General features: G+C 38.8%; 3 protein-coding genes and 1 long non-coding RNA gene across 9 annotated transcripts in view; 1 reads left to right on the top strand and 3 right to left on the bottom strand.

Moving 5' to 3' along the window:
• Positions 1-865, bottom strand: part of LOC131316178 (uncharacterized) — a 3,157-nt gene extending 2,292 nt beyond the window's left edge. Inside the window, exon 1 of the long non-coding RNA XR_009197026.1 lies at positions 1-865. This exon is cut by the window's left edge and continues 353 nt beyond it. This is a non-coding gene — a long non-coding RNA (uncharacterized LOC131316178).
• A 13,289-nt stretch (positions 866-14,154) lies between these two features.
• LOC131317477 (uncharacterized) lies at positions 14,155-15,122 on the bottom strand. Its single transcript, XM_058347025.1, has 3 exons — positions 15,063-15,122; positions 14,717-14,815; positions 14,155-14,640 (listed from the first exon to the last, which is right to left on the bottom strand). Exons 1-3 carry the CDS (start codon positions 15,120-15,122, stop codon positions 14,155-14,157), a joined length of 645 nt encoding a protein of 214 aa, XP_058203008.1.
• A 2,536-nt stretch (positions 15,123-17,658) lies between these two features.
• On the top strand, positions 17,659-27,936 carry LOC131316177 (uncharacterized). 3 transcript variants are annotated; one of them, XM_058345459.1, is made up of 5 exons: positions 17,659-18,157; positions 19,248-19,298; positions 22,045-22,178; positions 27,239-27,339; positions 27,449-27,936. In XM_058345459.1, exons 1-5 carry the CDS (start codon positions 17,747-17,749, stop codon positions 27,616-27,618), a joined length of 867 nt encoding a protein of 288 aa, XP_058201442.1. In that variant the 5' UTR covers positions 17,659-17,746; the 3' UTR covers positions 27,619-27,936. The 3 variants fall into 3 exon arrangements, with proteins under 3 accessions (XP_058201442.1, XP_058201441.1, XP_058201443.1); XM_058345458.1 differs by having other exon boundaries at positions 17,661-18,157; positions 19,236-19,298; XM_058345460.1 differs by lacking the exon at positions 19,248-19,298 and having other exon boundaries at positions 17,661-18,157.
• A 2,187-nt stretch (positions 27,937-30,123) lies between these two features.
• LOC131316174 (uncharacterized) lies at positions 30,124-65,176 on the bottom strand. 4 transcript variants are annotated; one of them, XM_058345455.1, is made up of 14 exons: positions 64,765-65,173; positions 61,073-61,207; positions 60,899-60,925; positions 59,733-59,826; positions 59,157-59,200; positions 54,402-54,500; positions 53,027-53,084; positions 52,863-52,915; positions 47,449-47,550; positions 45,243-45,308; positions 43,766-43,887; positions 41,550-41,721; positions 30,933-31,045; positions 30,124-30,615 (listed from the first exon to the last, which is right to left on the bottom strand). In XM_058345455.1, the coding sequence occupies exons 1-13, from the start codon at positions 64,897-64,899 to the stop codon at positions 30,977-30,979; spliced, it is 1,176 nt and encodes a 391-aa protein (XP_058201438.1). In that variant the 5' UTR covers positions 64,900-65,173; the 3' UTR covers positions 30,124-30,615; positions 30,933-30,976. The 4 variants fall into 4 exon arrangements, 3 of the variants coding, with proteins under 3 accessions (XP_058201438.1, XP_058201437.1, XP_058201439.1); XR_009197022.1 differs by having other exon boundaries at positions 30,485-30,656; positions 30,874-31,045; XM_058345454.1 differs by having other exon boundaries at positions 30,485-31,045.
• Positions 65,177-72,089: the final 6,913 nt, after the last annotated feature.

The following is a 72,089-nucleotide window of genomic DNA, read 5'->3' as shown; positions in this document are numbered from 1 at the left end:
GGTTTTGCTGGTGGTGGACGGCAACGGTGGAATGTTCAGTTATGGGACTTTTCTTAACTATTTGATTTGAATTTGGGTTTCTTGGTGGCTGTTTGGAGGAGAGAGCGGAGGACAATGGATGAATAGACGAAAAAGGTGGATTGTCGGGTTCAATGGAAAAGAATGGTGTGGCAGCTGTCTAGATGGCTGCGGCAAGTGTGGTCAGGGAATGCAAGTTCAGCTTCCATTTCTTGACTTCTCTCTCTCTTTTTGATAGGCAAAAACTTTATTAAAAAACAGGGAGAGGGGAAAGGAAAATCTAATAAAACTTTGGACAGTATATCACATGGGCAAAGCCCAACCCCTAAGGTCTAACATGGGAGCTAAAAAATAATAGAATACAGCACACTCGGTACCAAATATACAATAAAGCCCAAAAAACAAACTGGCCCAAAAAGACCTGCCCGTCAAATCCAGCCCCACAAAACCCTAACCCGTAATCTAACCACCGCCGCACAAAACACCGAAATCATCACCGCCCGGACCAGCACCACCACCCAACTGACTCGCCGTTATCCGATCACTCCCAGACGTAAATGACTGGTGGCAGAAAGGAACCCAATAGATCAACTTAGGTAAATCAAATGGCTTACGACGACAGAGAGGACACAAAGAGATGGTAGTGGGAAACCAAAATCTACCGCCACACAGCACCTCCCACAAGCCCCGGAATCACGGTCGAGAACAAACGAAGGGAACCATCACCGTAAAGTCGACCCCTCGACCGGACTGCACCTCAGACGATCGCCGGCCGAAAACAACACACAAAAATCGATCAGAAACTGCAGACCGTTGGGGTCGCATACCCAACACGATCATGCCTCCACACCGCTACCATCCATCACGAAACAGTCAATTTGCTTATCAATTTTGAAAAAAATCTGCAAAACCAAAAACGTTAGAAAAACCACTCTACATCTGCCTCTAAGCACCAGATCTACACCACCCCTCCACCCCACCACCGCAAATCCAGATCACCCGATGCCGCTAAGCACATCGGAGGAGCCAAGGAACCCCCAGCTAGAGACGAAGAGACCAGCATCTCAAACATCACACCTTTCCCACGGCAGAGGACGGTGACCTAGAATCTGAATCGAGCTCACCCACACCGGGAAAAATAGGTCCAGAAACGAGGAGTCAGAGGTGGAGGGGAAGGAGGAGATGAGAAGAAATAGGGAGAAGAGAGGAAGAAAGGAGGAGCCCCGGGGGGGGGGGGGGGGGGGGGGGAGGACGGCAAGAACAACAACCAACGAACTACGACCACTTGAGGTACCCCCCTTCTCTCTCTCTCTCTCTCTCTCTCTCTCTCTCTCCAGATCTTTCGATCGATTTCCAAAAATTAGGGCTTTTAGGATTTTTTCTATTTCAAACCCAAAATAGAAGATCAAATATCTCTCTCTCTCAATTTGGTTAGGGTTCTAGACCTGATTAGAGTTTTAATAGTTTTAACTCTCGCTCTCTCTTTGAATATCCTAGGGATTTTTTTGGAAACTCAGAGAAGAAAACACCCACACAAGACCGACAACGATGACGATTACCCACGACAAGGAAGGATGACAAAGACTCTCGACAAACAAGGTATATCTCTGTGTGTGAATCCCAGGAATCTCAATTGAGAGATCTGGAGAGAGAGAGAGAGAGAGAGAGAGAGAGGGTACCTCGCGTGGTTGTAGTTCGTTGGTTGTCGTCGTACTTTGCCTATCCTCTCTCTCTCTCTCTATCTCTCTCTCTCTCTCTCTCTCTTTACGCGTTTGCAGAAACTGGAATGGGAAAGGGGTGGATCTGCGTGGGGGGTTTTGTCCGAAATACCCGACCCATCCCCATTTAGAGACCCGCGAGTTCCCTTTTTATTTCCCAGCCGTAGGATTAGATCCAATGGCTTAGACATGAAGTCCGGATGCAAGCTTTGGTCAGGACTTCCGGATATTATTAGAACTGTATATGTATATGTATATGTGTGTGTGTGTGTGTGTGTGTGTGTGTATATATATAACTTCTAGTTATCCTCCTTTACATACAATATTTATTGATTATAAAAGATCATCTATAACAGAATGAATGACTACTACAAAATGACGTAAAGATCAAGGTCCAAAAACTAAGAATATCTCACTTTTCGTAAAAGCATATCCAAATATTATGGTCTATATTCTTAATCTCAATTATACGAAAAAATTGAGATGGAAAGATTTTTTAATCTCAGTAATCTAAAAAGTGATATTGTAAATTAAAGAATATATCTCGTTTTCGAAAAACTTAGATTGTATATGAAAGATATATCTCGTTTTGAAAAAACGGAGATAGTTACTTAAAGATTTTAGATCTCACTTGATAAAATCAGTGATTGTTATTTAAAGATCTCATTTGGAAAAAAATTGTGACTGAAACTTTGATGAGAATTGAGATGAAAAATTCAAATTGGACTTGAGGGTAATACACTACTTCTCCCAAAATTATCAATTTTCCTCCAATTTTTTCCACGACTAACAAAAATCATTCTCTAACCCTTCTCCTTCAACTTTCTCACTGCCAACCATTCTGCAAAAACCCTAGCTATATAAAAGTGTCATCCATTCTCTAAAGTTTGTGTACTGAACAAATGTTGTATATTATTTTGTAGAGAAATTTGGAAGAAGGAAAAAGAAACAAAAAAGGAATAAATTTCAAAATACTACTCCATTCGTTCCTTGTTAAATGTCTCGCTTCGTAACTTTAACTTATTAAGAAAACATCATCATTACACTTTTTACATTAATTTTTACCTCCACTTTCTTTACTTACACTCTATGGAGACATCATCATTACGCTTTTACTCATTAACTTTTCAAAATAGAATCTACTTTCAGGGGCAAAATGGAAAATGTACCAACTTTACCTACTAACTTTACAAATGGACACTTATTAAGGGACATCCCAAAATGGAATACTGGACTTTAAACAAGGAACGGAGGGAGTAATTTCAGTTATTATGGGTATCTCAATCGATTTTATCTCCATGGCATATACAGAATCCCACGAGTTAGGGAAAGGTACATATTTCATTGAACTTCAATTTCTTTGTAAGTGCTAGATTCAATAATGTTTAATTATACATGTTTAATTTTCATATAAATTATTAATATTTTAGATATATTTGGATTAGATAATAAAATAATTTCTAAATGTACTAGTTAATTAAAAAAACAAAATGATTATTTTTCTACATTTCATATGAAACTAAAATTTAAAGGTGACACATCGGCATCAAAATAATATCAAAACAGTAATATTTTACTATAATAATACCAAATGACATCTTAGTAATAATAATAATACTAAGATAGTGATTACCTAACTACCCTTGGCCCTACAGTAATATGTATGATACTACAAAATTTCAATGATAGTTTCTTCATTACTTTTTTTTGCTATATAAAAAAGACATTGATTCTCTAAATTTTGTGCATTAAATAAAGTTTGTATTCATTTACTCCTCCTAAAACCACTAAAACCCGCCAGATGAACCCTTCTTCTTCTTCTTCTTCTTTTCTCTCTCTCTCTCTCTCTCTCTCTCTCTCTCTCTCTCTCTTCATTACTCCTAAAACTATTCAAAACAAGTATTATGGTGAACATGCCCAATTGTCAGATGTGGAGAGTGAATTTTGAGGGGTGATTTTTTTTTGATCCATTTGAGGGGTGATTGCGGGGAGTGAATTTTTGTGGTTTTATGGTGCATGTGGGAAGTAAAGGAAAAAATGAGAAAAAAAAATGAAGGGTAAACAAAATGTGAAACACCCCTCCATTGTCTCCTCTCCCTCCTCTGTCTCTCTCTCTCTCTCATCTCATGCCGATCATTTTTCCAGCACCCCGCTGGCTGGCAAGGCTCTCTCTCTCTCTCTCTCTCTCTCTCTCTCTCTCTCTCTCTCTCTCTCTCATTTGGCTTCTATAATGTAAATTATTTGTTGTTACTCAAATCAATGGCGGAATATGTAAACTACATTGGGTTATTGCCACAACAATTTTAGAATGAATAAAAGAGGGAAATAAAGGATGTGTGCCAAATCAAAATGTAAGTTTCAATAGTTATGTGTACATCATTTCTATCCAAGGTGATGACATCTGTAAAATCGTTGATGTTAGATACCGCTACGTACATCATAGACCCTTACCTTGATAAATGATGGATTAAAAAACACTCAATTATGCAAGTTTAATATACATATACATTACTCATATTTGAAATATATTTTGATCAACTTATAATAATTGTATAGTAACAAATCTTCCAAAATAATATCTGGTTTGTCATAGTTAATTCAATAAAAATCAAACTGATACTATTTTTACATTTCATATCAAAGTAAGATTACAACGTGCCACATTAGGAGTATAATAATATCAGTACAATAAATTTTTTAATAATGTAATATCAAATAAAATGATAAGTAACTAACATAATATCAAAATATTAATTATTTAGGTCGATAAGGATTACATAGAACTATAAACCCTAAGTGTCATAGGAGTGGGAGAGGTGGTAGGGTGTTGGGCAAGAAATGTGGTAAGGGAGATGGCTACCGAAAATGGAAAAGAAGGGATGGTTCGGCTTGGTGTGGGGAACAAATAATGAGAGAGAGAGAGAGAGAGAGAGAGAGAGAGAGAGAGAGAGAGTTATGGTAGAGAAGACGAGATATGGCTGGGAACACATACTGGTGGTGGAAAAATTATACGGTACATATGGCACAATGTATAAATACATATATACACATTTACTGTAACGACCATAATTTTTTGTCATTAAAATTTTTGTTTAATAAAAATTTCTTTTACTCATTTGTCTTTTATTTATTTAATTGAGTTTTGATATTATTAACAAATCCTAAAACTAATTAAACTCAGACCTAGAAACCCTAGAATTATAATGTATGTATATTATATATATATAATATATATGTATATGTTTGCATGCAAGTCACACCATAATAAATTATAGAATTACTAGTGTTTGCCTGTGTCTACAACACTACCCACCATTTGATGGCATTTTTGTAATATATTTGTAAGAGTGTGGGTGTTTTCTTTAGAGAGTTGGAGTGCACATATCTGTCACGCCCCAAATCCGGGAGCATGACCGGCCATGTACCATGAAGCAATCATGAGACACAAAGCCTAATTAAAAATATTTTTAACGACTATAAACAAATAAAGAGAAACTGGATATTTTATTACAAAAAAAAATATGTGACACCAAACCAATATTTTTCTTAAGCAAATGACACAATATCTCATATTTTTCAATCTCCAAATCCCACAATGAACTACCAATAAATAAAAGTGTGGAAGCTTTTTGACAATAGAAAAGAAATAAAAATGCAGACGCCTTAAAGGTCCAAACAGAAGGTCCCGACAATGCCAGATAGTCCACTATAATGCTCCATGAACTAACCTAAAAAATATTGTGGAATAAATCCGTCTGTTGACAAGCTCAGTGAGTTGTTAAGCATGCTAAGGGTGATAATACAAAGTGGCATACTTTTGAACGAACGATAATGAGGGTTCCAAGAAGTGGTTTCAAATTAATAATAGATATAGATAGTTCAACGAATACTAACAACAAACCAAATACTAAACAAAATGATCAACAGCTCAACAAAGAGTATCCACCAGTTGAATAACAGATTAATGAATAATATGGACAATCATCGAATCACCAAAATAATTATACCAAACAATGAGTCCAATAATATCCAAAAGATGAACAACAATAAACGGGAGTCTAAACCAAAGTGGGAACCATATCTTCCAATTACCAAGTACCAAATGCCAAATATTTTCTTAAGGCTTAGCCCGTTGGATTCAACATCGTACTTAGAGTCACCATAGGATGGCGCCTGGGACTTTTCCCTAAGTCGACCTGGAGTGGGGTCATAGGGTATCTTACAAGTCTTTTCCCTATCCGTTGAGCACTAGAGTCACGGGGTATTTCACAAGTCTTTTCCTTAGTGGCCAAAGTCACCACGTATTTCACGGGTCTTTCCCTTGGACTTTCACAAATTAATATAAACATAATCCATGGTCCCAAACACATAAGAACAACAGCGAACCAGAGTCACCTGCACCAAGAATATTCTTTGTGTCGTTGCAGAGTCACGATAATATTATAGAGCAACAAGAAAAATATGGGGCAATCCAACGATTGAAAATATCATCAATAAACCTTGTATGCCAAAGGGTACGTCAATCGTCAATAAATATGAGAGCGACGGATAAGAACATCACTTATCGAATTAAAATGAGTAAAAGAATTGTCAATAACAGATAGGCTCAAGGGAAATCCAAAAGAAGGGATCACATGCTTAACCACTCACCTCGATTTCCAAACGAATGCAACCAAATATGAAGCGTGATACTAATCGGCTAATCAGAATCACAAATAAAAGAAACATATAAAACTATAAGTATCCGTAACTATTAGTCTAACACTACTGTTATGATTACTATACAGTTAATCAGCACTTAATTACACCACCATTTCCTGAATACATGCACACCTACGACACCCAACAAAATCCACTGTCAATGCCATTATCCAATAGGCAACAGCCCACTCACAAACCACTTTTCTCTCATCTCGGCACATGCACACACCAATCTCACCATTGCAACCCCTCGATTCTCTCTCCTTCGCCTACTCACTACACCAAACAAAATCCCACTGTTTCCAAATCAAAGCCCCTATTCTATGTGCTTATATAACCATAAACTATATACCCAGCAAGGAAGAAAAAGAGACGATGAAAACAATAAGCTTACCTGACGATTCACCGATCCGAAAACTACCGATGAACTCTCAACTGCGGCTTCTCTTTCACGCTCTCCTCCCCAACGTATGGAATAAAATAACCCTACTTCTCAAACGTTTCCTCACCCTAATAAACTTCCCACGTTCAAACTTAAAACTTATCTCGTCTAATTACACAATCGACCCAATATTCTTCTTCTTCTTCTTCTTTTATTAGCACTTAGATCAAATGAATCTCAACCCTTCTTTGAACTAGTATTTGTGTGGTCCCCACACCATTGTGTTTTATTAGGTAGATATAGACATATATAAACATTACATCACTCACCACCTCTCTTACACCTTTTATCTCTTTCCCATCAAATCAATTTAGTGTGAGAGAAATATTGAGGCAGAGAGAGAGAGAGAGAGAGAGAGAGAGAAGGGGACAAATACTCACACCACCTTTCATCATTTCTCTATTTTCTATCCTACAATGAAGAGACCATGAGTAGGTAGCTTACATGGACAAGTCAAGACATGAGAGAGAGAGAGAGAGAGAGAGAGAGAGAGAGAGAGGAGGAGGAGGAGGAGGAGGAAGAGGAGGAGGAGGAGTAGTAGAATCGGTAAGAGAGGGAGAGGGAGGGATTTGGTTTCTGACACCCTATATCATCTCTACACCACCACATGGAGAGAAAGGGATTTTATCCCAAACACCATCATCACCCATGAGTTCCTTATTTCATGGGAGTCTTGTCAACTCAATGGAAGAAGGGATTTAGTAGAATATACATGTAGTGTGTGTGTGTATATATATATATATATATATATATATTAGAGAGAGTGCTACAGGAGAGAGAAATGGGAGTTAATCTCCTTGACATTGCCTACACCCACACACCACAGTACACTAGGGACATTATCCCCTAAATCACGGAAGAGGGAGAAATGAGTTGTACTCTTGGATTTTCATCATCACCACCTACATTATCTCCAAACCTAGCCATAATTTCCTATGTTTCTATGCAAGAGAGAGAACCAAGAGTAGAAAGAGACAAGAGGAAGTCCTCTGCCTATAAATACTCCCAATTCCAACCCACCAAACCACCCTATTTCTTTCCTCTTTTGGAAACTCTAGAGTGAGAGAGAGAGAGAATCTGTCCGAGAGAGGGAGGGAAGAAGAGAAGAAGGATTATCTTGCCACCTCCACTATCTTTTAGCCACCTCATCACCAACTTAAACCCTCTCCAAATTTCTCTTATTTATTTTACGATTATTCCATCAATCCGAAGCCGAACGAAGTCACGTTGCCCACATTCCGACCCGACGTTTTTGTAGCCGTACCCAACGCCAAGAAGCAAGGTAGAAACCTCCTACCTACTCACCTAAATATAGTAGTGCTACGTGTTTGTTGATTAAAAAAAAAATATTGATCTAGATAATTTTATAATTACCCATATAATTACTTTGTTGGAAAAATTAAAATTTAGAATGTTAACGTCGTTATAATTTTTGTTGTATTATGGAAACTACGTTTCCATTATAATTGCTTGTAAGAAAAGAAGCATAGTTCCTAGAACCTAAAAAAGAAAATGGGTTTTGTTTGCATGAAGGAAAAGTCCTCATTGCCAAGTGTACTGGGATCCCGAGTCCCTGCAATGAGGAGAAGTCACTGCAAGCAGCAGCGCCCCTGAACAACGCCGTTTTGGGGCGAAACTGGAGTACTACTCATGTGGTCACGTGATCCCCCTCTGACCAAACTCTCTCTCTTTCTCTCTTCTGCGTTTACCGCTCTGACCAAACACACACACACACACACTCTCTCTCTCTCTCCTCTGTCTGGTTTTTTTTGGTAACTGTCTTTCCTCTGTCTTCCTAAATTCATTTTCTTCTTCAAGTGTCTTCCTCCACCTACAAGAAATACGTGAGCTGCAACAATAATCAAAGAGGGACCAGAGCAATTTGAGTAAACCTTTGATAAATTATCAGAAGAAGATGATTACGGTACAACAAAATAATATGATAAGAATTTGATCTCTATCTTTTTGGGGATCCCATGTTAAATGTAACCAAATTAGAGATTTGTTTTCTTTACTGGTGTTGGACTTGATATTTGATTGGGTTTATATGGGTTCTTGTGATTTAGTCTAGCTTAGTACTTAATTGATTGGTCCAGGAAAAAAATATCTGGATTCGATTAAGCAAAAAAAGACCACCTGTTTTCTAACTTAGGTTTCTAAACTTTTGAACCTAAAATTGATCTACGAATTCAAATCTCCATAAACATAGGGTTGGCTCTCTCTCTCTCTCTCTCTCTCTCTCTCTCTCTCTCCCTCAGTCTTTTTGGGTAAGTAAAGAAGACATACGGTGCACTTGGTTATCTCTTCTTTTAGAAATGCTTGATTATTAATTAGTTCCTTCTCAAACAAAATTCTTTTCCCGTATAAGATTTGGTCTAAAAAGTTTTGCTTGATGACCATAAGAGATGGGGTATTACAGGAACAAATTTTTTAGCACTTGGAGAAGAAAACGCAGAAGAGGGGGAGAGAGAGAGAGAGAGAGAGAGAGAGAGAGAGAGAGAGAGAGAGAGAGAGAGAGAGAGAGTTTGGTTAGAGGGGGATCACGTGACCACATGAGTAGTACTCCAGTTTCGCCCCAAAACGGCGTCGTTTTGAGGCGCTGCTGCTTGCAGTGACTTCTCCTCACTACAGGGACTCGGGATCCGTACACGACTTAAAGTTCAGTCTTGGAATTGAATCCAACTGCTATTGCATAACACCATACTAAGGGATCAGTTATAAAGTGTGTCCACCCATAACTCAAAAGAAAATATTGTTTCTACATTACGTGTTCTAATTGTCTAAAACTTTATCAATGAAATAGAATCACAAATGCTTTTCAAATGTCTGAATAGAGACCAATCTCTGGATTGGATGAGAGGGGTGCCTTGAAAATCCTCCCCTCTTGTAACCTGGCTCCCGAACCTAAGATATTTTGGTGACGACGAACCGAAAACAAGCCTTTTTCAAATCAAATACAGAGTAACGTTTTCAAGTTTGGTTCTTTGGGTGGCGGACCTTCAAACCCAAGTGGCGACTTTGAATTGAGCGTTTTGCACGCTAAAAGGAGCGCACCCATTTGTCTCGCGATTTTTGGGGCGTGTGCCCACACTGCCATATCACCACCACGTCACATTCAACTGCTCCAAACTAATAACTCGCATCAAACACTGTTTCCACCACCATTGTCATGCTTGACCAACAACAACACCATTACCGCCACCTTCATCACCAACAACCTGCAATATCACCATCGCCACTAGACCTGCCATATCACCATCACGTCATGACATTCAACTGCTCCAAACTCACAACTCGCATCAAACACTATTACATTCTTTAAAAAAAGCCCAATATCTGGTGGGAAACACGACCTCAACCCGTTTTATGTCCCAAAGACCCATACCCAAATTAGAAGTTAATTCCTGAAGATCTAAAGCAAAATCAGAAGATAATTTTTGAATTGATCAAATAATTTGAAAGTTGAGTTTCGAATCGTGGTTGGCAAATAAAATCCGAATTACAAGGCTTTATTCAAAAGTTCACTTCCAAAATTTATTATTTTGTTCGAGACTGTATATCCAACCACGTCTAGAAATAAATTTGAAAATGGTCCAACATACATTTCTTTTCCTTGGAATTCGGCAATCCTTTGATTTAGTTCACAATCCTCCTCCCCTTAAAAACAGGTACAGGGCCAAGGAACCCCGAATTTGGGGCTGATTGTAGGATTGGAGGATTTTAAAAACTTGGTGATCGGAGCTAATCGTAGATGATTTTGAGGTACTTGACCATTTTGTAGGTAGATGGTGGCCTTTGCATTTTGAAGGCTCTCAATATGGGGAAGAGGAAGAAAATGGAGGAGGAAGAAGACACCAATTGTATTGTGGTGGTTGTATGTAGTAATTTTATGGGTATTTTTTGTTAATCAAGATGAGGGCATTTTTGTTCAAAAATTTTCAAGTTTTAAAAGGATTGTATTTAGCAAATAAGTGGCTGCAAATAGCAGTGACCTAAACTAATACATCCGCGGTATAGGTTTGACATTAGTATGGTGCACGCGCTGGCATTTCAACTTTTTAACTGTAAACGTCATTTCAATGTCAGGAAATGCAGAACTGCTTTACATGTTGCACAAGAATGACATTTTTAACCCTCATTATTGTTCCCACCAGTCTCCACTAGGAAAAGTTTTCTCCTATAAAAGATGTCACAAGCTGCTTTTTCAATTTTCCCCTTTTTTTTGGCCACGGCTATTCGCAGCCCGCTTCTTGCTACTCGCAGTCAATTGCTACTTGCAACATATCACCTTATAAGAATTTGCTACCTACAACCAACAAAATATTCCTGATCTTCCCATTTTACCCTCTATACCTGCAACCCACAAAATATACAACCCCACAACCCTTGTATACCTACAAACCCTCCCTCTCCCCTCGTTTTTTCTACCCCAAGCCTTCTCTTTCTACCTCAGGCCTTCTCTCCGCTGCCCGCCGCCAGCCACCAGTTTGCCATTACCGCCACACCCACCACATGAAACCCATCCCCTTTCACCAGTCACCACTTCCAGCACCAAACCCACCCCGTCTATCTCTCTCTCTGTCTTCTCCCATTTCTTCTTCTCCCCAGTCACCACCACAACACCACACCACAACAGCAGCACATGTTTGAGGCGAAGGAGATGTGAGAGAAGAGCACAACACGCCGACATCACCAACGATTTCGAAGTTCAAACATCGGTAAAATTTTTGCTGTTGTTATTACGTGCCTACGCGGTTTTGCCTCATTCGAATTTTACTGTTTGATTTTTTTCTTCAGAAACCACGAGCGTACTGCTATTTCGTGTATCTATTTCATGTATTTCAAATATAATCGAACATTAGAGTCCGATTGTTTGACACAATTTTGAATATTAAAGTCTAATTGTTTGCCCCCTATTCGGATTTTAAGATCTGAAATTTATTGCCTTATTCGGATTTTAGTATCCAATTGGCCGATTGGCCCCTATGTATTACAGCAGCAGTTGAATTTGTTAGCATAGCTCATTCGGAATGTAATATCTGAATTTTTTTGCCTCATTTAGATTTTAATATCTGAAATATTTGACTCCATTCAGACATTAAATTTTACCCGAGTCGTGTATGTATTTTACCCCAATTCTATAATGGGTCTCTGTAAGTTTTCTACTCTAGACGTTTTCATCATATAATATGAACCGATTAGACAATGACACAAACCATTGACATTGTCCATGAATAATTGACCAAGTTTTCGGATATTAAAATCTAATTATTTCCCCCTATTCAAATGTTAATATCTTAAATTTATTGCCCCATTCAGATTTTAATATGTAGCTGAATTTGTAAGGTCATTCGGAATTTAATATCTGAAATGTTTTGCCTCATTTGGATTTTAATATCCAAAGTATTTTATCCCATTCAGACATTAGAGTCCCATTTGTCCCCTCTATTTCAACCTTTAGAATCCGATTGTGAGTGAGAACCTATAAACATTCATAACATTACCCCACTCGGAGTTCTTCTTCATTGAAAAAGAATAAAAAAACCCTAGTTTGGCTTGAAGAACTTGAAGTAATCTCTTGGAGTTTGACATGTAATCTAAAAATTTCTCTTCTTATGGTAAGAAATCTTCCTTAAACTATGAGTATTGATAAATATGTGCATATAGAATCAACCTACATGGAAGAGATTTAAGAACTAGGGTTCTATAGTGCTTACATGATGATTTTATACCTAATTCATTTTAAATTCTCAAATATTGTTAATTGGTATGGATAATATGATTTTGATCATGGAAACCCAAGATTGATGCATGTTAGTTGGTATATAAATGGATTATGAGCTTGAACTTGTAGAATTTTGAAGTTGCTTACTACTATTGATATTGAGAAATTTTGAAAAATCTGGACAGCATCCAAAGCTACGTTTTTATCAAATTTGTTATACTTAGACAAGTTTATTGGTTATGAGTCCTTTTGAGTCTTAGAGATTGTTAAGTTAGTGTTGTTTTGGTGATGGAATCATCGAAAAATATGAAGTACACGATTTTTAATGAATATTCGATCACAGATTCCTTTGTTGAAAAATTGTATTTCCTGCACAGAATTATCGAGAGTGCGGAAGAGCGCAATGCAGCGGCTTTGGCCATTTTGGACAGTGTTTTGGGCGGGACTAGGGCTACGACTTCAACTTGCCAGTATGATCTACGACAAGCACTTGTTGAAGTGCAGAGGACTTTGAGGGGATCGGAGGCTGTTGAAGCGAGCATAGCAGGCCCTAGTTCGGATCGTTGCTCGAGTCGTTACACTACGTGCTGGCGCCGTGACTATACTTGAGACTTGTCTTTTCCATGACTTGTTTTTGATGGACTTTATGACCTTGTATTTATTTTGGACACTTTATGGTCATGGTTTATGGACTAATTTCCGTGGTGGAATGACTTTTGTTTTATTGCGGATAACTATTAGCATATTTGTGATAATTGGATACCGTGAAAACATGAATGCTAAGTAGGGCACCAAAACGTAAATTTTATGGTTTGAATCATTCTTGATACTTTCCTAGCCACAAATAATTCGCTAGACAATACTTGTATGTGAAAATTTAGATTTAAATGAGGAGTGTCGTACGAACGGACAATGCTCTAGACAAACATAGAACACTACCAAAAAAAATGGTTTGCCTAAATTTCATATTTTACAATAAAATTCTACGGACTCAAATTTTACATAAAAGTCCTTCGAGCCAACCAAGTCTAGTTCGATTATGTCCGTCGTTGCCACATCGTTCCCCACTATGTTTTTAAACTCTTTGATCTTGTCACAATATTGTGTATCCCATCCATTCGCGAATGAGTAGTGATGTATATACCAATTCCTTGCAATAGGCGGGATGGGGGAATTTGGTCGCAAATGAACCGTTACAAAGTGATCGCTGTAAACGTGTCCGAGCGCAATCAAACGTCGACTCTCAGGGGGAAGGGGCGGATATCGGGAAAGAACACGTTTTACGAGGAATAAATTTTTTACAAATATATATTTTCATATTGGCACATTATACGAGGAAGAATTACATCCCATTTTAACCAATAATAAATAAGTGCGTTGATTTTCAAACTCCCCTTTTAATATCCACTCTTTTTTGTCCATTACAGTCCATTCATTCGGAAAAAATTAATTTCGGAAATAAATATTCGAAATCTATAACAAGATTTGGACTTTAATTTCTAATTTATGTACTAGTACTTAGATTTTAATTTTCCAGGTTTCTCTATCACTCAGTACTTTTGTCGTCCATTGTATACGGTTTTGATAGACGTTACGTTCTCAAGATCTTGAACCTTCAAATGGGTTAGGATTTCTCTGGGTTTCACCAAAGCAACTGACAAATCAACCACCGTGCTAGTCTGCTCTGCTGACAACCTCCCGGCATACGAATGACCCTCCGAGTACACCACTGGAGGATGGTTGTGAGTGCCATTGTGGATATAGATAGTCCAACCATCATTCTTTACAGCTTTCAATTCAAATGGATATTCACATTTTTTGGTGCCCATGGACTGCACTCTCTTCTTCACAGCTACCTCCTTCCCATCAACCTTCTTCACAAATGGCCTATACTTACCGCTCATTTCACATGAAAACATCATCCAAGGTGTGCGATTCTTAATACATTTCTCAAAACCCTTAATCATAAAGATAAACCCGTGTTGTTTACTAGTGCATCTTATCCAATTTACCAATGCTTCATCGGATGGAAAAACCTACACACACATGAAAAAAATTATAGCCCGTAATATAAGATTGCACATGATAAATGCTCTATCAAAAAACACTCACCGTCTCCATTGTAAAATACTTCGTATAATCGTATGGAGGACGAGTGGAAGTAGGTATAGTTGATGACCCTACATATCTACCAAGTGTTGAAGTGTCACCCTGTAACACCCAAAGGCAAACCAGGTAAGTGCTGGATTCTCTACAGTTTCATTCAGATATTAATATCTAAAAATTGGCACCAAATTCCGATATAAGAGTCCAACAATGTTGACAATATTCGGATATTAATATCCGAATAGTTGTACATAATTCAGACATTAAAGTCCGAAAAATTAGTAAAGTTTTGGCACTGTGTGTCCATTTGTGTCGGGCCAGAACTGAAATTGAAAATGGAGGGCGGGCTTACCTCTTTCTGCGGTTTTTGCTCCATCACTACAACAGCTGTGACTTGTTTCTCAACTTCCATTGTGTCTATTATGTGATCTTCTGACTACAAATCGTGGTGTATTGATGGGTCAACTATTTCTTATTTATCAATGGAGGGAGAGGAAGCAATTAAGGTTTCCATTGACAATTTAAGAGGAAGAGGAGGGGAGGAGGATAGGCAGACTTGGTTGCTAGTGGGTGATGGCAGCTGGGTAGGGATGAAAATGGAGGAGTTTGAATGGGAGGAGGGAGGAGACGTGGTCTGGGGAGGGAGGAAAATCAGGAGTATGTGGTTTTATGTAATGGGGTAAAATGGTCAAATAGCATGAGGTCTTAGGGGTATCATGGTCAAATTGCACAAGGGCATTTTTGTCCGTAATTGATAAAAGTTTTAATCGGCTGCGAGTAGCAAAAATTACGCTGCAAATAGCGGCGCCCTTTTTTTTTTGGTTTAATCTAAAATCTTCCCTTGTTTTTTACTGTACTTGATAATCATTTGTCCGGGTCATTTTACGTGCAAGTTGACTAATTCTAGAAGATCATAAATTCACCGTGCACTAGTGGGGACCCCACTTAAAATTGGAACAAATGAGTCGTATGTACTAACCTCAATGGGGTTAATAACACCTGAAAAGTTTTGAACATTGAGTTTTAGAAGGAAAGAAATTTCTAACTCTTAGGCCTTAACTACCAGATTCGCTCCTTGCCATTGAAATATTTCCTTGTTCCTATTTTTTATCCGCAGAATAATATTCAAAACATGATTTTTAGAGGTTAGTTTGATCATAATTTTGAACTTTTTGCACTTCTTTCGTTGAGATAGACTACTAATAAATCACAAAAAATTGACACAAAACTAACAAATGCAACAAAAAAATTGAATAAGAATTTTTTTTAAAAAATACCAAATAATTTTTTTAAAAAAGAATAGGGCCTTATGTAAAGAGATTAATAGATTTTTATAGGAAAAATTTCTTTTATATCCCTTCGACTTTGACCAAAAAATCATTTTGGTCATTCACCTTTCAATTTCGGCATAAAAATACTTCGACTTTTCAATTTTTTTCAATGTCATCCTTTAGAAGGAATCCGTTTTCTTTGAGTCCTGCTATAGGGACTGACGGCCGCCCCTAGCCGTCTCCGACCACTGGACGGCAGATCCGAGCCGTCCAAAAATTCTATAAAAAAAAGGGGCCTACGCGGAAATTAATGGCATCCAATGTGTATAGGGTGCTTGATCCAAACACCCTATTTTTCGTATGTATATGTATATATCCCTAAAGGATGACATTGAAAAAAATTGAAAAGTCGAAGTATTTTTATGCTGAAATTGAAAGGTGAAGGATCAAAATAAATTTTTTGTCAAAGTCGAAGGGATATAAAAGAAATTTTCTTATTTTTATATTATATTTTATCGAGAACAGGGCCTCTTCTTGAGATGAATAAATAATTCAAAAACTTAAGTAAAACAAACAAGTGACAAAAATGTATATTGTGTTGTGTGAGACCCACTTTGGGCTCGCCCACAAATGATCGAAGCTGCTCAAATTTTTTAAAACAATATTTTAAGGATCCTTGTAAAAAATTAGATTAGAGGAATATGAATAAGGGCTTCATCGATTTTTCATTCAATTTTGTAACAGAAAATTAAACAAAGAATTGATCAAGTCTTTATCGATATCCAATTGAGCCAATTTTAACAGGAATCCCACAAAATGCAGCTCCGATAATTTGTGTGGACCCCGAAATAGGTCTCGTGCATGATGCAGTGTACTTTTGAGGTGGAGTTCTAGTTTTATTGCTCTGTGTATATGTAAGGTGGAGTTCTACTAAGCTAAAAAGACTTTTTGAAAGTTGTCTTTATTCAAATTTTTTTTTTGTGTTTATTAATTTTTTGTCAAATTTTTATGGATTAATGATTCGTCTCGACAAGAAGAATCATAAAAGTAAAAAGTTTTTACTTTTACTTTTACCAAAATATTTGAAGAATCAGAACAGTAAAAGGAGTGGTTTTAGAGACTTGTAGGAGAGTTTAAGCAAGAAAAAAGGGTAAATTTGGGGAAAAAAATAGCAAGACAGACAATGAGTATTTTACAAAACAAAAATGATGCTCACACAATAATCTAAATACAATACCAAACACAACTTCTCACATACATATGAGCTCCACACATACTACTATGTGCGAGTCCTACATGTATATGAGAGGTTGTGTAAATTATTGTGTTTGAATCATTGTGTGAGTAACATTCACTATGTTTGGTTTGCAGTTTTACGACAAATTTTTTTTTTTATAGATTTGTGTATTTTTTCAACATTTTATCAAATTTTTTTACTTTTTGAACAAAAATTGCTATGTACATCGAAAAAGTAAAAAAATTGACAAAAAATCACTAAAAACGAAAAAATACGAATGACGAAATAGTCAAAAATTTTAAAAATATTATTTTTAATGGAAGAACCAAACAAAGTTAGCAGATACGGCGGTAATTCAATTCCATCGATTACCATGGAAAGTCCATTCTTAGCGTTCGCCCACAAGGCGGACATTAGCCGGACTGATTTTAAAATTCGGCTCGATCCCCTGCTCAGCCGTTGTTATATGCACATGGCACTGCCACTTCTCATTTCCAGTTTTCGTCCATTCCAACGAACCATCGCATCATGCAACCCGCTCTCCTCACTGCTCGTTGCCTCACTCAAATTCCACTTCAATTTCGCCGCCTTTCAATAAATCACCCCAATCCCCATCTCAAATCCTTCTCTTCTTCTTCTTCTTCTTCTTCTTCATCATCTTCAAGTCCCATAATCTGTTTCACTTCCATAAAAAAGCCCAAATCTCGTCGTTTGCTCACGCTTTGCTCCTCTGCCGGCCCGAAATCCTCCGATGCTAATTGCGAATCGGTTGCGAAAGATCGAACAGAAGAAGAGGCCTTGACGGCTAACCTTGAGTCACAACAGGAGAGTGGGTGGAGAGTGGAAGTGGGAAACCCTAATGTCCCTCCGTTGGTTTCAACGGGTAAGCTGAGCCTGAGCGACCAGGCTTTCTTCCTCTTGGCCTTCATTGCTTGCACGGTAACTGTTTAATCCATTCGGTTTTTTTTTTCTTTATGGTAAAATCCAGTGTTTTTTTTTTCTTACTTTGTGGGTGGGGGGTAACTATGAAACATGGTAGATTTGATTACCCCCTTTTTCTTGTAAGGATTGCTGATCACATTGCAAAAAATTGTGTGAAATATTTTTTGAAAAGCATAGAAGTATTCTCTACCTTGGGCTACTGGATGGTTTCCCAGTCGTTTAACTTCAGCCCCCATAACTAGTTGATACAGACAAGCTGGTCCGAACATCCGGTTATCAAAGAGAAAAAAGAAAAAAAAAGGAAGAGAAAAAGAAAAGTGAATAGAAGTACGTGTGACATGACATGTATCAAAGGTCTGTATTTTCTTTTTTGCAATGTGTGCGTTGAGCGTGCTGTTGATAGACTGACCTTTCTTTAAAGATCGCATAATTGCTAGTCTCGATTACATTTTGTGTTATTTCTCCCCCATTTTATGTTGAAAATATGCAAGAGATTTGTACAATATACAGAGACTTAGTGGGTTAGAGATGGTCAACAGTTGTCCTAGGTTAACTTATTTGCTGTTTGTTATGTTACAAAAATTGCATGCAAAAGTTTGATAGAAATTAAAAGCTATTGAAATAAGGAAAGAGATATTGCCATTCTAAACCCATTAGGGCACGCCAGCAGTTTAGTTTATATGTAATATCAACTATGAATCCGGAGATCATAAGTTTAAACCCGATGGAAATGCCTTAACCTACCCGATGCCTGTGGCTTGTTGGTTGTTGTAGGAAATTAACATGTAGGGGTGTCTAAAGTGGCTCGTCGCAAAGACGTAAAAAGAAGAAGCATAAAGAATGCTTCCATTGAGGAAGACCAAGTAAAATTTGAAAATGGGTACACAGAAAACTTTCTAAGATCACATGTTGGTTATGGTGGTTTTCTTGGTAATTTTCATTTCCCGTTTGATTGTTGATCATTGTTCCTTTGATTGAAAGATGGCTTCTTCTTCTTCTTTTTAAAATTTTTCAGTTCCAGTTTGTTCTATGTCAGTGTGTAATTTGGGTCAATACTAATAATGAAAGTGAAAAGTTATTGATGCAGACATCTGCGGCATTTGTGAGCCTTGTTATTGCAGCAGTACCAACACTATATGTGAGTAATGCAACATCTTGTTTAGTTATCGTTTTTGTGCTCATGTCTAAACCAAGTATATGTTGGGATGTAGATTTGTTACTGGTACGGTGTTTAGTCTCTTTGCGTCATATGCCATATTATTGGAATGCATATGTCAAGGTGTGAACGTGTGATGCATATATGTATGGGTTTAGTATAACCCATGCTTTACAGGTTATGTTGCAAACTGGTAGTGCATAAAACCAGTGTTTCTACATATCGACAACAGTGGTTCATTGGTTGTTGCACAAACATTAAGCTTCATTTTGTGGACTGGAGAGTGAGTACAAACCTTCACGTTTTTGGCACTTGGGCATAAAGCAGAAGGCGACATGCTTTGTTTACATTTGGTAAAGAGCAGTAGAGCTTGCAAGTAAAATGAAACAAAAGGCTGAGAAGAAGTCAGCAACTTTTATTTCAGAAATCAACTCTGATCAACCAGCAACTTTGGCGTCTTGAAGTTCCATTAAAGATAAGTTTAAAGTCCAAGAAACAACTTACTAATGATCCAAACACCACAAAAAGTACTGCAGGATATACTTAAGTTTGTGGGAATATTTCGAACCCAATTTTTTTTGGTTTAGACTATACGAAACTCAGTAAAAGAGCTTCATGTGAACTTCAGGCTGGTGGAACAAAAATCTGAAACAATGCCGCTCTAACATCTTCAAATCTGGTTATAGTTGCGCTAGAACAGCATGGCAGGTTAATGGTGGGAAGCCGATGAGTTCTCTAATTGGAGGATGAAACATAAAAATCATGAAACTCTGTGCTTGAAATTCTCACCGCTTTCAAACGCAGGTGTATGCTCAGTAGTGAATAGATTAATGTTTGCTGTTTTACTTTCATAAACACCACTAAATATAGAATAAAACTTGGGTTGCAACAATTAAAGCTCCTATGAAAAGAATCTAAAGCAGGACTTGGGCTGCACATTTTGTTAAATGCTCAGTGATTTCGTAAAACATTGAACTTGTTTAGGGTGATGGAAACTTCCTTTGCAATTGTCAAAAGGATCTTTGGCTGCTACTTATCTTTGGTATCGGGCTTGTAAACTTGTGGATGCTTATTTTGCGGTTGGTGGATCCTTAGAAAGGTCAAGGTCCTTAGCCACTACACATTTAGTACCATGCTCCTAAACCTGTGGATCCGTAGTTGGTTGTGCAAGCTGACTTAATACCAATTAACACCAGATAGGAAAAAAGACGTGCAACTTCTCATTCTCTCTCTTTCAAATTTCAAAATATTATTGAAATCTAGTTGTCACTTTGGTACGTGAGCTATATGCAAAATATATATGCATGAGGGCATCCTCACCTTAGTAGCTAGCCTTGGGGTTGCGTTCTACTTCTACCTAAGACCACATAGCATGGTATCCGAGCTGGAATGCCCAAGGGTTGATAGGGTGGGCGTCCCTAGTCTGCAACCCTAATGTGCTGCCAAGTGAGCACTGTGTGTGTGAAGCACCCTCAGGTCAATAGCTTACTCATCTTAAAAGCTTACTCATCTTAAAAAAAAAAAAAAAAAGGTCAATAGCTAACTTTTTCAGGTTTTATTTCTGTGAAAATATTTTTCAAGTCCTTTTCTTTTACTCATACGTAAATTGCTAATTTTGAAGTCCTTTTCTTCTACTCCTTGTTGAGAAAGGCTAATTTTTGTTTTCTCTTTGGTTAAATAGAAGGCCAAGAAGTATGGGAGGACACAACATTTGTTAGAGCTTGCTTGAAGGGTGTATAAGTTTGTTAGAAGAGAATATAAAGCTTTCTATCCTTTTTTGTTTGGTTTTTATTTTGGAAAGAAGCCTTTCATCCTTCAATGGTTTGGCATATTCACAAAGGTACAAACTAAAATTCGCATAACCTTAGCTCATCTATGTAGAAAAGTTATACTAGACATTTTCGAGTCCTTCTAGCGACTACTACTCTTTACAACACATCAATTCCATTGATGGTATGTTACCCGCTGACTGCCTGACTTGGATTGGGATTTCTATTACTTTGTTTGTTCCTGTTTGATACAACCTCTTTTCCTACTAGGGATAAAATTCTGTAGGAAGAAATTTAGAAACTTTTTACTGAACTAGAATAGTCTAGACTATAACGAAACCAGATATAAGACTTGGAAACAAAACGTGAACTGTAATATGACTTGTGGATCAAACATAAGTTCGTGTCCTGAAAATTTGGAATTACTACAATACCACTCCCTTGTAAAACCTGATTATATAACATACAACGAACTCGTGAACCTATATAAGCGTCAGAAAGAACTGAAATTAACCTGAAAGACCTTTTTTGGATATCCCTAAGTGTTACTTTTCGATCTCCAAGTGAATTTCTTGAATTCTACTTCTTGACATGCTCCTTTTCGATACTCCTTTTATATCTGAGTGGCTATGTTTAATGTGAAAATCCTGTCCTGAAATATTTCGTAAATATTTCGTCAGCCTTGCTTCACTTCATTTCCTGCTTCTTAGTTGTTTTGATTTAAAGTGGAAATGTGTGTGGAGTGGTGAGCTTTTCAAATGTTCCTAGAAAATTAATGGAGAAAAGGAAAGAAGACCTGCAGGGGGCTTATGGGAAAAAAAAGTACAAGAAAATTAAGGTCCTATTTCTTCTTACCCTGTCACAAATTGAGGTCCAAACATGGTTATTTTTTGTTTGAGTAAATGTTTATTCATGGTTTGAAGCAGATATTTTATTTTATTTTATTTATTATTTGGAAGGCAATGGGTAAAGCTGCAATATCTCTTTCAAAGCTGTCTGACACTGCTCGTGAGGAGCTTCCTAGTACAATGGCTGCTATCCGCCTCTCCAGCATGGAAATAAGTGATCTTACTCTAGAATTGAGTGACCTGAGGTAACAGATTGACTTCTTTAATGTTGTTTGCTTTAGGAATTTTATAGAGATGATTTTAATTCTCTAGAGGTCCTTTGCTTTTAGTACAACCCGTTGTCTGTTCTGTAGAAGGAATGTTATAACCTGTTATTGCTGAAATGAATTGACCTCAACAAATGTCTCCCATGTTGATTTATGGTAATATGTGATGTCTCATGTGTCATAAAATATCAAATAGCTGTAAAGTGAAAGACCCTCGAAGTTGTGAAGAGGCAACTCTTGGTACAGGCGAATCTACTGGGCTGCCAATCTTTCGTGATAACCATTCATGAGCTCTAGGGACTCCTATTTGTATTCCACGGTTCTTTTTCTGCTCTAAATCATCCTATTAACTATAAAGCTATGAATACTGAATGGTTTCTTGCTTTATCCTGCTAGTTGGTCGCCATTTTTATCATGGTATCACAGCTTACTTATATCCCGAAATTTCATCATTTCCATATCATGTAAGCTGTTAGTCTTTGTCGATAATTATTCTGTCCCTATTGTTAAAGATACTGTTATGGTGGGAAAGCTTCCTAATTCTAAAGATGTTTCTGTACAATAAACAAATTAAAAGTGGGTTCTTGGGAGCAATGCATTCTCAACTGTATTTTATTTGTCATCTTCTCGTTCATTCTTATGCCCATTGTAGATCACTGTCACGGTAAGGTGTCAGCCAAGGGTTAGATTTATCTTTAAATGTGTTGATGCCTAATGCCTGCATAAAATCTAAGGTCATATTTTACTGAAATTTATATACAAAGGGATAACATATTATTCTAGACATAGGTAGTTCTACAGGATTGGGTGGAAAGCTTAATGGCAATGTACCCTTGAGAACTATGCAATAAATCATCCTAATCTCCAAGCCACTAACCAAAGCAGGAATAGTGAAATCAACCTGAACTAATTTGCTAAAACTATTCTATACGAGCATGTCTACAGTCAAGTTCGTGATTTGGGTCCTGCTTGCTTTATAGTTTGTCCTTCTCCCCAGGAGGGACCACACTAAGCTTATTGCTTCTTGTGTCCTCTGTGTTTTCTTGGGTGTATGACATAAATCAGAATGACTATCGTTGGTATGATCCTGTAACGAAGAGTTGTGTATGTGTTTAGGCATGTTATTTTTCTGGAGTGTCTACCTTATTTGTCCCTTCCACCCAAAACTGCAATTGTTGCTAAAGAGGACTTGGTTCTTATTGATGCTTTCCTTCTGATGTGCCTTCTGGGGTGTACATCTCTACTCCCGAAGTATCTGATCTTTCTGTTGCTTCTTTTACTCCCTCTAGTTCTACGCTTCTTTGGCCCTTCCTACAGTTTACTCTCGTCATCGTATAGCTTCTTGAACTCCACCTCCGTGCTCTACTGCTGCTCAACGTGTGTCTTTGGACCCTGGTCTGTTTGAAATCTGATCACAATTATCCTAATCATGATCATTGTCCCCTTGTAAGACTCTGTATTTCTAACACTTGTTCTTCTTCCTACTGTTCCTTCTTTCTCGTATCAATACTTATTTTGAACTTAAGTCATATAAAAAAGCTTGTAATGATCCTGATTGTATCCATGCCATGAAAGACGAGCTCACTGCTCTTGCAAAAACACAAACCTGCCTAGCTGCAAATGATATAAATAGTAAAAATCTATTCTGATGGTTCTTTGGAGTGGTATAAAGCTTGCTTAGTTGCTAAGGGATTTGCTCAAGAATGGAATTGATTACGAGGAGACTTTTGCCTCTGTTGCTAAGATGTACATAAATGGTCTCTCTTTCAATTGGATGTGATGAATGCGTTTCTTAATGGATACCTTTTTGAAGCTGTATGTGCCCCCCTCTGGGACTTTCTTCTACTTACTGTATTGTTTGTTGTTTTCGTCGTGCTCTATGTGGTATCAAACTGTATCCTCGTGCTTGGTATGAGCAGTTTCACTCTATTACTTTACAGATTGACTTCAAACCTCTTACCTCTTTTTCTGGGTTAGCTCCTCTACTGTTATATATGGATGACTTATTGTTACGGGTTTGATTTTGCTGCCATTAGTGATGTGAAATGACTTCTATTTTGCAAGTTTGAATGAAGGATTTTAGTCCTCTGCATTGTTTCTTTATCGAGGTGACTTCATCCCCTAAGGTTATCTTTAATCGCACACCAAGTATGCAAATGACTTCATCCATCGTGCTAATCTTGTTGATGACAAGGTTGTTTTCTTGTTGATACTCCTCTTGAATTGCATACCAAGTTCTCTACTTTTGATGGTGTTTCATTTGATAATCCTCGAGAGGATTGCGAATTGGTTGGTTGTTTGTATCTTACTGTGACTCGCCCTGATATTGCTTATGCAGTCGAAGTTGTTAGCCAATTTTGTCCATTCGTCGTTCTACCCGTTGTGCTTCTTTTCTATGGATCATGTGCTATGTTCATTGCACTATCTACCAGTGTTTATTGTTCTCCTCTACTTCAAGTTTGACTATTCGGGACTATGTTGATGCTGATTGGGCCGGTGACATCTCATTGAAAATCATCCTCTTTTTTTTGGGTTTTTTCTGGTGATTCTCTCATTTCCTAGAAAAACGAGAATAATTTGTTATTGCTCAGTATATTGCTAAAGCTAAATACCGTGCTATGTCTCAACTCTCAAGCTATGTTGGAATTAGTTGGTTCCATTGACTTTTATCTTATATGGGTGTTTCGGTTGACTCTCCCACTTCTCTTTATTGCGATAGCAAGAGTGCTTTCAATTGCCCACAATCCTGTCTTCCATGGGCGAACAAAGCATATCGAGATTGATTGTTATTTCGTTCACCATTTTCTTCAGGCACTATTGACCTACCATTTGTTCTGTGCTTGATTCAATTGGCTGACTTTTTACTAATACTCACACGTTTGCTCGATTTCTCTTTTTACTTAGCAAACTCACGATATTGTTTGCGCTTATGCCCCGAGTTCGAGGGGGATGTGAACGTAGTAGTTAGTTCTTCTCCTTATTGTCTTTTATTGGTTTGTGTAAGGTCAATAGGGATACGCTATATAAACCATCGTGGCATTCTAGAAATAGCTAGGTGCTAGTCGGGCGAAAGAGAGGTCGACTAGTTGGGAACTAATCGGGCCTAGAGATTATTCGTAGTTTTAATATTTTTTAGAAAAACATCTCCCCACCTCCCCCAGTGGTTGAGTAAGAAATGATGTACGACTAGGAAGAAAAGAAATAAGACTAAAGTAACACCAAAAAACTAACTAGTAGCAAATAACTTGTCAAATATAAAGTTCAATGTTCAAAAACAAATGAAATTAAGTATCTAACATATAATTTTGGTATATGATGATATTTTGTTTTGTAAAAATAACAATTAACCCCTTGTAGGTCTTAGTATTACACATTTAATTGTAAACCTTTTAAAATTGTGAAATAGACCCGCGCCTAGCTGGTTAATGTGTGACTAAATCCCGATTAATGCACAGAAATGCCTAATCAACACCTAGACCCTAAAATCTAGGCATTGGGTGGCTGCCTAGCGTCTAGGCGCACTTTTAGAAGACCGTTCATATGAAGCAATACTATTTAGTCTCTTATTTTCTCTTGTATCTGAAGAAACCTATCGTTAAGGACTGGGTAAAGACACCATGGAAGGAATTAGTTGAGGTGGAGGTAGTCAATTGGTATCAGACTCTCTTCCTTTTTTCGTTTTTCCTGTAGCAGGGGAACTCGATCCGATCTTGAATCCGAACGGTTGGGTTTGTGAGCGATGTCAGCGTTCTTGGCCAGCATGATTCCTTCCTAACACAACCACCGTCAAAAGAAGGCAGGTTGTAGAGTTGGCGGTGTTGCGGGCTTAGCAGGTACTTTGCTGTGTGAAATGGTTGATAGAAACAAATGCCATCAAATTTGCGGAGCTACTAATTTTGTGTAAACTTAAGGAGATGTCAGGTTAAAGTGCCATCTGGTCAAAACCCGAGTAGGATGGAGCCGCAATTGAGCCAATTTGAGAATATGGGGACTTCTAATAGTTTAGTGGACGCACACTGTTGCTTAGAAAGCATTGGTGGACGAGTATGGCACAAAACTAAGTTTCGTGCAAAGGGCTTAAGAGAACCCCTTTTCGATGTGTGAGTTGGTTCAGCGTTGGAGGTTGCGGGTGGGGGTTGGCCAATGGGGGTGGTGGGCTGAAAGTGCAATACTATACACGTGGTCTATCAACACATACTTGTATACACGGTAGTTCATAACAAATGAACTAGATTAGGATATTTACATCCATTTAGAAGTACTGTTAACGAACTCGTTACCAGTGCTTTTTAATACACAAATGATGGGGGCCTATGTGCTCATTTCCATCGGGTTGCCAGGGTTAAGGGGTAAAATGAAGTTTGCCCTCGTGTAGTGATGTGTTTTGCTTTGGTTTATCGAGACGATCCATTGGTCTTTCCTGGTTAGATTCTTCGAAGGCATTTGTGAGACTATTAATGCTTAGCTCTCATTCTTTCACTTTTTTCTTTTCCTTCTTCTTTTCCGTTCATTACATAGCTGAACAATCCTTTCCTTTTTTCACATCAACTTGAAAATGCCCTTAATGGTATATGCATAAGAGGTATGTTCTGGAATTCCAACGTCATGCACAATTGAGCAATTCGTCTATACGCGCATTCCATCCCAATTCCACGTTTTTTTTTTTTCATTCTCATTGAACTTTTGGGCCACGAGGATGGGCTTTACAGTGTGGTTGCCCTGAAGGAAGATGAGTATCCTTTAATGTCTTATTGCAATATTGGTTTTCATTTCTTGGGACTTGTGGAGAAGACCATGGACAACATATGAGCTATAAATGGGTCAACGGAGGACTTGTATGCTTGGAAAATTGCACAATTGGCATACACATTCTCCCACCTCCTGTAGATGATCTGCTGCTTCTCGGCATCTCCGACCCCTGGTGTTGGCTTGTCGCACTTACTTTTTTGACAATATTAGCTATTTTGTTACTCTTGTTTTAAGTCATAAAGGGTATTATTCTTTCGGGTGTAATTCTATTTTTTCGATGTGGTATTCAGCCAAGAGATAGCGGATGGGGTCAGCAACTCTGCTCAAGCTGTGCAAGCAGCCAAAGCTGGAATTCGGAAAGTTGGTTTCTTTGCTCGGCAACAAACTGTGGGTTCGTATATTCACATTTCTACTCCGTCCATTTCTATGAATTGGTCAGATCTCTATTTCTTTTGACATAACCGAGTGTAAGTAATTGCCTTTTTTGCGTGCACAAGCAGCAATGATTCAGGAAAGGGCAAACCTGCCCCCAATATCTTTGCAGCCGGTTGTTGCTGGGGCTGCAAAGAAGACTTCACGTGCCGTTGGCCAAGCCACAAAGAACTTTATCAACATGATATCTGGAGGAGAAGTTAGTTCAGAGAATCAAAATGAAAACATGATAGGATAGAAAATTGACAAGCTTAAACAATTTCTCTTTTTTTTTTGGCCACTCTGTTTGAATTGTGAAGACCGAAAGCATCACCCCAGAATTGTAGCTGATTAAGATTAGGTACACTTAGATTTTGTTTTGCGGACTCAAAGTTGCAGTCATTATGTAATTAGTATACATCTAGAGAGATATGTGCACGTACTACATGCTCATCTGTGCGCGCCTTAGTGGCGGCTCTAGGAATTTGTAATAGGGTGTTCAAAAATTACCTTTAACTCCACTGGCTGATCAACATTTCTATGGTAGACTAGAATACGAAGGAATATTGTTCAAGCTTACGGGGTTTTGCAGCGTAATTGATTTTTTTTAAGCTTTGTTCATAATTCTAGAAGCTAATCAAACAAGAAAGAAACATATGCAGTCATGAATACGAGAAATTAACATGTTTAGATTACCGGTAATGAACATGGATAGAGAATACAGAGCACAATACTTTCCCTAGTAGATTCTGAATTATAATTGTGAGCTTTGTTTGAACTAATGTATTAGGTGTTCAAATATAAATAACCTGGATTGATAGGCTGTAATATGGTTGTTGGCCAAGTGTTCAATTGAACTCTATTTTTTGAATTTATTTTTTGGGTGTTCAATTGTTATTATATGTATTCTAAATTTATGTTTTGAAGGGTGTTCAATTGAACGCTATTGGCTGGCTGTGGTGCCGCCAGTGCCGCACCTGAGTCCACATGCATATTTACTTGAGAATACCTGTCTCGAGTGTATATATCTGCTGTCATATGTTCCAGAACGTGTAATATGTGAAATGTTCTACATTCACTCAAGCAAACGAGTACGAGTTTTGAGTTGTTTTGACTGCGAAGAGCAATAATGCTTGAAGAAGGCGACGGCTGGAGAATTATCTCTACTCTATTAATTTTCAGGGCCTCGAAACCGAATTTATAATATCGAGCAATGAAATCAGAGCGTGCAACCATATACCATGAGTCCATGACGGCATGACATGTAGGAGTATCTTACTTTTTTTTTGCGACTTGAAAAGGGTGGAGAAGGGGGTGACCATGCATTAGCTACCGCGTGACCATAGGAATTCTAAACCCGTGATGGGGCCCTCTAAGGGAGACTCGAAACTCATAGATGCGCACCACCCTACACGAGGAAAGGCAATAGGCAGACCATGGGATTTAAACGGGAGCGAGGGGCGTTGGCACTTCCTGAACCCATGGCCGCATGAGAGCCAATCCAATGGGAGTAACCCATTGCTATGGGCTGCTGTACATTCAACATTGAATGGTCACATGAACACCCATGCTTAGAATAGATGTAAAATTATGGGCTAGCATTTTTTGAACATTCAATTCAAATATCAATGAACACCCAATTCTAATAGTATTGAACATCTTACCCAAAAATAATTGAACACCCAACTCAACCAATTGAACACTCAATCACAATCCAATTATACCCCAATCAATCCAGGTAATTCAATTTTTTTTTTGTGGGGTCAAACGGAAAATAAGGTAATTCATATTTGAGCACCTAACACATTACTTCAAATAAAGCTCACATGGAAAAAGAATTGAAAAAAAGAAAGAGAGAACAAAGAATCTTTTGGTTTAAGTATTATCCTGTGCATTCTCTCTCTCCATCTCTAGTGTTGATGGTTTAAATGTGTTAATTTCGCATTCCTGACAACAACTACTTAATTATTTGTTGTCTAGTTAGCTTATAGAATTACCGATAAAGTCTTAAAACTCAACTACATTGCAAAACTCTGTTAAATTGAATAATATTCCTTCGAATTTAAGAGTATGATAGAAAATTTCATCATATCTTCCTAACAAACAACATTTTCGAAAAGGTCGGGCGCAACGTACTTGCTACAACTTCTTTCAAAATGGTTTTACTAGATTAATATGCCGGTTAAACATTTGCACAAAATATGAGAATTCGTCTAGGACATCTGGAAAATATAACTCCCTCCATTCTCGAAACATTGTCTACTACGCAAATACGACTACTTTAAAAAAAAAAATTGAATTTCCAATAAAATATAGTATATATGTTTAAGTCCTCATTTCGCCTTGTAGTTAATTTTTTTAGAATACAAGTTATGTTTTTTTCCCCACGCTATTTATACTAATATATGAGGTTTTTGGGCATATATTATTGGTTAACAAATTAGGAAATAGAGTTAAGGTAATTTTCTAAACACCCTACTACAAATTCCTGGAGCCGCCATTGCCCACAGCCATCTTGGCTACCCCGGATCTTTATAGCTTTCTAATGAATTAAACCAGGATCACTCAGGTGTGAGGTGTCTCCTAAGTACAGAATAACCTAGGCAATATCAAGTAGAGCACATACTTGACACTTGAGCCGATATATTAGACTATCAAGTATCAACACTAGATGAATATGAACCATTTGCATTTGAACTCTCTCACTATCATTCGGAGGGCATTCAGATGGAGCAAGTTTGTCGCCTTTCATAATTGGAGCTTGTAAGAATGAAACTGCATGCTAAAACTTGCTCAAAACAAGGTCAAAAGTAACATTTTTGTGACACAATCCAAGAATGTCCAGGCTCTGTTTGTTTAGATGTAAAGTGTTTTACAATGTAAAATGTTTTCCTCATTTTTTATACAACCAAACACCGGAAAATAGATAGTAAAACATTTTACGCCCAAACAAACGGAGCCTAAGAGTCGCTAGAAAAGTCACAAATACAGCCCCAAGCAGCTAAGAAACAAAGGAGAAGGTTGGTAGCCCCTGAATTTTTTTCTGAGAGACCTTCTCATACTGGAGTCATAATAGAACCGAGTGAATGATAACTGTCCATCACACATGGCGAGTAGTGTGACCTTTGAAAAGATACAAATTTGATTCTGTAATCTAAAATCTGAATATTACAAGATATTGAAGACTCGCTCTCATTTGACCATATCGATTGATACAAGAATGGGTGCTTTCTGAATCTAGCAACCACATTGATTTCTGGTGCAAAAAATTGGAAACATAGGGTTGTAAACACATACTCCCTCTGTCCCTAAATAAGAGTTCGGCGCACAAAACTAGGCTTTACAAAACATAAATATTTTTATTAAAAAATTTAATTTTTTTTTCACAATCTAATAGAACTCATTGCTATCTATTGATTTGTGAAAAAAATTTGATTTTTTTAACGAAACAAATGCATCTTTTTGAAGGCTTAGTTTTGCGTGCTGGATACTTATTTAAGGACGGAGGGAGTACAAAAAGAATGAGAAGAAACTGGCAAAACTATGAGAAAAACTATTGATATATGACTTAACTCGCAGTATGTTATTTCTAAAGCTGAAGGACGAGACCGAAGTTCTCATTTATATATACCCTGAAACGAGAAAGAGAGAATCTTGAAGAGACCATCAGGGTTATCTGCATGTACCTGCCAACAGATCAGAACATGTTAGCGTCGAAGAAATGGTAGAATCAAGTACCTTCCTAAGTTCCTACGAATGCGGACAAAGGAAATTAATCAACCAAAAGCCATGCGTGCCATCCAAGTAGAAATGGGAAAATATGGTGTCCAACTTCAACTTCCATCAAATGTCATGTTGGTTGGCTTGTGAATGTTTCCCATAAACTAATACCAAATAAGTTTCAAATGCCCATATATCACGTGTCCCACAATAGTCCCGTGACACATAGAGATGTAGAACAATAAGGGACATTAACAATTTTCATCGAAAACGGAAGGATTAGGGTTGGAGGATAAACTAAATAGGAGAGACGAGACAGAAACAGGTCTGTTTGGGTGCTGAGAACAGCACCCATGAACTCTAATTAGGGTTGCTTTGGCATAAAAATGCGAAGAAGTAACAAACTCAAGGATTCACTCCTAGAAGATGCATAACATCACATCTAATGGTAGAATTGCATCACACAACTAAAACAAAAAATTGAGGCTGTGACAATTCTAAGAGTCCAGATTTTCAAAAGTAAATTAGTAAGGCCTTAAGTGCGAAGTAGAAATCATCTGACCATGTATGTATCCATCTTTTACATAGGTGATCCTTACCTCAAAGATTTCGCATTGAGGGTCAACTTCACAATTACTGTTAGATTTCTGAAGTTGACAAAGGAAAGCCAAAACAATTAAGAACTTGCCATCTCTCTCTCTCTCTCTCTCTCTCTCTCTCTCTCATCAATCTCACATCCATTAACTTTTAAGAACTGTGAGCTTTTTATCTAAAATTTCTTTGGATTCATACGGAAACTAATGAAGATAAAGTGGGTTTTAATCCTTGGTAACTTTCGTTTTTAGGGTCATTAAATATCTTTTCTGTCAAACATAATCACATCGAATATTTGAATTCTATTAGAAAGAAGACGAATGTGTAATGTTCATCTTTCAAGGGCAACTTCAGGAAAAAAAAATGATTAGTAGTTAAAAGTGTAGCGATGAGGGAACATCTTTACATATACTTTGCACTGGATCTCAGCACATAGAGACAGATTTTCTGGTTGAGGATTATTCAACGAAGAGAGAGCAAGAGAGAGAGAAGACGAAGGGATATTGGATGGGAGGGATTTCACTTTGTGATTAGAATAGAAAGCATTTCTATCATGTGTAAAGCAGGTAAAACACACAAATATAATCTGTCCCATGTGGACCAACCGAAAACTTTAAAATCAACTTTACGGTATAGCTTCAGATGATCCAGACTCCTTCCGTATATGTACTTAATGTGAATATATATTCTGTATCTAGAATATATATTCTGTATCTTCTTGTAATATGCTATTTTAGGACATGTATCGTAATCAAATCATAGCATAATCATAGGGTAATCATATCGTAATCATATCATAGCGTAATCATAGGGTAATCATATCGTAATCAAATCTTGTAATCTTCCTTTCTTAGGCATAGCTTTACTCTATTTAAAGATGTACTCACCTCATTGTAATTCATTCAGAAATAATATCAGTATTTTCTGTCTCTGTTTCTCTGTTTTCTATCATGGTATCAAAGCCGATTCCGAAACCCTAACCTGTTTTCCAATCAGTCTTCTATCCTCAAATCTCTTTCCCTCTGTCAGCTACTATCGTTCCCTATCTCTCTGTTTTTCAGCAACTCAAATCACAAGAAATACCCACAGCAGCCAACACCCATCCCTCTCCAACCGCCGGTGACCTACCCACACTCCGACAACCTCCAGCAGCACTTGCAGGCACTGCAGTAGCTCCGGCAACCTCTGTTACAACTCCGACGAACCAGTCTAAGGCAGATTGGTACTCTGGTATTTTGTTTTCTTTTTTGACTGCGTTTCTCTGTTAGCATCATGTCTGGCGATAAAAATCAGGCTATTAGTGTTCGTTTGACCGGTAACAGCTACTCCTATTGGGCTCATGTGATGAAAAATTTTGTTGTTGGTAAAGAAATGTGGGGATACGTAGACGGTTCTACGCTACCTCCTTCTGATCCAAAAGACCCAGGGTATGCCACTGCCTTGGGAAAATGGAACACAGGGAATGCACAGATTTTGACTTGGTTTCACAACTCCGTAGAACCAAGTATTGGCATGAATTTTTCGAAATATAACACAGCAAAGAAAGTTTGGGATTATCTACAAGCTCTGTATCTTGAATCAAATTTTGCTAAACGATATGAGCTTGAAATGTCCATCCGAAATACCACCCAAAACAATAAATCGATTCAAGAATTTTATAACGAAATGACTACTTATTGGGATCAGTTAGCTCTCATGGAACCTTCAGATTTGCAGCTACTTGAGAGTTATGTCAGATTTCGTGAGGAACTACGACTTGTTCAGTTTCTCATGGCCCTTCGGCCTCAGTTTGAGCCTCTTCGTGGGGCTATCTTGCATCGGTCTCCATTGCCCTCAGTAGATGGTGCTGTTCATGAGCTTATCGCTGAGGAAACGCGCTTCAAAGTGGCTAATCTTGCACCTCCCTCACAGTCTGTCTTCGCTGCTCCATTTGCTCCATCTGGCCAATATCCGACACATCACTCGCCCACTCCAGCATCTCATCCTGTCCAATTTGCGGCCAAGCCAAGGCCTCAAATTCCTGAAGATGAGTGTAACTATTGCCATCAGAAGGGTCATTGGAAGCATCAATGCCCTAACCGTCCCAAGCCAAAGGGACGAAATGTTACTCAGTCAACTGGTCCTCATGCCCCGCATCAGTCTCGGGCACCACAACAGCATTCTCGCCCTCCTGCAGCCTTGGCAGCACCGGCCTCCAGTAGTGCACCTCCAGAGTTTGATTATGAGCAATTTCAACAGTTTCAGGCTTACATGGAAGCCATTCGAGGGGGTTCCCCCCAAGCTTCTGCCATGACTACCACTCACTCAGGTTTGCGTGGTTCTCCCACCTCAGGTATCCAACCCACCACTTGGATCTTTGATTCTGGCTCTTCTCATCATATGACTCCTGATATGTCTCTTCTTAGTAATTGTGTGCCACCTGCTTTTCCTATTAGTATTGCCACAGCCAATGGTTCTCCCATGCATGTTGCTTCTATTGGCTCCATTCTATCTTCTACTGCACCTTCACTATCTATTCCTAATGTCTTTTATGTTCCTCAGTTGTCTTTGAGCCTACTTTCAATCAGCCAATTATCCGACTCTGGTTTTGATGTTGTTTTCTCTTCCTCTGGTTGTGTTGTGCAGGATCGGGATTCCAAGAAGCAGATTGGGGCAGGCCGTAGAGTTGGTGATCTCTATCTTTTGGAGTACTTGCATCTCCTAATAAAACCTTCTTCCACTGCTGCGTCATCTTTTTGTTTAGATCATAAGTCATCTCCATTTTATCTTTGGCATTCTAGATTAGGACATCTGTCTAGTGAACGTCTAAAACTTTTAGTTAAGTCAGGTCATTTGGGTCATATTTCAGTCAGTAATATTTCAGAATGCAGTGGTTGTAAGTTTGCAAAAATGTCAGCTTTACCTTTTAATAAAAGTACCTCTATTTCTACTTCGCCTTTTCAGCTTGTTCACACTGATTTATGGGGCCCTTCTCCGGTTGCTACTAAAGGTGGTTTTGTTTATTATGTCTCTTTTGTGGATGATTTTAGTCGGTATACTTGGGTTTACTTAATGACACACAAATCTGAGTTCTTTACGATTTATAAGAATTTCCATGCCATGGTTCAAAATCAGTTTTCTACATCGGTTAAAATTCTTCGGTCTGACTTGGGTGGGGAATATTCACTTTCAGAGTTTCATAAATTCCTAGATTCGCTTGGAACTATCCACCAATCATCTTGCACTGACACTCCTGCCCAAAATGGTAGAGCTGAAAGAAAACATCGTCACCTTCTTAATACTGCTCGGTCTCTACTCCTATCTTCCTCCGTCCCGTCCTGTTACTGGGGAGAAGCTGTTCTCACTGCAGCCTATCTCCTGAATCGGATGCCCACCCCTCTTCTTTCTGGTAGCTCTCCTTATGAGCGGCTTTATGGTCAGGTTCCTAATTACTCTCTTCTTCGAGTGTTTGGTTCTACCTGTTTTGTTCTCCTCCCCAAGAAAGACCGCACTAAGCTCAGCACCCGCTGTGTCTTAGGTGTTTTTTTAGGGTATGGCATTAATCAAAAAGGGTATCGGTGTTATGATCCTGTGACCAAAAAGCTTTATGTTTCAAGGCACGTTGTCTTCTTAGAGCGTCTTCCCTATTTTACTCTTCCACCTCGCACTGCTCCAGTAGCCAAAGAAGACTTGATCCATATTGACCCATTTCCTATGGATCTGGATGTGCCTCCCGAAGAGTACACCTCCACTCTTCAGGTATCTGATATTTCTGCAGCCCCCTCAGCATCACCTCGTCGTGCTCCGATCACCCAGGTCTACACCCGTCGTCCAACTTCTACAGCTGCTCCCCAATCTGCCTCTGCGGATCCTGATCCGCCTGCCCGCCGGTATCCCGTCCGCGACAATCGTCAACCACCGGTAAAATATGGCTTTACTAATACTTGTTTCTCATCCTCTTATCAATCATTCCTTTCCCGCATTCACACTTATTTTGAGCCTAGGTCCTATAAAGAAGCTTGCAATGATCCCAATTGGATGAATGCCATGCAAGCTGAACTTACTGCTCTTGCTCACAATCAAACTTGGGAGCTGGTTTCACTTCCGGATGGTAAGAATCTAATCGGTTGCAAATGGGTCTACAAGGTTAAGACTTATTCTGATGGTTCTTTAGAACGGTATAAAGCCCGCTTAGTTGCTAAAGGGTTTTCTCAGGAGTATGGGATTGATTATGAGGAAACTTTTGCCCCCGTTGCCAAAATGACCACTGTTCGCACCTTGATCTCAGTGGCCGCAGTGCACCAGTGGCCTCTTTCTCAGTTGGATGTAAAGAATGCTTTTCTCAATGGCAATCTCTCTGAAGAGGTTTATATGCGGCCTCCTCCTGGCTTCTCTCATCCTTCCGGTATGGTTTGTCGCTTGCGTCGTGCTCTCTATGGCTTGAAACAGTCCCCTCGCGCTTGGTATTCACGCTTCCAAGATGTTCTTCAGATTGGCTTCACGCCTAGCATGCATGACTCTGCTCTATTTCTCCGTCGCACCTCTCATGGCCTGGTACTTCTCTTACTTTATGTTGATGACATGATCATCACTGGTTCTGATTCTACTGCTATTGCTGAAGTCAAAAGTCATCTCTTCCGTGAGTTCGAAATGAAAGACTTGGGCCCGCTACGTTATTTCCTTGGTATTGAAGTTGCTTCCTCTCCTCAAGGGTATCTTTTGGGACAGTCCAAGTATGTTACTGATATTCTTCACCGTGCTCGTCTCACGGATACGAAGACTGTTGATACTTCCCTTGAACTCCATGCCAAGTTCTCTGCCTCTGATGGTGTCCCCCTTGAGGATCCTACGGAATATCGCGAATTGGTGGGCTGCTTAGTTTATCTTACTGTTACTCGGCCAGATATTTCTTATGCAGTTCACATTGTTAGTCAGTTTGTCTCTGCCCCCCCGGACTACGCATTGGGCTGCCCTCTTACGTATTCTCCGTTATCTTCGTGGTACCCTTCATCAGTGCCTTCTGATTTCTTCTACATCAAGCTTAACCCTCCATGCTTATGCTGATGCTGACTGGGCAGGTGATGTCAATGACCGCAAATCTACCTCTGGCCTCTGTGTTTTTCTAGGCGATTCTCTTATCTCTTGGAAAAGCAAAAAGCAATCTGTTGTTGCTTGCTCCACCGCGGAAGCTGAATATCGTGCCATGGCCCATGCTACCTCTGAAATCGTCTGGCTTCGCTGGCTTATTTCCGATATGGGGGTCTCTGTTACTACTCCTACGCCTCTTTGCTGCGACAATAAGAGTGCTATTCAGCTTGCCCACAACTCGGTCTTCCATGAGCGCACGAAGCACATTGAGATTGATTGTCATTTCATACGTCAGCATCTTCAGTCTGGCACCATTGCTTTACCCTTCGTCTCCTCCACATTGCAGCTGGCTGATTTCTTCACGAAGACCCATACCGCTGCTCGTTTCCGCTTTCTCCTTGACAAACTCTCGATGCTCTCTGCCCTCGCACCTTGAGTTTGAGGGGGGGTGTGAATATATATTCTGTATCTAGAATATATATTCTGTATCTTCTTGTAATATGCTATTTTAGGACATGTATCGTAATCAAATCATAGCATAATCATAGGGTAATCATATCGTAATCATAGGGTAATCATATCGTAATCATAGGGTAATCATATCGTAATCAAATCTTGTAATCTTCCTTTCTTAGGCATAGCTTTACTCTATTTAAAGATGTACTCACCTCATTGTAATTCATTCAGAAATAATATCAGTATTTTCCGTATCTGTTTCTCTGTTTTCTATCACTTAACTCCATTGATATCGAAGAAGCACGGATACCGACACACAGATAAGGCAAAATCTTTGAATATTCATCTATATATTACGATAGATATTTAATTAATATCCATATGAAAGGAAATAACCAAAACTAATAGAATCTTAACAATTATTATTGATTCCTTTTCTGATGTTACAAGTTGAACGAGGAATTTCTGGTCATAATTCATTTATTCGTGCTTTTCCCCTCATATTTTTGAAATATCATACTCCAGTTTTTATATTATAAATAGATCACTGTCATGTTTCTATCGGTGTCCAAATTGAGACAAGAGTGTCCCAATGTCGATGTGTCTACTGCTTAAAAATAATTAAATTCAATGGACACACCATGTGGCGTGTCCCATTTGTGTCCCTGGCTTGTCGTATGTCACGAGACTTGGAGTATTTCCTAGACCAATGGATTACTTAACAAAAGGAAACCCTAATATTCTTTGGCCTGCTAGTTCTTAACCAATACTAAATAGGGCTCACAATTAAAAACCCAAAAATAACTTGATGCAAATCCACAAAATTACAAAAGTACCCTCACCTGGAAAACTATTGCAAACTAACCAGCAACATACTTGACCTAATGTGAATATAAGCAAGACTCTAGTAGCACTACAAACATAAGCAGACATTATTCCAATTGATCCCGAAATATTTTCTAAAATTAAGCAGTTCCCTGATGTGAATGCTTCCTTAATCTTGGTTTTCCTTGCTCCTTGTTTGCAGTACATCACCTAGATTTTATGAGAGGCTAAAATTGAGGTTATTTGCATGCAAGTGCCAAGTGAAGGGACTAATTATTATGCCCTAAACCCACTCCTCTAATCTCGTTCTGCCTATGCACTTCTTCTAGCTTCTCTGGCTCACCTCACTCTAGTTTCATACTTCAACTTTACTTGGAATTTGAACAACAGGATCCAACCCCATAAGTCATGAACAATTCAAAAACTGCAAGTGACATGTGCCATATGATTATGCCAGCATGACGCCAGCTTCTGTAGTCCAGTGACTATATAAACCCAGTAGGTCTTGCTCTCTTGATCATTACGGAGATTTATTAAAAAGATTTGAAGCCATCAGACGAGAGCCTGCTATCCTATTTTGTTTGGTTCTTGGCCTATTTCCACACAAAAAAGAAAAAGAAAAAACCTATTTGGAGCACCACACGTCGTTTTTGTTTCAATGATTCTACTCTATTCATCTCAAAGTGCCTGTAGCAAGACACAAATAGATTATCTGTTGACCACAAGAGGTTTTTTGAATAGTCTTTCTTTCTCAAATTAGGGGCTTGAACTGCACCGTAATAGCCTTTTCTTATGCCCTTTTTTGTGGGCAAATAGTACTTGATTACACTCGCATTTGATGGTTAAGATACTGATTTTTGTGGCATTTTTATTCCGTTGGTTAATTTAATCTTGAGTTATCTTATTCCCTTGGCTTGTCATGATATGGCTGGTGCAGAACCCCAGAAGGATCATGATTTCGCAAAACAGTTACTTACCAGAGGTTGAATGGTCCGAAGAATCTACATGGGCAGACGACAGTAGTAACCAAGTCCAAGCAAATTTGATTGGATGAAGCTGATAATATGACTGATTAAGAGCTCAAGAGAAAGGCCACCAAACTGATGGAAGGCTGGTTCAGGCAATCCATTAGTGAAAATGGCTGCCACTTGATTGTTGCCACAAGTCGAATGAGCAATTTTCCCGTGATGATGAGGTCAAAAACGAAGTGGTAGTTAAATTCTATGCGCTTAGATCAGGCATGGAACACAAAAGTGGTCTACATGTCTATAGTGCTAGCATGAACTATCACAGTGAAGGAGAAAGTGATGGCGAAATGACACTGTGACAGAGGTTAGCAAGTAAGCAAGCTATAGCAACTCAGAGGTAGTAACTTTGAGTGCCTCGTATTCTTCTTCAGCATTAGACCTCTCATGCCCAACCATCAGCGGCGGATAAAACTTGAGATGTGACTTTACGTCAATTTATTTGGAAAGGCTAATGAATTTTCTCAAGATCTTGTCAATCCCAAACATGCCATAGAGATAAAGATTGAAGTAGCTCTCCGGCGAGTTGGATACCGACACAAGATAGTCCCTGTTTTACTCAACCAGTCAGGCCTTGAAACAAAGGGCCTTAGCCCACTCTTAGGTTGGAATAGAAAGAGATGATTTCAAACTTCACCTTCGGAACGGACGTATAAAGTTGCAGAACTGGATGATATTGGCAGTGACATTTTCCCTCAACTATATGTTTCATTTTTTGAACGGAAAAATCTCCTTTAATGCAATATCACCACCAAGGAAAACAGTCCCTATATTTTCATTATCAAGGTTGAATGCTATTCCTTTCACACTGCTGGAAAATTCCACTGCTTCCCAAACTTATTCTTGCTCAATCATGAACGCATGCAACCCTATCTCCCATTGAGACCACTCAACCAATCTCATCCACTGGAAAAATCATGAAAATTTTGGTAATTTGATATCCTAATAGAGTCGTTAGTTCCGCATTCTTAGTCATCCTCAAACTCACATCTTTGTTGGTCCAAAGATCAAACATTGCCGGCAAGACCTTATCGCCTGTTGTTAATGTCTACTCTTGGCCATTATGCTCATTAGCTTCCCTGTGATTGCCTCCACTTCTACATTTTTCAAGTCTTTTACTTTATTTTCCGACAAAGGATGTCTTCTCATGGTCGTCGTTGTCGTGGCTGTGAAGGTCATGGTTCTTGCATTGATGAACGTGGTGATAGGAACTGGGACGCTATGTGGTATCTAGTTTATACAATGCTAACCCTGGGTGAACTATGACTAGAAAATTCATGTGGATTAGATCACCAAGGTTATTGTCCCAGCCCCAAATGGCCAAACCGAAGTCTATTAAATCTAGAGGGGGGCCAACTCTAGTTCTTACGAAGCATTCTCTACTGGTCAACTAGTTCATACATTGTGCCTTACTCTTCACTCATATTCCTTAGCTTACCAAGCTTGTCCCACAGTTCAGATAATCCCTCCCAAGCTAGTATATGATCCCATTGCCGGCTAGTTTTGATTTGAATGCATGAAATGAGAGCTAGGCTTTAGGTCATTAGTAAGACTCACTTTCAGTAGTTTAGAATACGTTGATTTCAGCTTCTGTAGCAATTATATGTAACTTGGTAGTTGGTTTCATATTTTTTCTTCTGTTTTTTGACAGTAACAGATAGCCAGATAAGGAACCAATTACCAAATTACTTGTGATTGCAATAGAGCTCAATATCAACTGATTCTAAGCCATTGAAAGTGACTCTGCCTTCCTAAGTCATGTTTCTAATTATGTCTTCCAATTCTTCTATCCACTTCTCCACGTGCATGGGACTTGCACGGGATTGTTAGAGCTTTCCCGTGGTTACTAAAACAGTACCCCTAAAACTATATTGCCCATGCCATTCTTTCTACTCTTTGCCAATTAGTTTCGAGCTGGATGCCTTAACAGCCCCACCTGCCCCAACCTCGCCCCGCATTTGAAAAAATTTGTCACGTACCGAGTTACTCATATATGTAGACAACTAGGGTTAAACAGAGCCATGACAGAGGCTACTCAACCGATTCTAAGCCATTGAAAGTTACTCTGCCTACCTAAGTCATGTTTCTAATTATGTCTTCCAATTCTTCTATCTACTTCTCCACGTGCGTGGGACTTGCACAGGATTGTTAGAGCTTTCCCGTAGTTACTAAAATAGTACCCCTAAAACTATATTGCCCACGCCATTCTTTCTACTCTTTCCCAATTAGTTTCGAGCTGGATGCCTTAACAGCCCCACCTGCCACAACCTCACTCCACAATTTTCAAAAAATCTCATACCGAGTTACTCATATACGTAGACAACTAGGTTAAACAGAGCCGTGACATGGGCTAATCACTATAATATTCTCAGAATTTGACATACCCGCAACAACCAAATGAATGAGAACACTTAGCTTCTACAGGGATTATGCATGTAACAATTCTAACAATATTCTACCAAACAGCATAAATACTCTACGAAGGAGTAAGAGGGTAACATACCCAGTGGCCAGCATCTTCAAGCACATGCATTTCAACTCCACCTCCCTCATCAGCAGCTAACTCCTCGGCAACGTGAATCCTCTGAAGATCTTCAAGGGCCCACCTGTGCAAGCTCCTTTCTGCTTTCAAAAAGTTAACATGCACACCTCGAGGTACATCTTCCACTATTTTCCTGGATGTATCGAAGAACCGATGAAAAAGCTCCATGTACTACAGCCAAAATATAATGACAAAGCAATTTTAAAAAGGAAAAAAGAAGTCATGCAAGGAAGACCCTTGATGGAGCAAGACTTTGCGAGGTTTGAAGATAATGATTTTGGCAGGAGGGATGAAGTCTGCTTTGTTTAGCTTATTTCTTTTACCTTCTTCAATCTAAATTTTTTATTTTTATTTTATCAAACTGCAACAACCTTGTTCATGGGGAGTTTAGATTCAAAGATTACATTGGAATCCCGTTTGTATGTAGTAGGTTAATTTTGCCCTTGTTTATACATTATGGTTTTGCGTATGTATGTAATTCACCATAAATACAGAAGATATAATTAGTGTCTTTTGCAGGATCAAATTTTGGGGAGTCAATTCTTTTGGAAGATTTACATGGAAACTATTGCACTATTTAACTATATCAATTGCTGCAAAACCAACCCTGCCAATCTTAAACCCCAAAATCCCCTCAACCACCACCTCTACTAGCAGGCGATCCAAGCCACAAAAAAAGTTGCCCCCTCCTGAAACCAATATTGTACTCCCTCCGTCCCAATTCTTTAGTCCCTTTTGGGAGTCCGTGTTACTTTTCAATTGATTATATCTTGCAATATATAATCTTTTAGGTAATTTTGAAAACATTGTTTAAACGAGCTCATTGAGATCTATCAAACAAGATCCATATTGCATATAAATAGTTTCACCAATTAAAAGTTATAATTAGTTTTTTATCCGGTTGGGGTTGGGATAGGACGAGGGACAAAATAATGAGGACGGAGGGAGTATAAAACAAGAATGAAGAGTAAGTCAAATACGATGTGTTTTTCTAATATAGTGCATCAATGCTTGTACTATTATCCTCTCCTTCACCTCCTCTCATATTTAAAAAATGTGTCCGCATCAACAGTGCTAATGCTTCCTCCACCGGTCAAGATTCAATCAAGAGAACACATTGTTAAGTTCCCAGTAGCCAAAAAGCTTAAGCTGGCAGGAAATAGGCCCAACAATGTATATGAAGCTATTCAACACAAACTACCACATATTAAATTCTTATCAAGGAACAATGTTCTTTCCAAACATCTTTTTGTTCTTAAAAGCAAACAAATATTTCCAGCTTCCTATGAAGGATATGATGATGGCCCACTTCTTCAATGAGATTGGCATGGTTTTGTAGATTGGTTTGTTCGACCCAATTAAAATTGTCAACCCTGATTCACATGCATAAACCAAAACAAAAAATCCTCCGATGGGTCTTTTCCATTTTTCTGTCCATTCTGATACCTCTAGCGTCCTTTCTTTAATTACTACTTCTGATTAACGTTATCAGTTTGATAATATGTTGATAATTCACCTTTCATAGACAAATTCTTCATAGTTATTAATTCTTTTTAGCTTCATCGATTTTTTGACAATTTTTAGCTTGAAAGTGCTAAAATTATCAAGATCGTCGAACTAATATTTCATGTAGTCATCATTTTTCTTCTTTTCGAAGAGTTTGTTAGGTTTTTGGTGAATGTTCTAGTCTTGCGAGGGGAGATAAACGTTTCAATATTTAAGATTATTTTTGAAATATCTTAGAGAGAGAGGGGGGACAAGAAAAGAGATAAGGAAAAATATTTAAGTTGCCTTAATTACAAGCAATGAGAGATTTTATGAAATGTTTAGACTTAGTTGAAATCTAGTTTTCACTGTGTATCTTACTTATAGGCAGTACTACATTTTGAGAAATGTTTTGACTTGTCGAAATCTAGTAGTTGGTAAGCACATTGTAACAATTTGCAAGACTAATGGACAAGTTAACCATAGGAATGGGATGTATTATAAGTTTTCTTTCAGAATAGCAGCAAGCATCAGCCTTGTATCTAGAATTAGAGAAACATCAGATCTCACAACACTACACCATCTAAAAGAATGCATCCCGTGATGTTGAGGCAAGAAAGTACAAAAAATGGTTTCATACGAGAAAAGACACCATATTTGTCACCATGCGGTGTAATTTAAGTGTTGCATACCACAAACTTGTTTCTTCATATGATTGATACATCTCAGCTATTCCATTGAGGTCAAACACCCATGAGAAACTTGACGGTGATGAACCAGAAGGGCTGCTCTCTCGGAGGTTAGTTACCACCCACTAGCAACAAAAACCAGATCCAAAAAGAAGAACAAAATAATTGAGACTAGTGACAACATTATAAGGGGTACACAAGAAATAGATGCCAGCAAAAGGAGTAGAAAACAATAAAGACAAGAATGTAAAATTGATATCATCAAAGGAGTTAGAAACTCGTGAATACGGAAATGCAAATGTATTCACAAGTGCTGAAAGGAAGTTGTGCATCACAAGTTTAACCTGGCATCACAAAGGTACAGTACATGTAAACCTATGAATGAGAAATATAGAAGAAATAGAAACTGACTGTTAAACTGAGTGATTGCGTTCATAGGTTGGAAAAGATCAAACGAAGACACACTTTTCAATAATCGAAGAGTAGCAATGCTGAAAATTGTAATAACCAATTCAAGAGATAAATGCAAACAGAATTTCCTCCATAAATATGCAGAAACCACACCACTGCACATAAAAATTGATATTCGACAAATGCAACCTTTTTTAGATTCTCATTGCTCAAAAATAATTATTGCCAATGGCATAACTTCCTTTAAGCCTTCACCCAGAAAACCCTTCTCAAAGTCAAACCAGCAGTCCAGCAACCTCTCTGAAATTTAAACCTAAAATCTATTTCATCACCATCGTTTTCCAAAAATAATGCTGAAAAGCACCCTATATAGCAGCTTTAGGAAGTCATTATGAAATGCTAACTTGTCACCAAAATAAACTTGCAAAGCCTCAACCTATATTATCTCCACCAACCCCATACCTATACAAAAATAGAAACACTTTAACTGACTCTTCTCAATTGAAAGGCCCATTTACCGTTCCCTATCAACTTCTCCAGTGACACCCCCCTGTCAAGTATAGCCTGATTGGTGTGTTGCACCAGAGACAGAGGCGAACAACCTTATCTTATCCAAAACCCACTCTTGGTATGACAACGGAACTGCCTCCCCCTCCAATTCTAGTTTCATGACCCTAAAGGTCCTACATCATAAGTGTGAGAGAATCTGGTAAACATACTTCAACCACCATTAGTCGTTCTCTGATTCTCCCATCACAAGGATGGGGAATATGTTAACAAAAAGATATATTAAGATTAAATATTTCACTTTTCTCCTACTTGAGTAAAGGTAAGGGCCACCAAAACTGTCTGTATAACAACTCAAATCAAGCGAAGCTGTAGTCCAATTTTGTTGTTGGGAGCATAACTAAAGAAACTATAATACAAGCTGTACTGATATCTTCCAGCGGAGTTGGGCACACCAATATGAGACTAAGAAGGCTAAAACTCTTTACTAAGAGCAGCATCAAGACATAGAGTAAGCCAATTAGATTATAAGCACGCAAATCCATTTGCGATAGAGACATACCTGTGCCACATCTTTTGAAAACCCATGTCTCTCAAGTGCAACCACCACATCCCGCTTTGAAGCAACCTTCCTTAAGAAAAGAATTACTAATAACTAAATAGAATTGACTGATGACACAAAGATACAGTGTTAACCAACCAACAAGAAAAAAATAAATTACACATGACAAAAAGAGCAATCTTTTCATCTCCTTTCCACCAAAGCAGTAAAAATGTTAACATAGCACTCTGGTATACAAACAAATTTTCAAAGTTGATAACTATTATCCACAGTCCATTCAACTGGAGTTTTTGCATTCCTAATTTCTATGTTTAAGAACTGCTAACAAAGAAAACATACCAAACTTTTAGACTGTAAGAAAGCACAAAGAAGAAGTAAAGTAGCATATCTAGACCACTTACTCTTTATTCATTACCATCAGTACTAACTCCTTCTCCTTCTCCAATAAACAACGCCTTAACTGCCAACAGACGCAGCTCCTCAATGGAAGGCCTATCACAATCATATGTACACACGCGATCTTTGGTCCTTGAGGACTGGACCACGTGATGTAGAGATTTGGATACAGCATGTGGCAGGACCCCATGGTTGACGGCCTGTGGCACGCCCACATGAGGTGCAGTGTTTCATGATTGCATCACACTTTTGGGGCTCCACCTGTCATGTGGTGTTGGCACATGGCACCGAGACTGTTGTTCGGCACATGGCTGATCAATCAATAACCAATTAAATGGCCCCACAATGTCAGCCAAACAAGGTGATGCCTGCATGCCATGCAGAACACCACCATCCTCTTGAGAATCAAGACATCAACAGCTAAGCGAATGCAGACTAATTCTCAGAAGTCCAAACACCACCATCCTCTTGAGGATCTCTTCAACAGCTAAGCGCATAGAGACTAATTCCCAGCCTGGACCTTGCAAATACGGCCCTTGGCGATGCTTCAACAAGGTTTTAGGCCCCAAGGGTATCTCCAAAGACAATGAAGATGTTGCCAACATATCCTCAACAAGGGATGCTCGATTGCATGGGCTTGATGAACAAATATAAAAGATGACATCAGTACTTTGTCTGCGACCAGAACTTATGTACCTCATTTGGGAGCATTGAAAGGCTTGTGGATTGGAAGCTTGAGCTTATGAATTCGTCCGAGGGCTAGAAACTCCTGGATGGGAGGACATTAGACCCCAGTCCTAGGAAAGGAGGGAGACATTTGACCAAAACACAATGGCTTGGAACACACATCATACCAACCTCTTACTTCACTATAGCCTGAGATTATGTTGACCTTCCATATCTACGCCCCGAGGCCCCTGTTATGACACACGTTCTACTGCATAACTCACTCATTAAGGTTCAACCCAAAGCATCTTGTCAGCCACCGAGGGCCAGCCACCACTCCCAGAAGAAGATTGACATCAGGTGTAATTCCTATAAAGAACAGGCCATAGGGCAACCAAACCAAAGAACCGACTCTTAGCTCATCTCCTACATCTCCAACCGACCACCACCACTGATACAAAGAAGCATATTAACAAAGGTCGAGCAACAAGAATCCAGGAACTTGCTTGAATTTAAGGTACTCCCTCTAATAAGTAACAACAAACACGATATAAGAGATACTTGCTAACAAATATTTTTCATTATTCAAAATCAACTGCATATACCTACGGCTTAGAACCTAATTTACAGTACTGGAAATCCTAGTAAACCTGAGAGTAAAAAGGACAACATAATATTATAAACTAAACTTCTTGTTGACCAAGTAGATATAGAAAAGGGAAATCAAATCAACCCAAATCAGGAAACTAAATACTCCAAACCACATATTCTGTAATTGCATGGTTCCTAACAAAATATTAAAGACATGATTATACCACTTCAAACATATGATACTATTTCCTTACTGCATAAACCACTCTCGCATATTATGATTGTCTTGGCTCTCTCCTCCACCTCAAGTTGACTAAGCTCTAAGTGACTCCAAATCGCAGAACACCACAACAGCTCCACATGACTCGATCACCATAGCTGTCATGCTTAATTGGAGTATTAAGTTGCATTCCATAAAACAAGAAAAATCCTACCCTCAAATTTTGTGTTTGAACTTCAAGGCACAATAAATTCTAAAGAGGAATAGAAAAGTCTAGCGAAAAGCAAGAGGACAACCTAAGAATGCTAGTACAACAAAAGGAATAAAACTCACCTGCTTGGGCAATGTCCTCAGGAAAGAGATCAATTCGAAAGGATGATCCTCTTTATCTCCACCAGCTCGAACTTTTCCAGGAGTTGCATCTAAAACCCAAACCTACAGAATGACAAGCAATTACTGAAAATAAGGTCAGGCAAAATATAAAGGACACGAAATACAGAAAATAAGGAGAAGACCAGAATAACATTCAGAAAGAAGATCCTAATGTTGCGAAAAAGGAGAAACACCTAGAGTATATGGGTTTCCCGTTTGTGACCTTTGATTGTCTTGTGGTCTTAGTTGGTGCTTATTTGTTTATTGTGCTTATTATGTGTCTTGCTCATTGCTTGTTTTTAGCGAATAAGGAAGTGAACCTATTATACGCAAAAGTCTTTTTCATGATCAGAAAAACTTGAAGTCTTTCTGTATTCCTTTTCCTTTTGTTTTGTGCTTATGCCTCTGAGTCGATGTCCAAACTGTCATTAGCTTACATTGATTATATAGCCTTTAAGCTCCTATTCACAACTAATGTTAAGCTATATATTATCTCATTAAGGGCATGTGTATTTAGAACTTTCTGAATACATTTTGTAGTGACGAGGGAGAGAACTCTAAGTTACTCTCCCTGTCAATTCTGCACATCAATTTTCTCCTTTTATTCTCTTACCAGAAAATATAATTTTGTATCAGCGCTTCCTTCCTTGTTGCTCATTATATTTTTCTACAAAGTTTCCAGATGTGATCTCCTTCTCTTTCGTTTCTACTTTTCTGAAAAGAATAACAATTTCAAAAAATCACATCATGATTGAGGATGGAAGGACTGATGTCCAAGAGAAATTTTTGCGTGCATAAAACATTAATTTGTATAGTTTTCATAATCTAGTCTTTTGATGAAGTCTTTTCTCCAAATCGAGTTCTAAAGCAGTATAAGGTGGTTCTGATGATTCTGAAGTAACCTGATGCTTGGGACATCTCCTTGGAGGGTTTTTTTTTTGGGGGTAAATTAACCACTTTTATAAAGCAAACAGCCTCAAACAAACAGAGTATACAATACGGACTCTGAAAAAGGGTTCAACAAGGAAGAAAACCAACCAAAACTAAGACCTAGACCTGCAAATAGCAGCAGGACAACAGGATACAAACAAAGAAAACCAAACAGCAAAACAAACTAGGATCTGAAAATCCTAAAACTTAAACCCCATACATCAACCAACAATCGGATCTCATCAGTACTTATTAGTGTAGCAAATCTCCTCGGCGGTTTGCTACACTAATAATTTAGTTCCAGGCAAAAATCTTTTAACTCTTTTAACATTTCCTCGAGTTGAGAGATGGATAGCTGATTGAATTAGTTATGGGACAGATCTGATTGATGTGTGATTTGAGTCGGGTCATTCTTTTTGTTTAAGGTGTTCGACTCTCTGTCATTGACATGGAGGAAAATAGCAAGGCTTTCACAGGCAGTGGGGATACCTGGTCGAGTCAAGTTGGGACTATTCGAGATGACTTCAAAGTCGTCCTACAAAGGTGGATGGCATAAACATTTTGACATCCCTACCACCAAGACTCCAAGGGGTCTTCTTTCCTTTTACCTAGTCAGAATTAAGAGCATATGGAAGAGTCCATCAAGAAGAAGTAACAAGACCTTGGTGGATTATAGGATAAGACTAATTTGAAGACATATTCTCGGCACCCTAAGTATCAGACTACTTGTGTACTACCTTGCCAGACATCATCATTGCTCTGGTTTTAGACTACTATGCTAATCCATCTTGACATGAACCTCCACCTTTTATGCTTGACAATTCCAAAAAAATAAGATTTTTCTACTAATCTGAAAATACAAATTAGGAAGTCTGCTCAATGTCCTATAAAGCTCGCCTAGTTGCTAAAGGTTAATACTCAGACATATGTTTTGATTATGTGGAGACTCTCTCCCATTCCCAAGCTTGGTTCTGTTTGTCTTTGTTGGAATTTGTCCCACATTGGTTAATTAACACCTCAAAAACTAGTATATGAGCCCGGGTGGCCTCTCCTCTCATTGCTAATTGATTTTGAGATGATATAAAGTTTTCACATGGTATCAGAGTGGGACTCATTCCACCCCACATTTTAAAAATAAAATGTCACAACCAACACCCGCAATGACAGACTAGCAAAAAGGTTGCACAGTGATAGATGCAAAAAAGAGGCTACACGTGACAGACCTCAAACGCGGCTACACGTGAAGGGGGATGTTAAGGAAATAGAGTCCGACATTGCATGGGAGTGGAATGAGTGATCACTTAATAACATTTAGGACCTCTCCACTCATTGCCAATTGATTTTAGGTCAGAACCCTCCAAGAAATCTAACATGGTATCAGAGCTAAGTTTTGGTCTTGGGTGGCCTCACCTCATGTGGTCGAGTCTTCAAAGCCCGAGTCAAATCTCCTGGTCTCCTCAATTCATACCTCCACGTGCATTTGGGCTGCACGTGAGGGGGAGTGTTAGACTTTATCCCACATCGATTATCTAAGCCACCAAAGATTGGTTAATAAAATCTAAATGCTACTCCACCTATTGCCAATTGGTTTTAAGATAGATGCTTTAACATAGTATCAGAGCTAGGTTTTTAGAGGCTTTTCCCCTTTATATGTGTCATAGTTGCACTTTGTTTTGTTGTGATCCATATGCTTTGATCCTTTGTTGACCTCTCCACGTGCGAATCAGGGGTCGCATGTGCGGGGGGAGTGTTAAAATTTGTCCAACATTGGTTAATTAACACCTCAAAAACTAGTATATGAGCCTGGACGGCCTCTCCTCTCATTGCCAATTGGTTTTGAGATGGATATAAAGTTTTCAGAGTCTTCTTATCTCTCTCGCGGCCAATCTTGGTTGGCCATTATTTCATTTAGATGTAAAAATGCCTTCTTTTGTGGGGATCTTTAGGAAGAAGTCTGTATGGAGCAATCACCCAAATTTTTTGCTTAGAGGGGAGCGTAATCAAGTGTGTTGTCTTCGCAAAGCACTGCACGGTCTTACGCAGTCCCCTAGAGCTTAGTTTGGCAAGTTTAGTGATGCCGTTTTGCAATTTGGTAGGCATCGATGTCAGTCTAATCGTCATGTATTCTCTCCCACGTCTAACCAGGGAAAGGTATTAGTAATTGTCTATGTTGATGATATCATCATTACAGGTGATGATCAATGAGGCATTGATGAGTTGAAAGGTTTTTTATAGTGTCATTATAATTCTAAGGACTTGAAAAATTTGCGATACTTCTTGGATATAGCAGTGGCGCAATCCGAAGATGGTATTAGCTTATCTCGACGAAGGTATGTGTTGAATATTCTGGAGGAGACTGGTTTGTTGGGGACTAGACTTGTTGAGACCCCTATGGATCCCGACGTCTAACTTTGTATTGATCAGGGAAGGTTGTTTTCTAATCCTAATTAGTATCGTCACTTGGTTGGTAAGCTAAATTATCTTACCATTGCACGTCATTTGCAGTTAGTATTGTGAGTTTGCTTTTCTGCTTCTCCTCTTCCGCATTGAGAGGTTCAAGAATTGTGGAGTATTCAAGGCACATCGAGGACTTGGTCTGTTAAACTTACATGTTGAGACTTGTATTGATTCCGATTGAGCAAGAGGACCATCTAGCAGGAGATACACACAGGATTATTGCGTTTTCCTAAGTGAAAATCTTGTCAATTGTAAAACTAAAAAGTAGACAATGGTGACACGATCTAATGCAAAAGCAAAGTACAGAGCCATGGCTCACACGACATGAGAGATTGTATGAGTGCGCTCTTGAGGAGGTAGGATTCAGTGGGCAATTGCCTATAAATCTATATTCTGATAATCAAGCAACAATTCGCGTTGCATCCATGAGAGGACTAAGCATATTTAAGTTGACTGCCATCTTGCACGAGAGAATTTAGCTAGTGGTGGGAAGCTACTGCCTTCATGTGTAGTGCCCAGCTGGCTGACATATTTACTACAACAGTTTTCAAGCCATGGCTAGAGTTGCTGTGTAACAAATTGAGACTTAGTGATATTTATCTCCAGCTTAAGGGAGAGTGTTAGAAGATATAAGTTATGTATTAGTATAAGTGAGTGAGGGTAATTTAGACTTTGTGTAGCTTTGTACTCACACACTTCATAATAAATACTTGTGTTGGGTTAATTAACACCCTAAGCATTTCCTCTCAAACATCAATAACCTTTTGAGATTGCTTTCTTAGATTGTCTGCCATCCTTATCACTTTGTATAAATGGCATTTTCGTAATGGTTATTTATGTTACATTCCAAAAATTCAGGGTTATTAAGACTAGCATATAAAGTTGAAAAGTCAAAAGGCTGCAACTCTTTTTTTTTACACAATGTCTAGGACCACCACGTTTTGCCCCAAGAAATTCAGAAGATATACTTACTGGTATCCGTTGGAGCTGATTTATGGATATTTTTCTGTATTTTTTTGGGGCCCGGAGTGGGTCCCACACGGCATGCGGTGGCCGTGCGGTGGTCCTTGCACTTCTGTTTTTTTTTAAATGTCTACGGCGGATCTAAAAAGGCCTTCCCTTCTCTCTCTCCTCCTCCCTCTCCCTCCCATTCACTTAAAAAACGAAGATAAAGTGCAAAGGGCCTCCCACCCTCTCTCTCTCTCTCCTCATTTAAGTTTTTAACTATTTTCTCATATGCTCGTATCCTCTCTCTGCAAAATAAGAAGGAAACCAGGGTAAAGAAAAAGAAAAAGAAAAAGAAACAGGCATCAGAGATCTGAGTTTTATAGTTGATCTTCTCTCTCCTCCTTCATTCTTCTCCCTCCATCTTCGACCTGCTCCCATCTTCTTTCGGATCGCACTCCTATCTAGAGAGACTCGTGCTCCAGTCATGAATCTTCCTTGGGAGCGCAAATCTGCCCTCCTGTGTCGGAAGTGACCCCATTATGCACAATCCCTGCAACTAGGGGCAGGAGTGGTTGTTGGGTTGCGTTTGCGGACGAGAAAGGTGGCTAGGATGGGGATGAGTGTGGCGGTAGAGAATTGGGGAGTGGCTTCTTTGCTGCAAATGGATGGGCATGGGGATGGCGGCGGTGGCAACAAGGGGTGGGACACATGCGGCAGTCAGAGGAAACTGTGACGGTGGAAATGGGTGGATTTGAAGAGAAATGAGTTTTTATGGAATGTCGAGTTTTTGTCCGATGGGTAAGTTGTCTAAAGGGTAGATTTTGAATCCAACCAAAACCATCTTGATGTGTCTACTGAGATAGAAACCATGAGGAGATAAAAGCACATATGAGTGAGAGAACACTAAGTTACTGTATCCTCTTTACAAGTCATTTTTCTTCTCTCTCTAATCTCTTACTACGAATCCAGTTGTTAACTATCTAAAGCAATTTGAAGTCTCAAAAGCTCTTTGTGGATTTGGAAGAAATCTGCATACTTACTCTGACAGGTCGTGCCAGTGGCTTTGCAACTTGATCCACCATGCTCAAGGCAACTGCATAAAAAATGGGATTAGATAAAGTACTTGGCTTCTGTAAAAAAATATTATGTTGTAAAAGAAATCTGTCATGCTCGTTAACTACATAAAGAACGACTGTTAAAATACCTTTTCCTCCAAAGCTGTGACCAACTAACACTCGAGGTGTCAGTTTAAGCTTCCCAAGCTACTCCAGAGAAAAAACTATTTAGGAACTCGTCAATATACAATGAAGTCAATACAGCAAAAGGGGTGCATTCAATTTTTTACATATAATCATCCAGCAGGGGTCTCTCTAACCCCACATCAGAGGGTTTTTGTATTCTAGAGGAGCAAATATACATCTGCATATTGCAGTGGAGATGTAAGAGAAACTACGTAAGAATTCAATGAATCTGCAGGTACAAGCATGTTTCCATGAAAACAACATGAACCTTCCTTCATAGTGGAAGACTAAAAGTAATAATGCTCTACTTCGTTCTACAATTTGTATTCATGGGATAATGCACCCACACTCAAAACTCTGAATACCTGTACTTTCAGGGAATTCCCCTGGGATTTGGGAATCCAGTTTTCCTAGGGCGGGATATTTAGTCCATGGACTTCAACTATATGCACGGATTCTTCTACACAAGGCTATCTAGCCACACGACTGGCTGTATTGTTGCCTAAGCAACGTGGATTATGCAATGCGCATAGTGAGAATATCAAAAATCAAGTTCAAAAATGATGATGATGAGAATTGAACCTACAAGTAGGGGATAAAAAACATAGGCCTCTCCACTGATCCAACTGAAATCATAATGTTCAAGCGTTTCTAGTACTATTATTATTATTTTGAAAAAAATGAAATCTGAACACAGCAACACAAGCAACACAAAAAGTATACAACTCCTATATATTAGGGAATATGTTGTCACTCTCAAACGCTCATCCTAGGCAGTTTCCAATTGTCACTACTGTGCTTCCGCACTCACACCCCGTTGACAAACTCGTGACTTAGATGCTTTACATATAGTCTCTTGAAAACCATGAGCACTTATCAATTGCCATAACTATACAGCATGATACTCTGTCACGGAACCTCAAGATATTACCTAATTAATAACTCAGCAAAATAATGTAGGTGCTACTCTCTACCTGAGTTAATCTAGGTAATTTAAAGTTATAACAGCCATAGTGTCCCCAATATGGCACAGCTTATCTCGTATTGGTTAACAAACGACTCAGTCGCCAAATAATTGCAAACAGACAAAAAATTCCATCACAATGATGACTTGATGAAACTCAACCATGATTACCTTAAAAAAAAAAACTTTATGGAGGGAACAAATAGAAAAAGAGCAAGACTCAAAAAGAATATGATATGCCTAATCAGCTGATAGCCCATGGACATGGGATGCAAAGACTTGAGAGCGTGTTTTCTTTTAGATCCTGCTAATCCAGAACAAAGGGAGAATAAATCAATGCATATCTGCAGTAGCTGATGGCAAGAATTACACACAAGCTTTAAGATGTCAAGAGCAGTTGATGCAACAGTATGGGGACCCCGCTTCTTGATTGCTGCTGAATCACCATGGCACCGCAGGTCTACCAAGAGAAACTGTGTAATCACAATCTGAGATCAAGAAGGTTGCGAACAAAGTAACAAACTAAAATAACCATTCATCAAATTTCAAAGCTAACATATGAAAGGCCTGCATAGTCTCTGGTATTAACATATATTTCCAAGCATAACTCAATAAGTGGCGACATGACTGTTCCTTTCAGATTGGGTCAATCTGTGGGCTTCCCACCCCGGAGAGTGCTGTCTTTTTCTTTTTGAGAGGAAAAACGCAACGGCACATTCGATTCGGAGTCGCCACCCGGGTTTTAGTGGTTTGCCACCCGAGGAACCGAATTTGACTGACATCCATGCTTTTTGTTTGGAAAAAGGTTTTGTTTCTTTTTTACTGTCCGTCATAATCAGAGACAACGTTGGTTCGGGAGCTAGGTTACGAGAGGGGAAGGGTTTTACAGCACCCCTCTCGCCCGACGCGGGGGTCGATCTCTACTTAGTGCTTGTGGGACTTTAAAACCATTTTTGTCTTTCAACTTTAATCAAATAGAGAAGGGGAAACAATAAAGGGGGTTAAAAACTATAAACACACTATGTGTATGCATGTGAACAGTGTACAGTTATAACAGGCATGAGACGACGAAATATGAAACAAAAACAGAAGACTGTTACATTACTCTTGAGCGCTCAGCTATGGACCTGAGCGCTCAAGAATCAGGTCCACCTGCAAGCAGGCTCTGAAACAACTAATTTGGGCTTTGGAGGGACTAGTGCACACCCAGAAACTATAATAATCTTGAAAATGATATTTATAGTGAACAAAACAGAGGTTGGTGTTGAAACCTTTTTGAGCGCTTACCTCCACTCCTGAGCACTCAAGAACTGGTCTTGAGCGCTCAGGTGTGAGGCTCAGGACAGTTTTGAAAATTGATCAAAAGATGCAAGTATTGAAATGAACTAGTGATTTGAAAAGAGAAAGCAAATAACCATTGAGATTTGAGGAAATAGGAGGTTTTAGAATGTTTTCAGAAACTAAACAAAATGTTAAAAGTCATGAAACTAAACAGAATACACCCTGGGCTTATCTAGTATTGATCTGACCAGAAAGCCCAAGGATATGGACTTGAGCGCTCTGAAATGTTCTTGAGTGCTCAAGAATGTTTCTGAGTGCAGAGGTCTTGTCCTCTTGTTTTGATTTCCATGAAAGGCCGACTGAACTCAAAGTCAGTATGAGGAATAAACTTGAGCCCAGTGGCTCCCCTCAGATTGAGAAAACAGTTACTTTAAAAGGTTTTCTACCTTTTGTTTTGCTTGAAACGATTGCTCCTTGGTGGATGGATGCTTCAAAAACAGTGGTTGATGGCTGTTTTGTTTGGGAAATCTGAGGTGTTTGAATCGGTGAAAGGTTTTTGGAGTGTGGAAAGGCCTTTGGTGGTGTTTTGATTTGAAAACTTGACTTTGAAAGCTTGTTTTTCAACTCTCTCTTTAAAAACAAAGTTTTCTGCAGGAAAATGGTTTCTTTCTCTCTCTTTTCACACAGAAAATCTCTTTCTTACAAAATGGCTCCCTCCTCTCCTTCAAATACAAGGTATGTATTTATAGGAGTTTTTTGGGCAATCTTAAACTTTGGTCAAGGCTTGGGAGACCCAAAATGTGGTCTTGAAGCAACAGAAAGCGCCTGCTAAGCTGTTGCGCAGGATAGCATCCTGCAGAAAGATGCCTCACAGACTTGCCTGACAATTGCAGAGAATCTTTGACCTGAGCGCTCAAGAGTGGTCTTAGGTGCTCAAGAGTGGACCTGGGCACTCAAGTCAAACTTGAGCGCTTAGGTTTGACCTGAGCGCTCAAGTTTGACTGCACAGTAGACGAAACTTCGTGGGTCTGCCCCGGCACTTCCAAACTCCGTTTCGCACGTGGTTTAAGCGTTGAAAAGCTAGTTGAGTTAACTTTCAAACCCAATTGGTTTCGTTTCATTATCATTTGTACTTTAAAAGATGTGCCCATTCTACCCTCAACGCATCGGGAAATAAGTTATTTTGATAAAACGGACTTATCTCCCTCTTCTAAAATTGGCCCGAGGCCCGCCTTATATTGATAAAAAGGGGTTTTAAAGTACTAAATGATAATGTATGCTAAGGTTGTTTTGAAGAGTCTTATTCCTTTGTTTTGAAAAGCAGAAGGAGCAATGTTTCTAGCTTTCAAGGATGTTTCAATCTATTTCATCATCAGGGAGCTTAAAGACACTTAGAAGGTCTAAATTGGGGTGTCTAAACAATCTTAAGTGGTAGCAATTTATACGTTAACATGGCCGAATGTGCCATTTTCCTCCTACCTATTACAAAGGACAAATAGCCACAAAAATTCCCAAGACGGAAAAAAGTCCAGTTACTTGGGATTTTAAGAAAGAAAGAGTTTCCACCTATGAAGCACCAACACCTCTAGAGGTCGACGTATCGCAATGTCGGACACGGGGACACAGCGGGGACACGTATGGGACACGCCACGTGGCGTCCCATAATTTAATTTAAATTTTTTATGGGGACATGGGGGGGCACTGATGGGGACATAGAAGGGGCCAAACTGTAATTCTTTTAAAAAATTTGGGGCCAAACTGTAATTTTTTTAAAAAAATTTGGGTCCAAATCGTAATTTTTAAAAAATTCTGGGACAAACTATATTTATTTATATATATAAATAAATAAATATACACATGGCGTGTCCCCCGCCGTGTCCGTGTACCCATTTTTTTAGGAATTCCCGTGTCCGTGCATCATAGGTTTCCACAATAGTAAAATACAATGAAAGAATCTTCGGCATAAAAGCAGACTACTTTAAGTCACAGACAGAAGGATAAAGTCCAATGATGATAATTCTTCAATTAGAAGAGCAGTGGTGCAAGAGGGGGCATATAACCTTGATTCTAGGCTTCTCACTAATTTGTGCTTGCCAACTCATGATCATACAATAGCTTAGTTGTTATTTTCTTCTCTTTTATAAGTTACCAATATACTTCCTTGGTGAAGTATTCAGCTAATGTGTCCAACTAACTTTATATCACTTACTGGTCCTAGAAAACCCAAATCTTGTCTTTTATTGGATTTCAAAGATTTGCATGACAAAATTATCATAAAATTATGGTCCTCCTCACCAAATTGATTGTGTATTGTGCCCTCTTCACCAGATTGATTGTGTATTGTGATGTACTGGGCATCACTTCAATTTCAAAAAAGAAAGCATATGTTGCTCATACAACATGGTGACAACCAGAAAAAGAAAGCAACAAGTAGCCCCGAAGTGATAAGATGACAACCAGGGAAGACTTGGCTACAAGATGCAATAAAAGCATATTATTTGTTGTCTTTTGGAGTAACAAGATGTCAATCAAATCAATAAAAGTCGCCATAACTGTTCACGCAATAATAAATTGGGAAAACTACAGTTAACCCCCTCTAACTAAGCTTCACGTGCACTTTGCCCCCTCTAACTTTTTGTTTTGACACTCAACCCCCTCTAACTAACTGAAATTCAAACGGTCATAACTTCTTCATCTGAAATTGAAAACATGCAAATTGTATATCGATTTCGAGGTCTTGAAGTCAGCTTTCTAATGACACCAAAATCATATCACGATTCAAAGCACACAGAAAGTTATGATCAAAACGGTCTTTCTGTCTACCAGCCCTTACTCTTTTGATCATAACTTTCTGTGTGCTTTGAATCGTGATGTGATTTCGGTGTCATTAGAAAGCTGACTTCAAGACCTCGAAATTGATATATAATTTGCATGTTTTCGATGTCGAACGAAGAAGTTATGACCGTTTGAATTTCAGTTAGTTAGAGGGGGTTGAGTGCCAAAAAAAGAAGTTAGAGGGGGCAAAGTGCACGCGAGGCTTAGTTAGAGGGGGTTAACTATAGTTTACCCTAATAAATTTAACATCTGAAAATGTCAATTGCTTGTTTCACTTGATGTGTTCAATACGTACACCGCAGAATTGAAATCAGTTCAAGGTAAATGAAGCTAGTGATACCATGCTCCAACTAAGAAACCATTACAATATACATGAATGATTTTTAAGGAAAACATAATGCAATCAACGGTAATTATCGTTATGGTGAATATCTCAGCTATCCCAATGAGCATATCCGCCGGTAGAAGTTTACTTCATCCAAGTTTTTCCAATAGTGTACATATACTAAGTCTGGAGGAAAAAGGAACAAAAACCCAGTGTTCACAGAAAATAGAAAGACAGCTGAAAATAATACCCGCCAGAAAGGATTATGCTTATTCAACCAAGTTAGAAACAAAAAGTTTGTCTTATAAAGCTTTAAGGAAATATCGCCAATGTTAAGCAGGATCATTATCATGAATTGCACAGAATTTCAGCAACTAGCTAACTGGAGTGGGCCTCGGGGAGGTATAGCATTTGAGTACCAGTTGAGAAACAAGTTCAAGGGTAATACTTGATAAACGAAAAGGGGAAAAGGAAAGAAGAGGTTCACATCTGGTATCAAAAATATGAATTATCTACTTGGTCAAGAAACGGTGGAAGAAAGAATACAGGTAGGGAAAATCGTGAGAGAGAGAGAGAGAGGTAAAGACACGAAAACAAAAACACAGTATCGAACAAATGAAATCTCTTCACAGCCATGAAATTTGAAGCATGAAAAATAAAAACTAAACATATATTCACAGGAATGTACCTGCCATGTGGGAAATTCATGTGCCAGTCTTCGAGCAAAGGTTCCTGTTAGATTAAGAAGTTTAACATTACTTTATATTCATTCCTGAAAGTTGATATCATCTTCAGAAACATCCAATTTTTAGAACTTTTCAAACAATCTCTGCCAAAGAGGTTTTCTAATGCTTGAATTCAGGAAATAGATTTAGAACAGATCTCACAAGAGGGCAAGGAGCAAACTCATTCCCATCAAACATAAAAATGATGTAAATCAGTAAATATACCATAAATGACTAGTAAAACTAAAAACTACAAAGTTAAACTAACATTCATAAATTCAAATGCCATTAACAAGAGATCAATCACTTTTTACTTCATAAAAAACAAAGAAGAAGACAGATTTGTGAGCATTGCGCTTGCACAACAGAAATAGTTGACAGTAGCTAATTTCAGGAATATCGGTAAGTTGAGAGTATGGTACACGGGGAAGGTGAACGTATTTATCATGGAATCTATCTTAAAAAGTTGGGGAGAGATATGAAATGAGGATTGCTTTTAAATAATCAAACAAGATAACATAGGAAAACATAGTACCCACCCCAGTTCTTCCTGCAACCTAGAATGCCATGAAGGAGAACAGCTGTTGGTGGTGGATCACATACTGACTTGTCCAAGATATAGCTCCATCTTACCTGTGCACCGATAGTTTGCTTTCATAAACGAGTCAAATCAAAATGGGCAACAAGAAAGTTTGCAACACTTTCCGCAGTAAAATATCTTTCTATGTCACATGTTCTGCATATTGACCACAAGATTACACACATCCCACTTATAAGTTCGATCAGGACACCTTCAAATTTCGAATGCACAAGTATGCTAAACCCAAAATACCCAATGTGTCAGAGCACATACACTTTTCTCTGCTTGCCTAATTTCTTTCTTCACAAAATTATCAACGCTCCTACCTTATGCATGATTAACAAAGTATTGAGCTATGCAGGTGAGAAAAAGCTTCTTTCCGACTTCCAAAGTCCCGTCGAGAAGTTTCACTTAACCTTTTCCATGCTTTAATTTAATACGTAGGGTGATGACCAAAAAAAAAAGTATGACCATACATCCCAAAAACAACATATGAAAACTGGGAACATTCTAATCCAACGGAAAGAGATGGAGTTCAACCATGCAGCAGTTTACATGTTTACCAACATCAACTGTCGCCCAATCATGATCAACTAATATATTTCCATCCTTCGTTGTTGCATACCAGAAACAGTACTAAAAGTAATCTAATCAAATCATATCAATAGTGAAATCAGTAAGCTTAAAGCCATTTGCAGCTCATTACATAGACCTTCCCCAGAAATATGACAGAATTAATAAGCAATCTGACACTTGAGTCTATGTAACTTCAATAAAGCAGTATTATAAAGCTGCGTGTCAAAAATATATTATACATTTGAAGGCATACCAGACAAGTCAGCAAAATTGTAACATCTGAACTTTCTGAAAGCATGTCAACAAGGAGAAAAATCTTTAAGAGAGAACTATACGCTGACAAGTATGCTGGAAACCGGTGAAATCACCACGTGAAAGCTACAAACCATGCAAGAAAGGCTATAGAAATATGTTATGCCTCAGATATGTCAAGAAAAAAAGCTCTAGGATATTGGCAGCAGAACTGTATTTCTCTTCAACAAGGAAAATGCAGAAGATGAAACTTAACTTTCCGAAGCACCGAAAAAAAGGGAGAGAGATGAGACTTACATGTGCTCCCTGAACAAGATCATACGCCTGCATTAAGAAATATTTAAGTAATAGATAGAGAAACTCAACTGACAGACGGAAATACAATTAAAACGAATCAAGCTTCCCCATGCCTTTGCAGCTTGACAATTCTTTTTTCGAACTGGAATAACATAAACAGGAAGTTTCAATTACCAGGATATCAGAAGGCCTGACAAAATCTATTCCACGAGCAAGATTTTCATCTATTAAATTCATCCGGACTTTTGGGCCTTTGGCAACCTTCCTTGAATAATTAAGAGAAGATGGGAAGATGTAGTATATACCATCCTGCAGCAGATAAAAATAGAATAAAAAATCACGACAGCAAGATCAACATGGAGTATCAAATAACTGTATAACCAATTCATTCAATTAGTCTACACAAACTGGACTTTGTATTGTATTGTTTCTTAATCTCATGGTTAGAAAAACCATATCCGGCTGTTCGTACTTTCATTAGGAATAGCTGTTCTTAATGGATGCATTTTCGACAGACAAGAACTTGATTCTTGCAACTTTGAAAGCATTCATGATCCCTAATAAAGTAAAGCAGAATTAGAACCAAAATACAACAAGAACTTGTTTGCATTAGGTTCTAGAGAGTGTTGTGTACTAAAGTTTGATGGTAATTCAACTTAGGGCTCTGCTTCAATTAAGCTCATTGGAGTTCGTATTCGAGGGAAAATGTAAAGTAAGTTTCGAGTAAAATATGTCAGAGTACAAGCTGAAGAAGCACAAAGTACAAGAGAGTGAAGCACGCAAAGCTGTACGGTTTGCACCGGTTTGTCTGGTTTTGCTCCTTTTTCACAGTTCGAAGGGAGAACACCAATTATGGGTTTGCTGAAGAAGCACTATCTTACAAGATGTTAGTCTGCAATGTCACGGGGTTTTTATATTCTGCTGCTTGCTGGAGGCCATTTTCTGGTTCCCAAGCTATGCTGCGCAACTATAAATACAAGCCTGACGAAAACCAAAAGAAGCTCGGAGAACAAAAGAAGATACTAATCCTACTGTCCTATCAATTTATCTATCGATGTACTCTACGCATCAATCAGCTACATTACTAAAGCTCGTCTTATCATCTTAACTGTATTAACACAATAGAAGATTGCAGTGAATTCAAGTACCATTGATTCAATACACAACCATCCATGAAAAACAGAGATTGCGGATACTGTCATACTAGCAGCACAAACGCTAAGTTTGTGAATTCGACAACTGGGGCATGTATATTCGATCAGTGTTTGGGTTGTACGTTGCACTCCAATTTTACTCATGCTAATTGCCCACTTACACCTGGAGAAGGCCCCAGAACACATGCCAAACACAAGTCACTATTGTGGACATACACGGTGATCTGAGTTCAAATCCAGGGTTGTGACTTATAAGGGAAGGTTGGAAGTAGGATCCTTCCCCCCTCTCAGGACTCTTACCCACCAACAAACCCATGGTACCCCTGTGGGTGGACATTCAGGCTCTGAAAGAACATACGAGAAAGTAGTGAGGTCCTTCTACGACAAAAAGACGGAACAGGTGTACAAAGTAGTGGCTGACTGTGAAATGTGGGCCAAAGAAACAAAACTGAAGTCTGAGACCATACCCATGCCTGGCTACTCCAACCCGTACCAATTCCTAATGGGATAAGGACTGATATATCAATGGACCTTATCGAAGGCCTACCTGGGCTACCCCTCTCCAACTAAGAAAAGGTTATTGTTGTTGTGGTGGACAGGATTTTCAAATATAGTCATTTCATGGCCTTACCCCACCACTATTCTAGGGTCAATGTTGCTTCAGTTTTCATGAACACAGTGCTCCGACTTCATGGAATGCCCTCCCCTAGTGTTTGATAGGGATGTTGTGGTTATCAATATCCTTTGCAGGGACTTTTAAGACTTCAAGGCACTACTTTGTGCTCAAGCTCACCATATCACCCCAAACTGATAGACAAACTGAGATTGTGAATAGGTTCTTGAAGGTGTATCTCAGGTGTATAACAGGGGACAAGCCTTAGGATTGGGTTATTTGCCTTCTTCTTGCTGAATGGTGGTTCAACACCACTTATCATTCCTCCACTCAGGTAACCCCTTATCAGGTTGTGTATCATCAACCGCCTCCTTCTTATATCAACCACATTCTTTGGTTTTCTGATGAGGCTGTTGTGGATCAATAGGGGGACATGATACAGGCTACTTCTTCTTAAAGAGCATCCCAAATTCCCAATCAAGCTTAGAATTGCATGAAGCAAATGGGTAAAAAGCAAAGGACACAGAGATTCCATGTTGGGGATTGGATTTATCTGAGTTACAATCATATAAGCAGTTCTCTCCACAGTTCTATGGCCCATTTCTAGTTCTTAAAGGAATTGGGAACAGGGCCTACCATTTGGGTTTTCCACCACCTACAAAGATTCATCCAGTGTTCATGTCACTTAGGTGAAAAGAACTTGGGAAGCCAAGTGGGATCTCAGTTTTTGGTGCAGCAGTCTAATTCTTTTCAAGAAGATGTCACTTGGGAGTTCTACTATGATTTGCTTCATTTGAGTCTTGTGGTCAAGGCTTAATTCCAGGGGATGGAAATGCACAGGAATACGTCTGTATGAGTTACCCTTGCAAAAAAAAATTATTTCTTCTCGTTTCTTTTTTCAATTTTGGCTATCACACCCAACTTACCCACATCCCCACCTCCCCCACAAATCTCTCTACCAATTTCAACCAAACAGAAAAATCCTAGAAAAATAGGAATGAAAGTTTAGATGCTTAGGAAGTCTGCTGCACGGATTAGTGTATTTATTTGTTCTTTTATTGGTCGATGCGCGGGTTGTTGGGAATGGTCCACCCATGTGGAAAATGTGGGGCCATTAATTTGGAAGCCTTTTTTGCATTGGAAATGATCTTTAGCAGAATCCTTAACAAGGAGGAATTCATTACGGGAATAAGAGTCCTTTCCTAAATGAAATTCTCATGGAAAAGGAATTACAAGGCAATGGGAAGCCTTGGACGTCAAGGCTTGGTTTTTACTCTCCGAGCAAACAAAGGCAGCAATCTACTCTATAAATACCGAGGTGTGTTCAGGATTTAAGGTGGGTGAGAGAGATAAAGAATTGGTGAGAGCAAGAGAGAAAAATATAGTGAGAGTTAGGGAGACATAAAAAATATTAATGAGCGAGGGCTTGAGAATTAATATTTTTCTATCTCATTGTACTTGATCAATATACTAGAATTCTCTTTTGTTTGTGGAGTAGGTATTGAGACCGAATCACATTAAATTCTGTGTTCTTTATCTTTTCTTTGTGATTGTTTAATTTTGTGGTGTGCTTCCATTGTGGTGGGAAATCCCAACACGGGTAAGCTGGCCTGATTAGCTGAGTCACAAAAAGTAAAACAAAAAATTGCATTCGTTTTGGGTCTCTAGACCCACCCACCCCTCTCCTTGCGCACGGTTTATCTCTCCAGTTATTACTCTCATTTCTCTACCTATCTCTCTCCACTCATTATCCCAAAACCAAACCAAACCAAACAAACAGTCATGCCCCAAATTGCTTCTCCTACATGAGAAGTCGTGCAATTTTCGAATCCAAAATTAAAATACTTTAGTGCATAATTTCTTGAATATTTTTACGCCAAATTGAAGAACAAGTGCTTTAATTTAATCTAAAGAAATTTCAAATGCACAGAAGAATTTTAGTTTTATCCAAAACTTGCACCATGTTTTCGTACAAGACAAGTAATTTGGGATGGAGGGACTATTGATAAATGACAGGACTAAAAATACATGAACAATGCTGCTAATCCGACATATCTTGCGAGTGTGTGTGTGTGATTGTTGAACTTTTGATATTTTACCTCAGACGGCCTGGAAACCTTCAAATTGCGATTGATCCTCGCAACGGAACCGAAGCCCAAACGCTTCTCTGTGCCGAAGGGAACCGATAATTGCCCACCAACTCGAGATGACCCAAAATTTGGGACCAACGACATTTCACCGAGGGACAAAGATCGAGTCCCTTTCGACCTATGTTTCTGTGATTTCTGACCCAATTGAACAAACAATGACGGTAAAAAAAATGAAGGATTTCGAATGGCGAAAGCTAATCGGCGATCGTCGAGAGAATGCGGGACTGCCAGAGCGGCGACGAATTGCAGGAAAACAGGATTGGAGGTTTAGAGATGTTCGGAGAGAATTTGAGTGAGCAAGGGTGGCGGAAATAACGAAGCATGCCAATAGTTCCCCCCCCACTTCCACTCGTGTTGAACGTTTTTTCTTGGAAAAATTACAGGCAGGAGGTGTGGACGGGCCTTAATCACCATTTTGACGGTGTCAACTCTTCAAATTACCAATACATGGCACCTGCAAACAATATCATCAATACATGGTATAAGATAATAAGCATGATGAGACTGCACAAATTTTCCCTTTTGTTTAAGACGACACTGTTCAAAGTCCCATTCCCTTTCCCTTTTCCTTCTCTCCTTTTCCATTCTCCAAATATACGAACGATCTCATTCCCTCTCTCTAGGGTTTGCTCCGGCCTTCCCCTCCTCTATGCTCCCCACACACTGAAGACTTGTGCCTACTCTCTTCTTGCGAGAGCCGACCTTATTCCCCAACTCTCTCCTTCACATCTGTTTGAATCGTCTACCCCGAAAACGCTGCCTTCAATCGCCCACGCTTCCAACATTTCCATCTCCAGTTTATCAGGTTAGTTGAATTGATTCCTAGTGTGCATAGAACACACACACACACACACACTCACTCTCTCTCTCTCTCTCTCTCTCTCTCTCTCTCTCTCTCTCTCTCTCTCTCTCTCTCATACGTTGGGGGATTAGAAGCATGTCAGTAGCAATAGTATTTATGAATGATTTAGGGTAAAAATGAAAATGAACCTGCGATCTTTGTCTCAGTTTTTATTTTTGTGAGAATTTGTAATCGTTATAATTCAGGTCCCTAGATTCAATGGGAAGGTATTAGAAAAAAATGTTGTGATGATATCGAAATCGTAAAACTACTATCAAATACCATGGCAGCTTGTTACATTTGGACTATTTTATAATTTTGATATGAGATGAACCGGAAAGAGAGAGAGGGGGGAGAGAGAGAGATGCAAAACAAAATTAGAGAGGGAATTTGTAGCTATTTTAAAAATCATACCTGAGAAAACCAACGTTACTGTTGGGTATTTGATTAGGAAGGAACTAAGAAGACAAAAAAATGTATGACCATTGGTGGAGTGTGCATGGATAAGTCAGCTCTAGATTTTTTGGGCGAAAAACAGTGAGAAAGTACCCAAATAAGTTAAATCAATAAACAATTCTTTGGTTTCTTATGGAACATGTAGAAACAATTCTGATAAAAAAAAGAGAGAAAAGAAAGGAAAGTTTGAAATTATGCTACCAACTACTATGACATTTTACTACTATGACATTTTATCAAACATGTAATGCACTAAAAAGTGGAGATGGGAAAAAATATCTGCAATTTAAAAACACTCCAACATAGGATTGAAAACAGTAGATTTAGGAGAAAGAAATGGGTAATCGACGGAGCTTACCTTAGGGCTTTCGATGCTAGAGACATCGTTGGGATGGTTTTGGGCGGGGAGCGCGTCGAAGGGGTTTGATGGCAACAACAATCACCTCTCTCTCTCTCTCTCTCTCTCTCTCTCTCTCTCTCTCTCTCTCTCTCTCTCTCTATATATATATATATATATATATATATATATATATACACACACACCTATAGTTGTTGTAGCGTCAAGGCCAGAGCACAGTTGGCCGTAAATAGAGGCAGGCAAGGAAGGTGGGGGCGTGGTCTGCTTCCCAAAGGTTTTGCTGCAAGCTTGCGTTGTCTATGTTCTTGTGTCCAGATTTGGAGAGAGAGAGAGAGGAGCCACGGTTGATGTGTGAGCTAGTTTATTTATTTTTATTGGGTAAACGTGTGTGATTATTTGTGCATGGGCAGTTATTGTGTTTTTGTTATACGAATTTGCCATTGAGAGTTGGGTTAAGAGTTATACAACTGTAAGGGTATTTGAGGAAAACAAAACAGGGCTTCAAATGGGGAGACACCAAACTAGTGCTCCCCTTTTATATGTATATATATGCGTAATATATCATCCCTCACGTTTTTATCCCTTGTTCAAGCTTTGCGCTAAGCTAAAAGATAGGCCTAAATTTTTTAGGGTTATTTACCTAAACACCCCTTAACGTTTATCCGTTTTTCACGGACACCCCATTCACGAATTCTCACTACGGCCAGACCCCTTCATTAAAGTTTTTTTTCCTGTTGACCCCTTCTGTTAGCCTTTCGTCCGAAACCGTTACTTTTTTCACCAAAAAGTTGTACAATGTTCCGATATTGCCCTCGTCCTTAACCCTAACCCTAATTTTTCCCCCAAAACCCTCTTCCTACTTTTCTTTTCCCCCCAAAATCGTGAAAACCTCCCCAATATCACTATTTATCACTAGCACTCCCCCCAATATCATGAAAACCCTCCCCTCCTCTCCATTTCTTCTCCATTTTTTCACTCTCCCCTGCAACTCTCTCCCCCTGCCAACTCTCCCTACAATGTCTTCTTCTCCCCATCCCTGGTCTTCTTCCATTATGAGCAATGCACTAAGCAGCACACCAGAACATTTGAATGTTCTGTATGGGTGCGGAGTAAGGGCTTCTTTACGAATACCTCTAACTGAACCTGTAACACCCCGTCCCACATCGAAAGTCTACATGGATGGTCTTGGGCATATAACAAACCTTGTGGGCTACTACTAGTACCTTGTGCTTAAGCTTTTGGGCCATGTGATGTGGCTTGTGGATCAAAATCAAGGTATTGGACCATTAGTCTGCTTGGGGCGTTACAGGTGGTATCAGAGCTATCCATGTACACGACCATGTGGGCCTTGGCATTTGGTTTGATTTGGTTGTTGGTTTGATTTGTATTGGTGGATTATAGTGCTCAACCCCTCGCGAGGGCGCAAGGCTATAAAGTTGGGGAAATTGTAACGCCCCGTCCCACATCGAAAGTCTACATAGATGATCTTGAGCATATAACAAACCTTGTGGGCTATTACTAGTACCTTATGCTTATGCTTTTGGGCCATGTGGTGTGGCTTGTGGATCAAAATCAAGGTATTGGACCAGTAGCCTGCTTAAGGCGTTACAGAACCGAATGTGGGTAGGAGATTCCTAGGATGTGTGAACTATAAGGTACTAATTTTATCATTTACCCTTTATGATATGCTCTATGAGTCAATTTTATGTATTAATGAGTCCATTTTATTTGAGAAATTTAATTTTTAGGGTGACAATTCTTGCAAGTTCTTTGATTGGGTTGGCCACCCAACACGTGAGAGAGGGAAGGAGTTCAGGAACTCGATAGTGAAGAAAAAAATGGATTTGCTGAAGGATGTTGAAGACCTGCACAAACAGATTATTGATTTAAAAAAGACAAAAACAGAAATAAAGGCAGAAATCTGAGATTTGAAACAGAGGAAAAATGGGTTTAGACTGGAGATTGAACAGTACCAAAAGATGGAGGAATGGTTTGAAGTGAAGATCAATTGTATGACCAAAAAATTGAAGGAGATGGAAGATGGGTTTACATTGAAGATGGAAGAGTGGAAGATGAAGGAGGATTGAAATGCATTGGAGATGGAAGACCTTGAAACAAAGAATGAGGAGTTGATGTTGAAGATAGAAGAGGTTGAAGCAAAGAATGAGGAGTTGAGGCTGAAGGTAGAAGATATGGAAGCAAAAAATGTGATTTTCAGAGGTAGGAACAAAATAATGAAAGAGAAGATTGAGTTAGCTAATTTGAAGGTGAAATGGTTGACTGCAATTGTGGTGATTTTAGTTGGCATAGGGATTGTTTATTTGGGTGGTAAAGGATGGTTGAAGAAGAAGATGTTGGCATTACCTTAGTTGGCGTATGCGTGTAAGTTTAGGGTAAGTTTGTGTTTAGGAGGACAAAGTGATGTTTTTTGTACTTAATCCATTGTACTTATCGGAATGGTGATGGCAATGACAATGGTAATGCCTTGTTTTTATTTTGGTAATGAAAATGATTTGAATGGTTATGTGTTTAAGATTTTTGTGTTTAAAAGACCATGACCATATAACTCAAAACCTGGCCATTTTACTCAAGACTTAGCATTTACACTTGTGCAACATATGGCCAGTGTATGAACTAAAAATTTGGCCATATACAAAACCTGTGCTGCAAAGCAAATAAAAGTAGCAGAAAATTCAACAGCAACAGCAAAGCAAACAACAACATAATCCTATTACAAACTAGTAGCATTATCCCATTACAAACGAGCACAGTCATAAGTGTCCACAATCTATTACAACTTGTTCAAATTGTCCACATCTATAAGTAGTGTTTAAAAGTCTCAGTCATTACCCATTATCTATTACAACTTGTTCAAATTGTCCACATCCAAAAAATAAAACAGTGGACAAGCATGTCATTAATTAGTCTCATTAGTCATTATCCCTAACCATTATTTTACTGGGTTGATCCCTTAATGGATCCTTTGGTGGCTTGTGATGAGAATACACCATCTTTAATTTTACTTCTTCCAGCCAAGTTGACTTTGGTGACTCTTCAAATAAAATTTTTTCCCATGCCTAATCATGGTACCAGTTTCAACAATCTTTGCACCACCACTTGTTCCACCTGTTCTTGTAGCACTATCTCTATCACTCCTTGAACCACCAGTTTGAACAGCCCTAACACTAAAGTTGGCAACGAACACAAAACACAATAACACGACACGAACCAGACACGAAGTTAACGGGTTAAGGTTGAACATTTCTGACACGAAACACGAAAATGACACGACTCGAGAACACGAATTCTAAATGGGTTGGGTTCGGGTTGAACACGCCAGACACGAAATTGACATGACCAACACGGTTACTAATCTATGTCATCCACAAACATGAACATATATATATATATATAATATATGGTATATTTGTAATTCTACATAGAGTTGGGCAACAGACACGATATATACGACACGAACCGAACATGAAGTTAATGGGTTAGGGTTGAGCATTTCTGACACGAAAAACGAAAATGACACGACTCGAGAAACACGAATTCTAAATGGGTTGGGTTCGGGTTGGGTGGTTTGAGACACGAACCCGACTGACCCGACACGAACACGACCTGATACAACCTGTTACCCAGGTCTACCTGACACCACCAAATGTTGTACTATGTGTGGTTCTTGCACCACCAGTCCCCACAACACTTTCACCACCAATTGTTGCACTAACTATGATAAGGTTTCAATTGAAATACAATTACAATATGGCTAGTGTAATAGATAACTATTATTGAAGTACATAAATAAGGCCAATAATAGAGAATTGTAATGTCAAGTTATGACAAATTATGTCACTACCTGTCAGTCCTCTTGCCACTCCCCTCCCTTTTATCCTACCAGTTCCCACAGTCCTTAAAGCACCAATGGTGCCTATGACACGGATACAATAGCAGAGGATACAATGAATGGGTTGGTACAGAGGGTAGAATTGAAATACAATTCAGAAGGATACAATTGAAATAGTGTTCATTACCTCTTTGTCCTCTCCCACTGCCACTCCTCTTGCAACTCCCTTTTGAGCATTTGATAATCCTCTTGTAACTACCCTTTGAGTAGTAGTAGCAGTAGTTGCAATCTCTCTTGCCACTCCTCTTGCAACTCCCCTTTGAGCATTTGTTATTCCTTTTGTAACTATCCTTTGAGTACTACCAGCACTAGTTGTCTTGCCACTCCTCTTTGAGCAGTTTCCAATCCTCTTACGATACTTCTTTGCACTCCCCTCCTTTTGGCACTCCCCTACCTCTTGGCATTCTTTCACCAGTTGGAATCAAAGGACAAGGTGATGTTTCTCTTGTCTTAAGTTGCAATATAAAAACAAGTACAAAATCAAGTTAAGTCAATATGTTATAAATCAAACATCAAAAAGTACAAAATAAAGTACATTGTATAAGATTGACAAACCTTAGGACTTGTAGAAGATTGACCAACCTCAAATTTGCATGTCCTAGCATTATGGCTAGGTTGGTTGCATTTTCTACACTTGGACACATTACCTTTGTTAATCTGGATAGCTAAAGATTCCTCTACACCTTTCCTCCTTGCCTTTTTGGGTCTACCAGACTTCCTTATATATAGTGGAGGCATAATGTCATCATATTTTGTACGAACCCACATGAATTTATTTGGGATTGGGTTTATGAGATAGGCATAAGAGTTCCTAAAAGTTTCAGTTAGGTAGTATGGAGAAATAAAGTCTTCAGGTTTTCTCATAGCCTTGATCATTGCTGTACAAGCATGCCTACATGGTACTCCAGACACATCCCATTTTCTACATGTGCTTGTGTACAAAGCAATGTCCACTATTCAGGACTTGTAAGGTGAGCTTATTTCAAACTTCATTGTAGAACAGTACATGATAGAATATCCCCTTGCATTACAGTTCTTGGATATGTTAGGGCATATGTTGGTCTTAAAAGTATTACAGTTCTCTCAACATACCTCTGTATAACATACCTCCTAAGACCTTCCATCATGGTTAGAATGGGTTGGTCTCTCACCTTTTTAATGGCATTGTTGAAGGACTCACTCAAGTTGTTAACCATTCTATTGGTCTTGGTCATTGGACTGTAAAAACACCTTACCCAATATTTAGGTGGTTCTTTCAAAAACCACTCATGTGCCTTCACATCAACTGCCCTTACCTCCTTCATCTTTGCACGAAACTCAGGTAGAGTGTAATCACTTGCTGCCCCCCACATAAGGTCCTTCAACTCCTTCTCTTTATGCACTTTTTGGAAGTTAGAGTACATATGCCTCATGCAATACCTGTGCTCCACACAACGGAATAACAGATCCATACACTATAACAAAAAATGCTTTTAATAGCATGCAAAAAACACTATAGTAGGTAATAGATAGCATTCCGGAGAACGCCTTATTAGCCCATGCAATTAAAAGTCTTAACTTTCTATAGCGTTCATTGCCCGCTGTTAAAAACTTTCTATAGCATTCATTGCCCGCTGTTAATAAACTTTCTATAGCGTCTATTGCCCACTATTGTATTTTGTACCTTTGATAGCGTTTTTTGCCTGTTATCTTATTTCTTTTTACATCAT

The sequence above is a fragment of the Rhododendron vialii genome, chromosome 2a, assembly GCF_030253575.1.
Source record: "Rhododendron vialii isolate Sample 1 chromosome 2a, ASM3025357v1".
NCBI lineage: Eukaryota > Viridiplantae > Streptophyta > Magnoliopsida > Ericales > Ericaceae > Rhododendron > Rhododendron vialii.
This window is presented reverse-complemented; position numbering and strand designations above follow the sequence as displayed.

What these genes read in the sequence shown, in the direction of transcription:
- LOC131316174 (XM_058345455.1), bottom strand. Translation starts at nt 64,899, where the DNA reads ATGTCGTTGGTCCCAAATTTTGGGTCATCTCGAGTTGGTGGGCAATTA. An exon ending in AGGTTGCAGGAAGAACTGGG is followed by an intron (nt 59,201 to 59,732) that starts GTGGGTACTATG and finishes TTAATCTAACAG; the next exon opens with GAACCTTTGCTCGAAGACTG. An exon ending in CTCTTGACATCTTAAAGCTT is followed by an intron (nt 53,085 to 54,401) that starts GTGTGTAATTCT and finishes TCTCTGGAGTAG; the next exon opens with CTTGGGAAGCTTAAACTGAC.
- LOC131316177 (XM_058345458.1), top strand. Translation starts at nt 17,747, where the DNA reads ATGCAACCCGCTCTCCTCACTGCTCGTTGCCTCACTCAAATTCCACTT. An exon ending in CTAGAATTGAGTGACCTGAG is followed by an intron (nt 22,179 to 27,238) that starts GTAACAGATTGA and finishes TGTGGTATTCAG; the next exon opens with CCAAGAGATAGCGGATGGGG. An exon ending in TGCTCGGCAACAAACTGTGG is followed by an intron (nt 27,340 to 27,448) that starts GTTCGTATATTC and finishes GTGCACAAGCAG; the next exon opens with CAATGATTCAGGAAAGGGCA.
- LOC131317477 (XM_058347025.1), bottom strand. Translation starts at nt 15,122, where the DNA reads ATGGAAGTTGAGAAACAAGTCACAGCTGTTGTAGTGATGGAGCAAAAA. An exon ending in AGCAAAAACCGCAGAAAGAG is followed by an intron (nt 14,816 to 15,062) that starts GTAAGCCCGCCC and finishes TGGGTGTTACAG; the next exon opens with GGTGACACTTCAACACTTGG. An exon ending in AGTATTTTACAATGGAGACG is followed by an intron (nt 14,641 to 14,716) that starts GTGAGTGTTTTT and finishes ATGTGTGTGTAG; the next exon opens with GTTTTTCCATCCGATGAAGC.